We start from the raw sequence: 67,438 nt of genomic DNA, 5'->3' as shown, positions 1-67,438 counted from the left end.
TTGTGACAGCTGTAGGCGACGTGTATCAATCTTGTTTGTCCCGATGTAAATTGAGCTTAGATGGCTGCCACTTGTTCTTTTTTGGGTTTTTGAAATTTTATGTGTTGACATGAAACTCTTCAGTTTCCCTCCTTTTTCAGTTACTTTCTATTTTGGAGTGTCTTTTATTTCTCCTTAACTGCTGCGTCCCTTTGTTTTTTCCTTTTAATACTGAATTTCAAAGAAGCAACGCTTCCCTTTGCCTTTCTCTTTAAACTGATCCTAAAAGAAAAAAAACGCTTCCCTTTGCTTTCCCCTTTGAACTGATCTTTAAAGAAAAAAAAACGCTTTTTCTTGCGCCTCTGTTCTTCGTCACTAGTTCCATTATCAATTTGCTTTCAAGCTTGTGTTTCTTCGTTGCCGGTGGTCATTTCCCCTAGATTCGCTGCTTTTGTGTGATCTGCTGCTGCATTGTCCAGTAAGTTCTTCTTCTCCCTTTTTAATTTCTGCTTGTACGTTTATAACATGATTTGCTTCGTTTGTCGTTTTTGATATATTGCGTAGTGATAGTTTGGCTTAGGATTTTGCATGTTTTAGTGTTTGTTTGTTTACGCTTTGGACTTTTTAGGGAGATTCTCGATTCTGTACGTTTGAAAGGTTTTGATAGTAATTTTTCGGGGAAAACTGGGTATCGAGTGTTCTTCGTGTTCTTCGTGTTCGTCTATTAGGAAAAACTCTTGTCTGTGTTTTTTTTTTTGATCTTCTGAGACTAGGAATTTTGTTTTAAGACCTGTTTGTGATATCTCGGTAGTCCTTTTTACCTTAGGCTTCTATTCTCTTTAGGTATGTCGGACGAATATGATGAACACGAAGGTCAGGGGTATACCGACAACTGTGAAAGTGAGTCGGACGGGGTGGATGTGGACTCCCCTATCGAGAGGATAGATAGACCGTTGAAACGCCTTCGAAGAGGTGTCGACGACGCTGCTGCTTCTGCCGAACTCGAAGATTCGGTCATTCTAGTTCGGGACAGGAAGTCTAAAAAGAAGACCGGAGTGGCCGGATCTGAAGCAGTTCCGACCGAGGAGGACGTCGAGGTTACCCGCCAGGGTAAGGGAAAGGCCAAAGCTCCTACTGAGAAAATTAAGAAGGATGAAGAGGAGTCTTTAGTTCCCTCTCGGTGTACGGTCGCTTATTTAGCTAAGGTTGGGCGTCTATTTGATATCAACGAACCATATGCTCTCTCTACGGTCCCCGAGGGGGAGCTGGCCAATGTGACGACTGCTTCCAACACCATTACTCTTTTCACCGAGCACCTGCAGTCCGGGATTCGCTTCCCGTTGGACCCCTTGTACGAGCAGCTAAGCCAGACGTACCGAGTTCCTCTTGCCCAGCTGCACCCCAACGCCTTGCGGCACTTTACATGCTTTTTAGTACGCTGTAAAGCCCATAAAATTGTCCCCACCGTTCGTTTATTTGCTTGTCTCTATAGCATGACACTGGTGGATAATCAACATTTTGCGCATTTCCGGTTTCGTCCATCCCGGAGTGGATTTATTGAGAAGGTGGTGTTAGGGATGCAAGATTCTGTGAAGGACTGGCGAGAGGATTTCTTTCGAGTAACGAGGTCGGATCAGAAAGATTTCCTATCCTGTAAATTGTGGGTTAATAAACCACAAGTGCTAGACAAGTCTTTCTTTACCCCTGGCGACCTGGAATACGCCAGCATAGATCTCCTTCACAAAGCTAACCTAGCTCGGGGAATCCCGCACGCAAACCATCTATTCCCCAAGTTGCCCCTTAAGTACTGGTCTAAGGATAAAAAGGCCGTGGTGGCTAACGGTATATGCCTTGGTGTTTGTTTTTTGTTTTTTTTTGTTTTTTTTTGTTTTTTTTTTTTTGCTTTGTTTTATTTTGGGTATATGTACTGACTGATCTCAATTTTTGATTTTGCAGTGGAGATTGATCCTTCTAGGTTGAAGAAGAGGCCTCAGAAGAAAAAGAAAAATGAGCCTCTTATTGCTGCCCAGGCTAAACCTGCTGCTCCGGGCAACTTGGCTCCTGGTCCTGCTGCTCGTGAGGAGGGACCTCTGATCCCGGGGGGTGCAATCGGCGAGGTGCCTCCCGTTCTTTTGGCTCAGCAGAGCCCGGTTCGGATGTCTAACGATGATCCGGAAGGTCGAGACTTTGTCCTTCCGGAACATCGTAACTTGCCTGACCGGGTGTCTCACTCGGATGAGGCCAATCAACCCCTCCGGGTTCCGGTCAAAGATCTTCTGCAGGTTATAGACCTCGACCTGACCACCCTTCAGACTGAAAGGTCGGGTAAACGAAAGCGAGAAGATGGCAACCTGGATGCTTCAACCTCCTCCGAGATACCCGTGATAACGCCTGCGATGTTTTTCGACTGGATGTCGCTGTGCTGTATGAAGAATCATCTGGCCGTTACGCTGGATACTCTACCGGTTGCTGATGAGGTAGCTCGGGTCACCACTTTTCCTGATGACCGGGCCCTTTATAGGCAAGCCTCTCCACGGAATTTTGGGGCAATGATCTCATCCCTTAGCCTTAAGGTATTTTGGTTTTTTTTTTTTTTTTTTTTTACCTTTTATTCTGTTTGTTACTTATTGCGTGTTGTTTTTTGTTTTTTATTTTTATTCAGTCGGCTCAGGTTGGTCACCTGGTGACCGAGGCATATGGGAAGCTCCATGATGACTGGGAGGCGGTGTGCCAACAGCTGAAGGTGGAGAAAGAGCGGTTGGTTGAGGCTAAGGAAGCTCTGGAGAGGGAGAAGGGTCTGTTGAAAGAGAAGACCAAACGGGTTGAAGAGTTGGAAATGAGGACGTCGGATGACGCTGCTAGAATGGAGGGTCTGTCGGGCGAGGTTGTTGCTCTGACTAAAGACCGAGATGATTTAAAGAGAGGTTTTGAAGAGCAGCTTTGCGATATCACCAAGAGGAACTCTATAACGGTCGATCAGCTAAAGGATGAAGCGGTACTGCTTCGGAAGCAGGCCGAGGTCCATGATGAGCAATTGAGATCCCAACTTCTGGCGAGGGATGAGGAATGGGGGGTTAAGCTGACCGAGAAAGAAGATAAGCTTTATGAGAACCTTCGCCAAATCCTTCGTGCTGGTGAGAAGAAAGTTTCAGATGCTGCCCGAGCATTGGGAGGGGAGGATGTGGACTTAAACCCTTTCGAGCTGGATATTGATGAGCTGATAAAGATTGTGCCTACTCTCCCTCCTGAAGAAGAAGAGGATGATTACCTCGTTTCTCCGGAGGAGGATGATAAGGCTCCTGGGGTGTGATGTCTCTTTTTTTTTTTTTTTTTTTTTTTTTTACAAACAATGTTTGTTGGATCCCTTAGTGGGGTCCTGTTTTGTTTTCACAGTACGTTTGATGAATTTTTGTATCTTGGTTTGAATGCTTTTTATTTTTTTGTTTCTTGCCTTTCCTTTCCTTTGGCCTGTCTCTCCCCCTTTTTTTTTATGACTTCCATTTTTTACCGAGCTATTTTTCTTTATAGGTTCTGATTTTGTGCTTTTGTTTAAGTGTTGGAATTTTATGTTCTTTCGAAGTGTGTGATAGTTTATCTCGGTACATAATAGGTTTTCACTTATTGCTTGGTCACCCAAATAATACTGAAAAAGGTAGTTCTGAAAATAGTTAAAAAATCTGTTTTCTAGATGTGCTGTCGTAGGGCGGCCTCAGAATTCTTAGGACGGCCGAGGCCTTTCTTAGGACGGCCGAGGCCTTTCTTAGGACGGCCGAGGCCTTTCTTAGGACGGCCGAGGCCTTTCTTAGGACGGCCGAGGCCTTTCTTAGGACGGCCGAGGCCTTTCTTAGGACGGCCGAGGCCTTTCTTAGGACGGCCGAGGCCTTTCTTAGGACGGCCGAGGCCTTTCTTAGGACGGCCGAAGCCTTTCTTAGTACGGCCGAAGCCTTTCTTAGTACACATGTCTTTTTAATTTTTCTTTTTATATATAAGGGGAAAAACTTATGTTTGAGCTTTACAAAAGGCTAACCCAAACATAAGTGAAAAAACCCCTGAACCTCAACTTACAAAAACGAAAATGCTTAAGTAAAGGTAAACATAGAGCGCCCAAAAAACCACTTCTAACGTCCTGCTACTGGTAGTATTTCCTTAGCACTTGCGAGTTCCATGTTCGTGGTATAGTCTTACCAGACCTAGATGCCAAGTGATATGCTCCCCCTTTGCCGACCTGGACAACTCGGTATGGCCCTTCCCAATTTGCTTCTAATTTGCCTACCCCAGCGTTTCCTTTTCCGATATCAGCTCTTCTACGCACAAGATCACCCAACTGAAAAACCTGAGGCTTGACTCGGTTGTTGTGGTACCTCGCCATTCTTTGTTTATACGCTTCTATATAAGCAGAGGCCTTCTCCCTTCTTTCCTGGAGTAAATCCAGGCTCAGCCTTTGTTCTTCCTCATTTGTTGCTTCATTAAAAAACTGAACTCTTAGAGTAGGCATACCGAGCTCTACTGGCACCATGGCTTCGCATCCGTATGTTAGGGAGAATGGAGTTTCACCAGTTCCTTCTCGTGGTGTTGTTCGGTAAGCCCATAGCACGTTCTGCAGCTCCTCTACCCACTTCTTCTTCCTGGCGTCTAGCCTTGTCTTCAGTCCTTTTAAAATGGTCCGATTTGTTACTTCGGTCATGCCATTGCTTTGTGGGTGTGTGACTGAAGTGAACCGGAGATCGATTTCTGACCTGGCACAGAAAGCTTTAAATTTCTTGCAGTCGAACTGTTTTCCATTGTCAGCTATCAAAACTCGTGGGAGCCCAAATCGACAAACTATTTCTTTCCAAAAGAACTCTCTAACCCGAGCAGATGTAATGTCGCTTACTGTTTCTGCCTCGACCCACTTAGTAAAATGGTCAATTGCCACGATGAGGAATTTCCTCTTCCGAGTCGCTGGCGGGAAAGGACCCAGGATATCAATTCCCCAGGTGGAGAAAGGCCAAGGACTGATGATCGGTGATTGCTCGGTGGCCGGGGTGTGCCTTAAATTCTGGTGTTGTTGACATCTTTCACATTTTTTCACCAGATCTTCAGCTTGCTTAAGCATCAATGGCCAGTAATATCCTTGCAGGACTACCTTTTTGACTAGTGACCGCGGTGCGATATGGGAACCGCATATGCCCTCGTGCACTTCTTTCAAAACATATTCTCCTTCTTCGGCAGTTAAACATCGAGACCAAGGTCGGAGGAAAGATTTTCTGTAGAGGGTCCCTTCTAAAAAGGCATAGTGCGGTGCTTGACATAGGATCTTATAGGCCGCCCTCTTATCCTCTGGGAGACTCCCTTCTGTTAGATACCGAGCAATGCCAGTCATCCATTCATCCAATGGTTGGGTAAGGAAAATTGTCTCGGGGTAATCTATACTTGATTGGGCGAGTGTGGAAAAATGCACTCCAGCTAGCCTCTCCCCTCGGGCAGCTGACTTGGCCAAACGATCAGCCTCTTCATTCTGAGACCGGGGTACTTGCTCAAACTCCCATTTTCCCCCCACGATCGGATATTCGGTCAAGAAAATACTTTGCTCTATCCACGTACCTCCTCATTTCAGGATCTTTTGCTTCGAAAGTTCCTAAAATTTGCTTCACCACTAACTGTGAGTCACTCTTAATTAGTACTTGCTCTGCTTTGACTATGTTGGCCAACCGGAGTCCGGCCAAGAGTGCCTCGTATTCCGCCGCATTGTTGGACGCTTTGAAACTGAATTTCACTGAGCTCCTCAATTCAGCGCCCATAGGTCCTTTTAAGACTATACCGGCTCCCGCTCCTTCTAAATTGGATGCCCCATCCACCTCTAGGATCCAACTTATCAATTCTGTGTCTATTTCTGCCGGTTGATCGTGAGTAGTTGTTTCCGCCACGAAATCTGCCAGAACTTGTGCTTTCAGGGCTGGCCTAGCTTCATACTTGATGTCAAAGCCGCTCATCTGAACCGACCATGAAGCCATTCTGCCGGAGGTTTCTGGTCGGTGTAATGTTTTCTTCAATGGCTGGTTGGTTCGTACTACTATTACGTGTGCCTCAAAATACCTCCTTAGCTTTAATGCTGCCGATCTGAGCGCCAAAGCAAACTTCTCGATTTTTGCATATCGTACCTCGGGTCCCTTCAAGATCTTGCTAGTATAGTATATTGGTGTTTGGAGACCCAACTCTTCCTTAACCAGGACTGCAGCTACCGTCTCTTCTGCCACTGCGAGGTATAAGTACAGGATCTCTCCTGGCTCTGGCTTTCCGAGTACTGGCGGAGTGCAAAGATAAACCTTTAGTTCTTCAAACGCCTTTTCGCACTCGTCATTCCATTGAAAGTTCTTCGTATTTTTCAATATTTTGAAAAATGGTAAACACCTTTTTGCCGAGCAACTCATAAAACGCCCGAGTGCAGTCACACACCCATTTAACTTCTGCACTTCCTTCATCGATCGAGGTGCTTTCATCTCTTTGATTGCTTCGATTTTCACCGGGTTGGCTTCTATCCCTTTCTCGGACACTACGTGCCCCAGGAACTTCCCCGATCTCACAGCAAATACACATTTATCCGGGTTGAGCTTTATGTTGTATTTTCTTAGCTTAGCAAAGGTCTCGGCGAGGTCTTTTGCGTGGCCCTCAATGCTTCTGGACTTTACTACTATGTCGTCGACGCACACCTCCACATTCCGACATAACTGGTCGTCAAACACGTAATTCATTAATCTCTGGTAAGTTGCTCCAGCATTTTTCAATCCAAAAGGCATTTTCTGGTAACAAAATGTTCCCATGTCTGTGACAAAAGATGTTTTCTCCTCATCTTCTTCATCCATTGGCACCTGATGGTAACCCTGGGAGGCATCTAGAAACGCAAAAACCGCAAAACCGCAGGTTGCATCTACCAGCTGGTCAATGCTTGGTAGGGGGAAACTGTCCTTCGGGCAGGCATTGTTAAGATCGGTATAATCTATACAAAGCCTCCATTTTCCATTCGCTTTTTTGATCAATACTGCGTTGGCAAGCCACTCCGAATGGTGAACCTTTCTGATAAAACCTGCTTTAAGCAGCTTGTCGACTTCTTCTTTGATCGCCATTTGTTTTTCGAGAGAAAAAACCCTCTTCTTTTGCTTCACCGGCTTACAATTGGGATCAACTTTCAGCTTATGAGTTATGACTTGGGGATCTACCCCCCCCCCCCCCCCCGATCTCCTCCGGCTTATTAGAGAACTCGGATGCAAACTCCCTTATCTGTTGTATGACGGCTGCTCGGCCCTCTGATGGCCAATTTATGCCCATCTGTACGGTCATGTCACTGTTAGGAAGTTGGACTGCTTCCAAGGGCTCGGGCGGCTTTTGACCCTTCTTTTCTTTCAGAGTGAGTTCAGGGGTCTCGATATTCATTGATTCTACGGCGGGCTGAATTGTAGTCATGTAACACTCTCTAGATACCTTCTGGTCGCCTCGTATAGCGATAACTCCCTTCTCAGTCGGTACTTTCATCATCACATATCTAATACAAGTAGCAGCACCTGTACTATACAACATAGGTCTACCCAGTATACCATTATAAGCTAGTGGCATATCGACAATCATAAAAAGAGTTTTTACCTGCCTTGTTGGTTCCGCCAAAGTTCCAGCTCGTCCCTCTTTTTGTGGAATTTCAACCCCGAGTATTAAGTCTAGCTCAACCATTCCTTCCGGGCTTACCGGTGTTCCACCTAGACCGAGGAGAGGTGTACTGACGGGTTTAAGCTCTGATCGGGTGCCTCCCAATTGTAAATAAGCTGCCAAAGTTAACAGATTTACCGAACTCCCATCGTCTACTAGAAGTCGTCTTACCCATTTTAATTGGATAACCGCCGAAATAACCAGAGCATCCTCATGAGGGAACTCTACTCCCTTGCCATCCTCTAGAGAAAACGATACCTCGGGCCACCGGGGTCCCTCCATGACCGACATCACCATTTTCTGTTTTTTCTTGCAACGTCTCTCTGAGCTTATAGTTCCTCCTGCCAACGTATTAATTACTCCGGTTATTTGAGACCTCTTGGCCTGGGGATCAGGCTCCCGAGATGTGCTAGGCTCATTTCGGACTGTGTTAGGTCGGCTCGTCTGTGGCTGTTGCGGGGGATTGGTCACGAAACCCTTCAACCTTCCTCTGCACACCATTCGGTCCAGCTCTCTTCTTAAATTACCACAATCTTTGGTCTCATGCCCGTGCCCCTCATGGAAATCGCACCACTTTGTTTTATCTCCCTCTCTCGTCATCCGGGGTGGGTAAGAAATATACTCATTATTAGCTTTTATCCACATCAGGATCTGATCTCGGGGAGTATTTAACGGCACAAAATGCCTCTCCTGCCCTCTGTTGTCGATATAACTATCTTCGCCTCCTCCGATATTGTAGCTCGGTCTGAAGTTTGTAGTCTTCCCACTGTTTCGGCCAGGGCCACCCTGGAACTGGGGTCCTCCTCTCCCCCCTGGTTCATAGTTGGATCGAAAACGCTCCTGACTTCTCCCCCCTCCTGGGGAGGTGTGCTTTTGGGTATTTGGTACCGAGCTGGGTGCCTGCCTCTGTCGCTCCTCATCCAAATTCATATAATTCCATGCTCGGTCCATAAGTTCAGTGTATGTCTCCACTGGGTTAGTTATGAGACTGTCCCGGAACGATCCCATAGTGGTGTTATCTTTCATGGCGTCAACGGCTGTATCATCAATGAGATTTTCCACTTGGACCGCTTCCGAGTTAAAACGAGATATGTAATCCTTCAGACTTTCTCCCGGTTTCTGAAAGCATTTTTTTAGGTCGGAGGACTTTTTCTTCCTCTGTATACTCGGAGCAAAGTGCGTTTTAAAAGCTAGAGCCAAAGCTTGGAAACTTTCAATGGATCCATCCGCAAGACTTTGATACCAATTCTGCGCAGCATCAACCAAGGTGGTCGGGAAGATCTTACAGATGGAGGCATCAGAAACGTTCTGAACACTCATCGATACCTGAAAACAATTTAGATGTGTCATTGGATCAGTTTTTCCATTATACTGCTTTATAGTGGGGTATTTGAACTTATTTGGGAATGGCTCGTCGAGGATAGCTCGGCTGAGGGGGCTTCCTATACCAAGCAAGGTAACCGGTCTTGACATAACTTTGTTCCCCTTCTGTTTGGCTAGTTCAGCCTGGACCAGTCGTGTGACTTCAGCACCTATCGATTTCCTGTCTGGGTGGTCGTTGCCCGAGCTATGTACACTTTCAGCTACTTCCTTCCTGGCTGGTGGGACTCCTGCCCTAGCAGCCTGCAGAGGTTCCACCACCGGATCTGGCACTTCTCTTCCCAAGCCGGTTGTATTACGCGGTCTATCCGGTGGTAGGTCCTCTCCGTGCAATCCCTCCCTTGGAGAAATAGGAGCGTTCTGGCCTTCTGCTCCCAGAACCGTAGCACCTTCAGCAGGTATACCCCGACCTCCGGTCACCCGTGTTGTGCTTGGATGCACTGGGGTTGGAGTCGTAGCGGCGTTGTATCCTGGGTAATACTGGGCCATGACAGCAAGATGCATTTGCTGGGCCTGATGCAACTGGCGAGCCATGTATTCCAGATATTCTTGAGCTTGTAAGACCGCCGGGGGTATATCTTGCCCAGAAACCGTTCCCGTTCCGATTGGCACCGGTGTAGTGTCTACCGGAAAACTGAGTTGAGTGGGAGGTAACGTGTTGTGGAGGAAGCTTTGTGGAACGGTGGTCCCTGGGGTGGATAGAGTGGTATGACCAGTATCGGAGGTGAATGGGCTCACCCTAGGATAGTTCTCCATCCCATACAAAGGCACAAAACCGGCTCCGCTGCCAGAGGCTCTGGACCCTCCCATCTGAGTGTTGGCCGGAGGTGTTAAACCAGTGATCACAGAAGTACGACCACTGGCAGAACTTCCCCCAACCGGAGTAGTATCCGCGACCGTCTCCAGAGGGTCTATCCTCTCAATGCCAGGGTCATTAGCCATTGTTTTTCAATCAGAATCACGCAACAATGTCACAAACTCAGACAAAAGAAGAGAAAATGGGATATTAAACTTTCCCACAGACGGCGCCAAGTGATAAATCACCAACGCCTGGACCGGTCAGATGAACCTGAAAGAACAAGAACACAGAAAGTCAGACGAAGAACCGGTGGAGGTCACCGGTAATTCGCTCCGACGATCAAGTCAGTATTAACTTGAAGAAGAAGAAAGAAGAAGAGAAAAGAAGAGAAAAGAGTGTAGAGTGAGAAAAAAGAGATCCCTCTAGGGTTTGCTGATAAGGTGGTTTATATAGTTTTACCTGGCACGTGTATTCCGCAGTGGATTCCTACTCTTTTTGGTCCCCACAAAATCGGTTAGTAGACGTGGTTTGCTCACATTGGGTCTCGTTTCTCGAGTAGGATATGCAGTACATGGAAACGCCTATGTGTCAGATTCTGTTCAGAGTTTGTTATGGAAAGTGTTAACTCGGCAAAACACCGTGCACCGAGCCACCTGATACCTGTGTTAGAGGTATGGCCACTCCGGGATGGTCAACCTGTAGTTCGGTCTCTCCGTGGTCTTTTCCTCTGGTAGATCGGTCGAAAATGGTCACTAGGTACCAGGTCCTTATGTTCGTTTGACCGGGTGAGGTTTCATGTTGGTGAGGCTGTTTCACCGCCTTGTTGCTGGTCTCGTTATCAAAACATCTATTATTTTATTTTCCAGATGTTTATTGGTTGGTTATTTGAATCAATTAGCATGTGTTGCAAATTCTGCTGTTTTTGTTTCCATGTCAATAGTGATGATTTACATAGAGTCTGGTGTTAGATTCTTAATGTTTATTCAAATGTTATTTGTATATTGTAATGTTTGTTCATGGGGGAACTGTTGTTTATGATTATTATTGGTGAAGTTAAAATCTTTGTTTTCTTAAGATTTAAATTCGTTGTTTCATCAGCTATATTCTTTCCTTTATCATACATCATTTTATTATCCTTATTTATTTCTCGTCGATCGTTCATGATGCATCGAAGAAGCTTCAACTCTTTTGAAGAACTTGTGGCAGTGATAATATACATTCAATCTGTCGCTCTAAGCTTCCGCTTACTTTATCTGCTGACTTTATCTGTTTAGTATGGCTAATGTAAAATGCCAATCTTCTCATCATTTTACTTTATGTTACTGTGCAAGACTCTTTACCGTCATAATCTTTAAAATTAACTAAAAAGTCGTATTTCGGTTACTTGAGCACTATTCTTGAGATCATTGTTTCTAGGTCTGCAAATCAAATTCTATATTTGTGTTTTAAGTCCTTCATTAATAAGCAGCTTATGCTTGGGAATAGGAATAAAAGGATTTCCATCTCTGAGTGATTCATTTGGAAGATAGTAGTTAATTTGATTAGTATTTGTACCTTCAATATGTAGAGCAATAACCGTCCCTAGAAAACGTCTTCATCATTCGAATCTAGATAGAAACAGTGACTTGGCAGAAAATGTCGGTGAGAATATACTGAAGTGTTTGCCAATTCGAGATGTTGTAAGAACTAGTGTCTTATCAAAGGAATTTAAATAATAGTGGAATGAGACAATTTATAAAATTCAATTACTTCATAAATGTCGTTTTATTTTCTGATTGTAAGTAAGATTAACTAGTGGCATTTCTTGAAGATTTCGGTTGCATGATTTGTTGTAGAGAGGCTTCCATCCTTTCTCAACCGCCTACACCATCTTATTTCTTCATGTGGCAGCTTAAGTTCCATTCGCTTTCTGCTTGATTAGTAGCTCTCTGTACCTACGGGAACTTGTAATACATGTGAGTTCGAACTAAGATTTCGTTCTGGTTTTCATACGACTATAGTAAAAAGAAAAAGTTGTTTGTTTTAGGCGTTTCAAGAGGTGATTGCTGATATGAATGCTGTTGTGTCGTTTTTAGAAGTTGAAAAGTTATCAGATTTCTCATTGACCAAAATACCCTGAAAATCAATAAGAAAAAAAAACCAATACAATCTAACCAACTAAACTTAAAATCACCCATCTACCCAACCAAATCTAAAGTAACTCATCCAACCAAATCAAATCTAAAGTCACTTATTTTATTAAATCAAACCTAAATCACTAATTTGCCCAACTAAATCGAACTACTTAATCGAAAACCACCACTCATCTCTGCCACCTTTTTTCCGGTCACCGCCACCATCCATCGACGGAAAATAATCCGTTCAAAAATTAAATAAATAATCAAAATAATTTTTTTACATTTTAAATAATTGAATAAATAATTATTTATTTTTCAAAAATAATTTTTTTAACCGGAGTCTTCTCCGATGAACAGACCACTGTGGTGGGTCTGTTCGCCGGAAAAGACGAACGGAACCATTCGTTTTCTCTGATAAAAAAAATTAGTTTTTGGTCAGAATTGTTTTTGTCTGGAGGAGATTTTAGAGAGTTTATCATTCGATTTTAAAATTGAGATGGTTTATTGATAAAAGGCGTTAAGTTGGTGTACCCTAGGGCCTACAAATGTTTAATAGTCCAATTTATACGTAGTACAAATGAATCTAAATTAAATAAAAAACTATCATATATTAATTAATAATTTCTATTTGAAGATATTATTAATTAGTAATAATTTAATGGCCTAATGCCTCAAAAAATTCCGATCTTTTAGCCCCTTTTCAATTCTACCCTGACGTTGAAAACCGGTCAATTTTATCATATTTTGCATTTTCTCGTTTCAATTGTACCCTAATTTTTTAATTTTTCATAATTTTTTTATTTAAATGATGAAATCTTTTAATTAACTAAATTTAACGATAAAATTAAATTTCTTTCCATTCACAAAAGTACAAATAAGTCTTTTATTTTTAAAAACTAACTAAAAATCATAATCAAATTAAAATTAATTTAAATTCTTAATTAATTTAACTAAATCTAAATAAATTTTCAACATATACAGTTAATATATGCTAGACATGGAGAACGTTTTTAAATTTTTTGCAAACGAAAAAAACGTCAATTTAATATTTCGGGGTACAACTGAACACAAAAATGCGGAATAGGGTAAAATTGACTAGTTTTCAACGTCATGCTAGGATTGAAAAAGGGCTAAAAGGTCGGTGTTTTCTAAGGCATTAGACCTAATTTAATAAGAAGGAAAACTATAAATGTAAAGTACTATGCTGAAGATGAGTACCGTCCTCCGAACACTTCTGAAGCGTCCCCCTGTCTTCTATTCACAATCACATCTCAACACACTTAAAATCAGATTTTAAACCTCTCTTTTCATAAAACCTATGGTAAGCGAAACTATTCTTTACTGATTTCTAGGTCAATAAATTAAAAGATTTTAAACCTCTCTTTTCATAAAACCTAGTTTGTGCATTTGAATGATTTCCAGGTCAATAAATTACTATTCTCGTTAGTTATTGTTATTATAGTTTTGGATATTTATAATGTTGATTTTCAGGATAGCCAACCAGTTAAAAGGATTGAGAACTGCTCGAGATCGGATAGAATCAGTAACTTGCCGAGCGACATCATAGATAATATTCTAGTCTGTCTGCCCATTCATGAAGCAGTTAGCAATGTTTTTAAAACCGGACCGGACCGGGCGGTCGAACCGGGTTAACCGGGAACCGGCCACCTGTCCGGTCCGGTTAGATATTAAAAATAGAAAGAGCAAAAAACCGGTCAAAATCCGGTTGAATCGTTGAAATCCGATTTTTAATCAAAACCGTCAGAATCCGGTTTTTTGAATTTTTTTTGTTAAAAGTACCTGGTTGGTTGAAACTGACAGTGTCAGTTTCATTCATGTGAGACATAGTGACAGGTCCATTATTTCTCTCTAAAGGATTGTTATAGACTTATAGTAGATTAGTAGGCTTTTTGATTAGTAGCTGTTTATTTACTTTTTCTATATTACATACTTGATTTTTTTTTTGACGGAAATATCACATACTTGAATTGATTCTATTTGTTATAATGCATTTATTTTTTATAACTATTTTTTATTAATTGTGCTTCTTTAATAAAATTGATTCTATTTGACCAAAAAAAAGTATTATAATTATAAATTTATTAAATAGTAAATATAATATACTCCTGTACATATATATTAACCAAATACTCTTTCAATTTATTTTTTAAATAAATATAAAGTATTGTTGAAAAATTAAAATAATGTTTAAAAGAAAACAAATATTTAGATTTGGAAATTGAGAAAAATTAGTACAAAGTAGTTAAACCTAATAAAATGTAGTAATTGTTTTTATGTATACTTACTATCAATTTTTTATCTAATAAATAATTATATAATATATTTTTAATTAAATAATTTATATTTATTATAATTAAAAATCCGGTTGAACCCGGTTGAACCGGTCGAACCATGAACCCCCGATGAAGCCGGTTCGATCTTCGGTCCGGTTTTAAAAACATTGGCAGTTAGGACTAGCATCTTGTCCAAAACATGGAGGTCCAAGTGGAGATATCTTCCCCACTTGGTATTTGATGATACTTTTTATCGAACATCGGTATTACCTTCTGCGGAACAACCTAACATTTCTAAACTCTTTCTTAATATCTTTACGGTTTTATTATTTCACCATGGACCCATTTTGAGTTTTACTTTTCATCTTCCTTTACTAAAGAGTTGTCCTGAGATCGACCGGTTGATTCTTTATCTGAGCGAGAAAGATGTTCATGAATTTTTCTTCGAGATTGGAGAAAGTAAACGCCATGTATTACCATCCTTTCTGTTCTCATGTGTGACGTTAAGGCGCTTGACTTTGTCCTCATGTTCTTTCACGGTTCCATTGGCATTTCAAGGATTTGTTAACTTGATTTCCCTTACATTTTTGCGGGTTCCTTTTACTTCCAATGTTTTTGAAACTATCATCTCCAAATGCCCTTTACTTGAGAGACTTTCTATAAAGCATTGTAGTAAATTTGATAACCTCGATATTGACATTCCTTATCTCAAATTCTTTGAGTTCTCTGGTTCTGTTGAATCTTTTTGTTTTAGAAAACCTTGTGAGCATCTTTCAACATTTTCATTTAATGGAGATTTAAGCGCTCACGGGACTTCTGAACCAACCAAGCTTTTCGAAAGCCTGCCTATCGTCAAGCACTTGCATCTAGGATATAAGTATATGCGTGTAAGCCGGTTATCTTTGCTTACTTTGCTTGGAGGTTTAGCAATTTGTAGTGTTGATTTAGTTGGCAAATTCTACATTCTTATTTTGTGTTTTTGTATTTTCTTCAAGTGGCTTATTGGGAGAATGCCGAGGAAACTTTCTCTTAGCTGTCTTAGAGTTCTTGAACTGTCCGATACACGTTTTGGGCGGTCGGATATGATCTCTAATGTTCTTCGCTTGATTGTGAGCTCTCCTAACTTAGAGAAGCTTGAGATTGGGGTAATTTCTATTTTTTCACCTGCTTTGTGCGTAAATTTTCATGTTTTCCATTAAAACTAATTTCATGTGTTTTTTTTCTTAGTATATGGGATATGTTGGTGAAGAGCAGCCTCTTGCCCCAGAACTTATAAAAGTAAAAGACCTCTTAGCTAATGCATTGGAAAAACTTCGAGTGGTGAAGATAAAACTCCCATATGCAGAAGTAGTAAAACCTGAAGTTGAATTTATTAAGTTTCTATTGGCCGAATCAAAAGTTTTAGAAAAGATGTTAATACAGCCTGCCGAAGGAACAATTGCCGAGAAAGGACTGAGGTTTTTGAAAGAGATAATTCAATTTGAACGTTCATCAACGAAAGTAAAAATTTTATACTTGGATCCTTAGTATGATGGTCAAGTTAGTAGTCTTGGTTTTGAAGGGTAGGGAGTTGATCTTGCCTGCAAATCAAATCATTGTTTTGGTGAATAATTAATTAGCAGATGTTACGAAATCCCGTCTTTCTAATTCATGCGATTATAGATGATTTTACAATCCTAAGGTTTATTCAAATTTCAAATGTTAAATGAATTTAGTAAGTTATAGTTTGTTATTAGGCTTACTTAACCCATATAAAGGTCCCTGTACTTTACACATTTTTTTCCGTAAGTCCTTATACTTCATTTTTGTATTATTTGATCTCTCTACTTACCTATTTTTGATTTTCAGGTCCTTTATGAGTTTTTTTCGGTCCTTTTGTATGGCTGGAGGAAACAAAAATTGTAAGTAGAGGGATTTGAGGAAACAAAAATTGTAAGTAGAGGGACTGGAAAAAACTCACAAAGGACCTGAAAATCAAAAATAGATAAGTAGAAGGATCAGATAATACAAAAATGAAGTATAAGGACCTACGGAAAAAAAAGTGTAAAGTACAGGGACCTCTACATGAGTTTGGCCTTTGTTATTATTATTAGAGCAGGTCGTTTATGGAGTTTATGCATGTGATGGGCAAAAAGCTACGTATGCATTCTCATAGCTAGTTATAGTCACAACAATTTTGCTCGACAAATTTATTCAAAATAACACTTTTTTTAGAAATATTTTCTTTCAAGAAAAACAAATTTGATTTTTCTTTTACATTTAGACCAGGTGTTATTTTGTCTGTTTTATTTTCGAGAAAGGCAATTCCACAGCCTTGAGCAACAATATTATATACTTCAAGATTGCCGGAGCTGTTAATAGCGATTCAAAACTCATCTTGCGTAAGCAGACGAAATTATCATAAACGTTAGGAAATGCTCTGTTTCAGGTTGCAATGTCAACCTAAGGTTTATTCAAATGTTGTATGTATTCAGTTAGTTTTACTCGTGAATTTGCACACTGTGAAGGAGTTCGCTGCAGATGATCAAAACATACAACTAGATCAAAATGTTGCAGTGCCTCAACATACAAATTAATTCAGCTTTGAATCTTCATAAACATTCTTTTAATTGGAGTATTCTGTTAGGCAGACCATTGCAATTTCCAACTCATAACTTGGCAGAAAATTTGGAATAATCATTCCACATCGTGGTCAATTTTTTAAAGGCTGTGAATGAGAACATTTGTGCTCATTGGAATGGTTTATATTTTTTTGGTATATTTAGCAAGACTCTACAAAATTATAGACCAAATTGACAATGTATAAAGGTCAATGTGTATACGGTAGTCAAGTTAGTTATAGTTGGTAGATAAATCATTGCTTAAAATTAGAGGTGGCAATTTTCACTCATACCCATTTACCCACCCATATCCATTTTACCCACCCATATCCACCCATTATATAGAGGGTATAGGTTATAAAAGGGTAGTTATTTATTAAATGGGTAATAAATAGGTAAAACTCTTCCAACCCATTAAGATAAGAGAAAATTAGATGGTACACTATCAAGCCCCTTTTTATTTTGATTAATACTGTTTGTCTTCTCCGTGTTGAAATATACTTTGTCAGTTTGCACTCATACTTTCTCTAATTGAAAATTACGGTGGTTTTACAGCGCCAACGGGGACAGAAAATTACCGATTAAATAACAATGATTTCGCCGTTGCCGCTGCTAGTGCATCATTTTCCACTGCTGCCGCTGTAATTTCCGCTGTTGAGCCGGTTGAGTCGATCGCCGCTGATGAAGAAGATGGATCTCTAACTTACGTTTTTGTTATATTGACAAATTTCTTATTTGTATGTTGTCGATTGATGGGTTTGTTAGCAATAGTGTTGGTGGCAGCGATGGGTTGTCGATTGTTGGTTCTGATGGGATTGATTGTTGAATTATGTTATCTATTTAGCTGCTAAATGTATGCTGGATTATGCACACCAACCATTTGATGAAATACTTATTAGACAAATATTTGATTTGTTTTTATGACGCTGTTAGTGAGTTTTTGGGGTTACAAATTTCAATGAATATAGTTACAGAACATTCAAAAGATGGGTATGATATTGGAGCTGCTCTTTTCGCTGCCATAAAATTAATGTATGATCATGATTTTTAGGTTTAATGTCAATGATCCAATTGGTGTAATTTATTTGTATTGTGTAATTATTGCTTTGTGAACTTATGGTCTACACGTTCAATTCATAATTCATTTTTGTATTTTGTGAACTTATAGTTTGATTGAAAGAAAAATAGTAAAGGTGTTAATCATGATTACATTTTTAAAGTGATGAGTGTAAAATTAAAACAAAAATAATATAAGCAATTTATTTACTTTAACTAACCAAACTGCAAGAATCACAACTATAATTAAAAATAGGACAAATGATGTGTTTTCTCCGGAAAGCATCATGAAAATTACTATGATTTCTCCATTAATATGTCTAAACACTCTTTCCAATCTTAAATTTTTTATTATTTTCGATTTATAAATTTTAGGAGTCTGATTTACTTTTTAGTAAATTAATTTAACTTTTAGTAATCTGATAGTGAACTGTTAGTAAACGGTTAATAAATTAACTATACTTTCTATTTAATAAATTAACTTTTATTTTTAGTAAACTATAGTAAACCTTTTACTAAACGGATAGTAAATTAACTTATCTTTTAGTAAATGGTTAATAAATTAACTATACGGTCTAGAAATAAATTAATAATAAATTTGATTTTTAAGTAAATTATAAGTAAATAGTTAGTAAATTAATAGTAAACTTATTATTAGTAAACCGATAGTAAACGGTTAATAAATTAACTATACTGTTAAAATAGAAACTAATAGTAAATTTGATTCTAAGTAAACTGTTGGTAAACAGTTAGTAAACTGATAGTAAATTTTTTGTTAGTAAACCGACAGGAGATTTACCGCATTTTTATAAATAAAAACCGTTAGTAAATTGTTAGTAAACCGTTAGTAAATATTTTTTTTATAAACCATTGGTAAACTGTTAGTAACCCGATAGTAAACTTAATGTATTTTTAAAAATAAAAAATCGTATCTTTCAACTTAAAAGGTGTAATTTCGCAACTTTTAAAAGTCAAACCGTAAAAATCAACCCAGACTGGTCAAACGGTATTTTTTAAAATATTTATATACGGTATGGGTATTTTTGAAAAACTCTCTTAAGATAAGGGTAATAAAAGGGTTTGACATGGGTATTCATATTCTATCCATAATGATCCAATATGCAAAATTAATTGAATGACACATGTCAATTTAAGAGTAATTGATTTTTTTTAGAATATCAAATAAATTTTAGATTCCAAAATTAATATTTAAAAGTCGTGGAAAACTAAAATATTTTTTCTCGAAAAATATTTTTTTTCAAAAAATATTTTTTTCAGAATATTTTTTTTCCAGAAAATATATTTTTGTTTTCAGAAAATATTGTTTTTTTTAGAAAATATTTATTTTTTAGAAAATATTTTTTTGTCGTAAAATACTCATTTCTAAAAAAAATTTCCGGATATCCAGAATTTTTTTTTGGAAGTATTTTTTCTTGGAATGTATTCTCTCTAAATGTTTCTCTATAGAATTTAATTATTAATTCTCACAAGATGTACAATTAAAATGTAATATAATTTAAGTTTTAAAAAGTCAAATTTTAACATTATACATATAAAGTGGGTTAATGGGTGGGTTAGCGTCATACAGAGTTAGAAGGGTATGGTTACCATATAAAATTAAAATGGTCATAAATGGATAGATCACCCATTTATAATGCTACCCATTTAAACCCAATCCATACCCACCCATTTGCCACCTCTACTTAAAATGCATTAGAGTAGGAAAAAGTTCTTATATTGTCTATGTAACTTTTAAACAAATGACGCGATGTTAGAAAAAATTGACTGTAAGGACGATTGATATTACAAAAACTGAGTAAAATTTAAGGGAAAAAGAGAATAAAGTTCGCCAGTTCACAAAACCCTACCTCATTGAGGAGGTACTTCAGCCGAAATTGACAGTAAGCCAGTTATCTTTGTTTATTTCTTATGGACAATCGTCAATTATATAGTGTTGATTTAGTTGGAAAATTCTATGTTTTTACTTTCTATTCCTGCATTTTCTTCAAGTTCCTGACAGTTGGAACAATTTTGAGGAAATTTCTCTTAGCTTTCTTAGAGTTCTTGAACTGCATGAAATATGTTTTCGGCGCACGGTTAAGGTCTCTGCTGTTCTCTGTTTGATTGTGATGAGCTCTACTAACTTAGAGAAGGTTGTGATTGAAGTAATCTTTAATTACGTCACTTGCTTTGTACCTCATGTTTCATATGATCCATTAAAACTAATTTCTGATGTGTTTTCTTAGTTTGTTGCAGCTAGGAATGAACCGATTTCTTTTTTTGAGGAAGATTTTGACGAAGATCAAGACCTCTTAGATAATAAACTTTTGAAAGTAGAAGACCTCGTAGATATTGAACTGAAAAAGCGTCGAGTGGTGAAGATGGTGCTCCCAGACACACAAGAAGTAGAACCTGAATTGGAATTTATCGAGTTCCTATTGGCTGAATCGGTAATACGAAAAAAGATGTTTATTCAGCCTGACCGAGAAATAGTTGCCGAGGAAGGATTGAAGATTTTGAAAGATATAACCCAATTTGAACGTTCATCAAAGAAAGCAAAAATTGTATTCTTAGATCCCTGATGAATGATGATGATGGTGAATGTTGATATTGATCCTAGTGAAGCTTAGGGTGTTAGGCTATTTCTAAATTTGGACATAATATGTTTAGAAATTCCATATTCAGGGTAATTTTTAAATTATGTTCAAATTGAGGGTGAAAATTTATTGAATTTGCCGGGCATTAAATTTAATTAATGGTACAGTCGACCCTCTAATATTTAATATTCTATAAATTAATAATTCTAATAATTAATAGAAAATTGAGAGAACCAACTTCGTTCCACGTCGGATAATTAATAATTTTATTATTTAATAATTAATAAAATTTAAAATATATTCTACATGAATATTAATTATTAGAGAGATTTTTTAAAAAAAATATATAACAATTGATGATTTATTTGAGACAATATTGATCTTAATTCATAAAGTAGAAGTTAAAATACCATCAAATTATAACTTTTTTATTCTTTTAAGAAATTTTAAAAGAAGTTATTAGATAAACAAATTAAAATAAGTAAAGTATCTCTAGTATAAAAATATTAAAAATTATTTTACTTTATGAATACAACTTCTTAATAATTATTTTTTAATTTGATATCAATTGATATTTTTTTAAATTAAATATAAAATTATTTCTTTTAAATTGAGTGATTGTAAAGTGTATTTATTTAATTTTTTTTATAATATAATATTAATATTAGGTCTATTATTGTAGATGCTTTAAAATGTCTTTTATAATTTATTGTTTATGCAAATTCAATAAATTAATAATTTTAATAATTAATAAATTTTTGATCCACCATGTGTATTAATTATCAGAGGATCGACTGTAGTTAATTTGATTAATATTTATACCTTCAATTTGTAGAGCAATACCCGTCCCAAGAAAATGTCTGTTCATCATTCGAAATTTAGATAGAATCAATGACTTAGCAGAAAATATCGGTGAGAATATATTTACGTGTTTGCCAATTCGAGATGCAGTAAGAACTAGTATCTTATCAAGGGAATTGAAATACTAGTGGAATGAGACAATTTATAAAATTCAATTACTTCATATATATCCTTTTACTTTCTGATGGTAAGTAAGATTAGTTAGTGGCATTTTTTTGAAGATTTCTATTGCAGGGTTCGTTCTAGAGAGGCTTCCATCCTTTCTCAACCTCCTACACCATTTTATTATTGATAGATTACCGACTTTATGTGGTAGCTCAAGTTGGGTAATTTTGTCACTGTCCCTATTTTTTTAATTTATTTTTTTATATTTAAATTATTTAACTAATTCATTCTAGTTAAATGTTTTTTCATGAAAATTGTTTGATTGATAAATATAGTCTCCAATTTATACGTAGTACAAATGAGTCTAAATTAAATAATTTATATAATATAATAAATGCCTAATTACATAAAAACCACCCGTATTGATTTTCTTTTTCATTTATATTCCGACGTAGAAAAAAAACCGTTTGTATCCTGTTTTGAGTTTTGGGTTGCACCCCATATACGCGGGCCATTTATTCAGGCAATCTCATAAAAAGCCCAAAACATTATATATGTAAGTATAGGGCACAGGCCCAGATCAAGATGAGTATCATTCTCCGAACACTTTTGTTCCCAATTTTCAAACTCTACTTCTCCGGTTCTCCCTTACAAGTTACAATAACTTCACAACACACTTAAAATCAGAAGTTTGTCAAAAAAAAAAAGCAGCAAAAAGAAGGGAAAAATTTAAGACTATGGTAAGCCATTCATTCCTTACTTTTGAATAATTATGATTAAAAGTTCTGTTCTCTTTTATTTTTGAATACGTCAAATTTCAGTAAATAGAATCCGAAACAATTATAAGAAATTCGGGAAATTCAAAAATTAACCTGACTTGAAATAAATTTGCTACTGTTTTAGATACTCAGATATTTATAATCTTGATTTTCAGGATAGCCAATCGGTTAAAAGGATTGAGAACAGCTCGACATCGGATAGAATCGGTAACTTGCCGAGCCACATCATAGAAAATATTCTAATCTATTTGCCCATTCATGAAGCAGTTAGGACTAGTATCTTGTCCAAGAATTGGAGATTCAAGTGGAGATTCCTCCCCAAATTGGTGTTTGATAAAACTTTTTATCACAAGTCAGTAACACCCTCTACTGGTAAACGTAGCATTAATAAATTCTTCCTCAATATCTTTAGAGTCTTATTACTTCACCATGGACCCATCTTGAATTTTACTTTTGATGTTTCGCGGAAAACCTATCCGGAGATTGACCAGCTCATGCTTTACCTGAGCGAGAAAGATGTTCATGAAATTTTACTTGACTTTGGAGATTGTGGTTATAGAGTGCCATCATTTCTGTTCGCATGTGCCACATTAAGGCGCTTGACTGTGTCCATGTGTTTGTTCACAGTTCCTTTGGTATTTCAAGGATTTGTTAGCTTGATCTCTCTTACCTTTAAGTCAGTTTGTTTCAAAACAATTGAATTTGAAACTTTCATCTCCAAATGCCCATTACTTGAAAGACTCTCAATAAAAAATTGTTATCATATTGATAACCTCGATGTTGACATTCCTTACCTTAAGTTCTTCGAGTTCATTGGGGTTTTTCGGTGTATTCATTTCAGAAAACCTTGTCATCATCTTTCAGTAGTTATATTTGATAGTCCCATATATAGAGTGAGTGGTTCCGCACACTTTAGCTCTGTACCTACGAAGCTTTTAGAATGTCTGCCTGCTGTAGAGCACTTGCATCTCGGATATGAATTTATGGAAGTAAGCCATTTTTTTTTTGGAAATTTGTCAAATTTATAGTGTTAATTTAGTTGGCAAATTCTATGTTCTTACTTTTTATTCCTGTATTTTCTTCAAGCACCCGACAGTTGGAGCAATGTCGAGGAAACTTTCTCTTGGCTGTCTTAGAGTTCTTGAACTGCCCAACATATGTTTTCGGATTACGGTTGAGCTCTCTGCTGTTCTCTATTTGATTGCGATCAGCTCTCCTAACTTAGAGAAGCTTGAGATTGGGGTAATTTTTTATTAGTTTACCACTTTGTCCCTCTTGCATGCTACATATTTTCCATTAGAACTAATGTTCATGTGTTTTTTCTTAGTTTGTTGCAGCTAAGGAGGATACAAATTATCTTTCTAATAAACTTTCAAAAGATGACGAACTCTTAAAATTGGAAGACCTCGTAGATAATGAACTGAAAAAGCTTCGAGTGGTGAAGCTGAAGCTACCACACAGAAAAGAAGTAAAACCTGAAATGAAATTTATCGGGTTTCTATTGGCTGAATCCGTAGTACTTGAAAAGATGTATATACAGCCTGCAAAAAGAACAGTTGCTGAGGAAGGGCTTGAGATTTTGAAAGAGATAACTCAATTTGAACGTTCATCAAAGAAAGCAAAAATTATATACTTAGATCCCTGATGAATAATGATGATGGTGAATGTTGATATACTATTGAAGCTTAGCTAGGATGTTATGTTAGGGCTATTTCTCAAGTTGGAGATATAATTTGTTTAACAAATTCCATTTTCAGGGTGATTTTAAAGTATCTTCAAATTGAGGGTGAAACTTTACTTTATTTGCCGAGCATTAAATTTTAACTTTCTAATGAAAATACCTGCTTTTATTTAAGTTTTCATTTTGATATTGGTTTTTACGAAATGCAATTTAGATTTTAAAGTATCTTCAAATTCAGGGTGAAACTTTACTATATATGCATTTGCTCTGTAAATCAGCATATTTATAGTACGTGTATTGATCGCATCTATTGTAGGGGTGGTTTGAACTGCCCATATGAACCGATGGTAGTGGGAGATAATAAGCTAGCCCATGACTACCTCTATTACTTACAAGTGTAGCCTAGTAGTATTATACTCCATATGCTCACTTTGAAAAGTAAACATCAGTCTCTTCCTCCTCTCCTGAGACCTAATAATAATTTATAAAAATTATTTTCTTTTGTAAAAAATGCAAAAGGTCCTCCATTTTTTTGGTCAATAGTAATTTAGTATATATAGTTTTAAAATTAAAAAGATTAAATTGTTTTTTTTAATTATTATATGTTAAAAGAAAAAAATTAAAAAAAATTGGGACCATTTTAAACCTTTTTTTACTAGCAAAAACCATTTTACCAACAAAACCATTATGCAAAAGCAGAGAGTGTACTTCACTCTCTCAGGTGAGAGTGGCGAGGGGGATTTTTGATCAAAAATACACAAATTTAGGGTATAAATGATCCTATTTTCTAGTTTTGAACTTTTTTAATATTTTGACATAAGTTCGGGGTGAAAGTGATCCTTTGTTCTTTATTTTATCCGCACTTCCAAAGTGTTCCACTGCCTTGTTGTTTCCCCACTATTGAAGTCTTCCATTAAATTCACCTCTTCAACTTCTCAAGACACTATATAAATATGTTATTGTTAAAGCACAACTAGGGGTGAGCATCGGTCGGTTCGGTTGGAATTTTTTCGGTTTTTTCAATTTTCGGCTTGGAAAATTCTCAAATGGAACCGAACCGAACTTTTGGTTTGGAGTGAAAAACCGAACCGAACCAAACCGAAAATTTCGATTCGGTTCGGTTAAAACCGAATTTCACCATTTTTTATTTTTTTTAATATTGTATATTAAAATTAATTGAAATATTAAATAATTAGAGTCTAATAAACTTCCATATATGTTTAAATAACAATTATTAACTCATATATCAATAATAATTAAGATATAAAAACAAAAAACATATAAATATATGTATATATGTATATTATTTTTAAAATATATATATATTTTATATTAAAGTTCGGTTAATTCGGTTTTTTCGGTCGGTTCGGTTTTCAAAACTTCCAAATCAAACCGAACACCGAACACCAAACTTTATCTAGAGTAGAAACCAAAACAAACCGTTTTCACCGAAAAACCGAACCAAATAACAATATTCGGTTCGGTTTTTTGGTTTAATTCGATTCTTACTCACCCCTGACTCTAAGCACAACAAACAAAAAGAAGGGAAAAAAATAAGACAAAGCAGCAAAGGAAGGGATACAAATTGAGGATGAAATGCACATGCTAAATTTCCATATGCCAAATTTGACACTAAAAGTAGCATATATCAAATTTATATAGAAAAGACAAAAATACTGAAAACTTTTCCATTTTTAAACTTTTTTTCAATTCCACCACCACCTAGAAGAATTCTCAATTGCATCCTATTTAGGGTTTTCAGTTTTCATCTGTACCCCAAAATGAAAAAAAATTGATAATTTAATTAATTTAATTATAAAATTGTTAAAACCAACTAAATAGAGGGATTGTATCATTATTTTTTCCATTTGAAAAAAACAAATAAATTAGTATATGAAGGATTAATTTAAACTTTTTTCTAAATAAAAAGAGGTCATTTTAGTCAATTGGGGTACAGACGAAAACTGAAAACCCTAAATAGGGTGTAATTGAAAATTCTCTTACGTGGTGGTGCAATTGAAAACAAAATTAAAGGTGGGGGGTTTTTAAGTATTTTTGCCTATATAACGTTAGAAACTTATAGTAATCATCCAAAATGGAACATAAATATTAGGAATTAAACTGTAATTGTTAATTTTTCCTGATTTTATTCAATTACCCCAGATTTCTCATTGCCGTCAACAGTGGCAGTGGTAATATATTTTCCTCAATTATTAAGGTAAATATCTTAAGTAATTCTTCCTAAATTAGCATCCGTGTTGCAATTCTTCCTAAATTATAAACAGGTGTCGTAATTCTCATTCAATTATACAACACCATTACAAAACCGTCTTTTACTAAACTACTACTACCGCAACTAATTTATTATTTTCTTCATATTATTTCAGGAGAATCTACAAATTTTAATTTTACTCTAGTATACTATATAATTTAATTTTTTTCCTTATAATTAAGTATTAAATAATTCTAAATTAGGATTTTGCAACAGACACTCTGAAGCTTTGATCACTTATACTGCTGCTACAAAACTGACGAAGCGTTGCTTCTGCTTATTTTGTTTGTTCACACTTCTAAAGCTATGGTAAGCTATTCATTTTTTTTTATTTGTTATATTTTAGGATTTAGGATTTTGGATATTCCAATATTTATAATGATTTTGATTTTCAGGATAACCATAACAGCACAAGACCTGATATAATCAGTAACTTGCCGAGTGACATTATAAATAATATTTTAATCTGTCTACCGATTCATGAAGCTGTGGCGACTAGTATCTTGTCCCATAAATGGAGTTAAAGTGGAATATCTTTCCAAGTTGGTATTTGACGACGCTTTTTATCAGACTTCAATAAGACTCTCCTCTACTGCAAACCCTAACAATATTACTGAACCCTTTCTTAATGTCTTAAGAGTTCTGTTATTTCACCATGGATCCATCTTCAATTTTACTCTTCATGTTCCTTCGTTAAAAAGCTATTCTGAGGTTGACCTGATTATTGATTACCTGAGCGAGAAAGATGTTCATGAAATTTCCTTTGACTTTCGATACAAAGGAAAAAATTATGAATTCTCTAGATTGCCATCATTTTTGTTCTCATGTGTGAAGCTGAGGCGCTTGACCTTGTCGTCGTGTTCTCTCACAGTTCCGTTTATATTTCAAGGATGTGTTAACTTGATTTCGCTTAAGCTTCTGGTGTTGATTTGAACACCAATGTGTTTGAAACTTTCATCTCCAAATGTCCATTACTTGAAACGCTTTGTATTAAAAATTGTTGGGATATTCGTAACATAGATATTGACCTTCCTAATCTTAAGTTCTTTGAGTTCTGTGGTTTTTTTGAATCAATTTGGTTTAAAAATCCTTGTCAGCATCTTTCAACAGTTATATGTGATGAACATCTTTACGGATGCACGACCTTTGAAGCAACCAAGTTTTTTCAAAGTATGCCTTTCATTGAGCACTTGCGTCTTGGAAATGAATTTATGGATGTAAGCAAGTTAATTTTGTTTATTTCATATTTTGCCAGTTTTGTAGTGTTTATAATTTCGTTGGCTCATTCTACTATCTTGCGTTGTGTTTTTTTACATTTTTTCAAGATCATGCCTCCTAGAATAATGCCAAGGAATTTTTCTCTCGGGTATCTTAGAGTTCTTGAGCTGCCTCGTATATATTGTTGGTGTATAGACGATATCTCTGCTGTACTTTGCTTGATCGTGAATTCTCCTAACTTGAAAAAACTTGAGATTGTGGTAAATTTTTATTTGTTCCCTTGCTTTTGTACGTCATTTTTTGTATTTCTCATAAAAACTAATTGATTGATGTTTTTTTCATAGTTTGGTTCAACTCATGATATTGAGCGAGTAGAGTATCTTGCTGAGGAAATTTTACAAGTGCAAGACCTCTTAAGTAATGTATTGAGAAAGCTTCAAGTGGTGAAGATGAAGATCGGATGCACATATGCAATAAAAACTAAACTATATTTTATTAAGTTTTTATTGGCCGAATCGGTAGAACTGGAAAAGATGTTTATACAGCCTCCCGAACGAACAACTGCTAAGGAAAGACTTAGGATGCTTAAAAAGATAACTCGATTTCCACGTGCATCAAAGAAAGAAGAAATCATGTACTTAGATCCGGATGATGATGATGATGATGATGATGATATTGATGAATTTAGTAGTGATGAAAGTGAAGGTTAAGATGTTGATTATGTTGTACTTAGCAAAAATATGGATTATTGTCTAACTTAGCATTTATAAGCACTTTATTCTTAAGACCGGTGTTTTAAAAAGCGGACCGGACCGGCCGGTCAGACCGGTTGAACCGCGAACCGACCAAAGATCAGGTCTGAAAAGGCAAAAACCCGGATCTTTTGGTTGGACCGGATTGCACCGGTTTGAACCGGTATGAACCGATAAAAATCGGGTGTTGAACCGGATTGAATCGGTAAACTAAACTTTTTTCCAGTTTTTTTAAATTTATTAAACCTGTTGAACCGATCATTGCACCGGTTGAACTGGAAACTGGTGGCCTCACCGGTTCGACCACCGGTTTAGTTTTTAAAACACTGCTTAATACCTTTATTCTTTTATTCCCTTTCTTTCTCCTTCTTCAGCCTTATTTCTTAGTTTCTCTAAATCAAAACTTAACATATTTCAACCAAATAACACTTTTTTACTTTTTTATGAATCAATTTTTTTTTTGCATAGGCTATACTTCATTTCATGAAGTGAAAGTATTTATATACAGAGATAACAACTCCTCATCACAATGAGAAAGTGATATCAAAATTAAATGATGATACTGCAAAACAGTCATCTAATAGGGCATTTTGACTATAAAATGAGCCACCCAAATATATATATAAAGTGACCGAAAAATTAAACTGAAACTAATTGTCACTTCAAATCCCTGCACCAATAAAGAAAAAATGTGATTGTTCCTTTAAAGATGAGATGATATTATAGTAACAACTTTTTCATAGGTGTCTAAAATTTCGACAACTTTGCCATAATTAAATAAGCCAAATATTAACCAAATGAAATAAAATTAGCCATTAAATATAAGTTTATGGTTACTTTGTTCGTACAAGGTATTTTAATTTATTTATTTATGACTATTGGATGAATCTTACCAATTTTCTTCCAATAGAAAAATAAATAAAGTAAATACAACAAAATAAACATAGAGAAAGCCATCAAATATGTGTTATTGCCATAAATACCAATTCACGTATTGAAACATTCTATTATGCTATCATGATATCTATACTACATTTATAAAATATGAATTTTTTTTATTAGTTATTACACAACAAATTAATCAAATTAACTAAACATATGTTTTGAGGTACCTGTTTTCGGTGTTGAATAACTCCATATTCCATCTAAAATTAAAGATATTGCCAAATATATAAACTTTACCCTTTAAGAGCATCTATTATGGAGTTTTTAATGAGATAATATTGTTTTTAATATAAAGATATAATATAAAAACGATGCGTCAATGAATTTTTGTTTTAACACTAGAAATAATTTTTTATTTAAATATAATAAAAATATTTTTCCTATGACTTTTTCAATTATTTATTTTAAAATTATAAATTATAATCATTAAATTTAAAAAATGTTAAATAAAATTAATTTTCACTTTTTATTATTAAAAACTCTTTATTTATTTAAATATGCTTTTTATAGTAATAAAAAAATATTAAATAAAATTAATTCCATTTAAGATGCTCTAAAGGGAAAGTGCTAAGAATGTGATATATAATCACGCCAAGTCGGTTCCATATGAATCAATTTAACAATTATAAAATTAGGGAGAATATGGTAGATTTGAGATATGCATTTAATTCAGAGATGGTGCTCGTTGGCTTTCCGGTAACATGATATCCGTTGGCTTTCCGAGATCAAACTTCAAACTTTTCTCTACTAAAATTGATTTTTGATTTTAGATATCGATGCAAATGTTAGCATGAAGCTATGAAAAAAAAAAGGAAACTCATCTATTTTAACATCCGATGTAACTCAAAACCAATCAAAATGACAAATCTTCATGATTAGTGTGGAATCGTGCTCTAAAATTAGACTTTATGAAAGAAAATTAGAAGTTTGAATGAATAGTGTTGGTACTTTAAGCATTCTAAAATTGATTTTGGTGGAAAAGGTTGATGAGAATTAAGTCATATTATATCCTTCTCTTCTTCTTTTTTTTTCCTTCCATTTCTCTAACCATAATAATAGTTGAAGTTTATAGTTTTTTTTTGTAATTTAATCATTTTCAGTTCTTTCAATGATATTTGGGTACATGCATTACAGAATTAGAGCCTATGTGGTTATCTAGAGCATCACTTATCAATTTACAACCATATTTAAGGGTACAGCTTTATGATAATAGAATTAATATTGTTTATGAAATGTGAATAATGAAAACAATATTAGATAACTGTAATTATATTAATTTTTTATATAAATTGGATCGTCAATTGAAAGGTAATCAGAAAGCAATTGAAAATAAAAGTCAATTAAAATAAGTAAAAAAACAAGCAAACAACAAATTGCCGACGAACTACTGAAAACAACCAAAGATAAACCAAAAAGCAATTAAAGCACAAACAATCGTTGAGCAACTAAACAGAAAACAAAGAGCAACTAAAAATCAACTAAAAATAATTGAAATCAAAATAAAATTAGACATATAATCTCCTTGTTTTTGTTCTTTATTTTTTTAAATAATATAAATCCATACTTTTAAAAAGATTATTTTGATTATTTAATAGGTTTAAAAATATTTACATCATTGATATCTTAATAATATAGTAATACTTTTAAAATTAATTTAAAAGATAAAAAAGATAAAATATAAGATACCAGTGTCTAACAGATGATATAAACACATATAAATAATAAAATATGGAAATTTTTATAAATAAAATAATGCTAAATTATAGTAAAATAGAAAGATATTAATAAAAAAAGAAGCATAAAATGACAAATGTTCATTATAAAAAAAACAAGTGTCTTAATAATAGATACATATTTATAAATGAATGACAATGTTTATATATCAAAAAGAATAAAAAAATACAAGCTTATATATACAAATAAGAATTTTATTAAAGAAAAATATATAAAGATAAATGATAAATATTTTAAGATATCAATATAATTTTTTTTAATAATTAATTAATTATTATTAAGTTAAACTTATAAATTTGAAAAATTGATTGACATACATTGCTTTTAAGAAAAAAATGTGATGTATAATCACACGATAACTTCTCTCTCAAAAAAATCCTCCCCCTTCTCTCTAAAAACACAAAACTAAAAACCATTGTTTTGAGGAGGTGGTTTTGGCTTTTGGCCGGAAAACCACCTCTTCCACTCCTTTTTCTTTTTTCAACTTCACTTCTTAATAAAATTTAGTTAGTTTATTTTTACAACAAGCCTTCTTATTTGTAGATCTTTCATAATCTAGTGATTTGAAGGAACAATTCTTTAAAGAAAGTGGTTTTTTAGGGGACGGAAAACCGCCTTCTAGTTTTTTACTTATGCTTTCTTCAAATATCTAGAGTTATGAGTTTCTTTTCCTCTTAAATGGTTGGAATGATCTTTAACCCGATTAAGGTTGTTGGGTTCCTTAAGCGGTTTTAAGATCTTCAACTTAAAAAGAAGAAAAATAAAATCCTTGATTTTGGTCTTTTGAAAAAACTATTTTCTTAGAGAAAGCGGTTTTTTTTGGGGTTGAAAACAACTTTTTAATTTTATCTAGTGGTTTTTTCAAATTCTAAAATTGAGGTCTTAATTAGAAGTCTTTTTCTTGTTTGTCTTTGATTTAAATTATGTGTTGGTGCTTTCTAATGTTATTTTTAAATCTATCTTATTGGATTCATATTGAAGATGCGGATGGAGGCTAAGGAGCAAGCGGTTTTACGGTATAATCGAATGGGTTTGATGAATTAAGACCCCGCGTCTCGGACAAAGCGCCGTGTTTAAGTTTTGCGGAATTCGGCTTGATTTACTCCTTTTCGATTAATCTTTTACTTGTTTTTTTATAGCTCCATATGTATTTTGTTGGTAGATTAGAGTTTTGAAAGTTTATATGGTTGGTTGTGTATAACTTTCATCTTATATTTTAATCTCATCTATGAATCTATCTTTTGGGGGAAAAAAAACATGGCACAACAATAATGGTATACTTATGTAAGGGTTATAGCTAGTTTTGCTAGACTAGTTATGACAATGAAAATGTACATGGCACTGTTGAGAAAATGAGATACCTCACTAGGGGTGAGCAAAAACCGAGTCAAACCGAAAAACCGAACCGATCCACACCGAAATTGACATTGGAGCGGTTAGAATGGTTTAAATGGAGTGGTTTGGTTTGAAGGCTGTGAAAAAATCGGTTTCTGGAGTTGGTTTGGTTTTTCCTTTCGGTGACCGAACCGCACCGAGAAAAACCGAGACAAAAAACGACGCCGTTTTTCCTAATTATAACCTATACTATAAATACCCCTTTATTACCTCCTAACCCTAAAAATTTTCTGCCTCACTTTCACTCACCTCAGTCACTCGCTGCGCTCCCTTCTTCTCTCAAAAAAAACCCTAACCCCTCCACCTTCTCTCCTCTCTCTACCACAAAACCATTAATCAGCAGCCCTTTTGTCATGGATCTTTACTCGTTTTTCTTGCACTGCAATCGATTCTCAGTGTAACATCCTCTGTTACTCTATTCCAGCAAATTAATGGCTTATTTTTCTTGTACTCGTTATGTTGTTGATTCGTAAAGGATGGATCAATGATATTTATGCTGATTTCTGGAGAAATACATCTGTTTAAGGTAATAGAATAGATCTGTTTCCATTTTTTTTAATATTGTTTGATTTTTATCTGAAATCTTACACTTTTGCTTTTGATTTTGTGTTATTGTTGCAGATCCTGGTTCTTTATAACAAAAAGACTTGATTTTAAGGTAATAGAACCTTTGTACCTTCCAACCTCTGTTGACTCTTCATTTATTAATGAAATTTATGTATTATTTTAAAAGGATTTCTCTTTAGTTTGCTGATTGAGTGTTCTCTCCGTCTGTTTGCTTCTTATTATTTCATGAAAAATTCTGAAAATATATCGGGGTGAAGGCTTTAGTGGAAGCTCTGAAACATTGATAACCAGGTAATTTTTTTTGTTGATGGTTTCCTATTATAGTTGATTTTGTTTCTGTTGTAGTTGATTTTTCATTATTTTTTGAATTAATATTTTCTTCTTTCTTTTGTTGTAGATGGAACCTGTCCCTGACCCTATAAATGAACAATCTGGTCCTTTAAATGGACAAGAAACTGCCACTGTTGGACAAAATGTGGATGTGGAAGCAAACACTAATCCTGTTGCTGCTGGTGGGGAAAATATTGACGTGGAAGCAACTTCCAAAAAAAGAAAGGAACCTCACCAAAGATCAGTGGTATGGGACCATTTCAACCCTATTAAAGACCCTGATGGTGTAATCATACAAGCTAAGTGTTCCTACTGTGCTCGTGTATATAATTGTCATGCTAAAAAAAATGGCACATCTACTTTAAGAGGTCACATGCTTCGATGCACTAAGCACCCACACAGTTTAGAAACTAGGCAAGCTCTGTTATCATTTCAGCCTGTTGTGAATGTGGGGCAGGTGCCCAATACTGGTGTTGATATGTGTACTGTTTCTAATTGGAAATTTGATCAGGAAGCAATTAGGCAAGATATTGCATACATGGTTATTGTTGATGAGTTGCCTCTGAAATTTGTTGAGAAACAGGGATTTAAAAAATTAATGAGTATTGCATGTCCTAAGTTTAGGATGCCATCTAGATGGACTATTAATAGAGATTGCTATAGCATGTTTGTATTAGAGAAGCAAAAACTGAAAAGCTTTTTAAAAACTAATACTCAAAGAGTGAGTCTAACAAGTGATGCATGGACTTCTAATCAAAGAATTAACTACATGTGTGTCACTGTTCATTTTATTGACAATGATTGGAAGCTTCACAAAAAGATAATATCTTTTGTTCCTTGTTCTAGACACAAAGGTGAATATTTGTCCAAAGCTTTAGAAACCTGTTTGCTAGAGTGGGGGCTCAAAAATGTTTTCTCTGTGACTCTTGATAATGCTGAAAACAATACTGCTGCCATGAGTTTTTTTATGAAAAAAATGTTGAGTTGGGGTAGTAGTCCTGCTAGATGCAAATATGCACACATGAGATGCATAGCTCATATTCTTAATCTGGTTGTGTCTGATGGTTTGAAAGAGTCTGGGTCTTCTTTTGAAAAAGTTAGAGGGGCTGTTAGATACATAAAAAACTCACCTCTTAGGTTAAGTAAGTTTAAGGAATGTAAGGAGTCAACTGAAATTGTTTGTAAGCGTTCTTTGTGTCTAGATGTCCCAACTAGATGGAATTCAACATATCTTATGTTAGATACTGCTCTTATGTATCAAAAAGTTTTTGAAGAGTATGAGGAAAGAGAGTCTAGCTTTAAGAAAGATTTGGGTGATGAGGTTCCTGCTATTGCTGATTGGGAGAATGTGAGGGAGTTATGTAGTATGTTACAATGTTTTTATAAAATGACTCTGAGAATTTCTGGTTCTCTTTATGTGACTTCTAACAACCATTTGAATGAGATTTCTGATTTATGTACAATTTTACAAGATTGGATCAAGTCTAGTGACGAGTCTTTGAGGTCTATGGGCACTAAAATGAAACAGAAATTTGATAAATATTGGGGTGATCCAACTGTAATGAACAAGTTGATATTTTTTGCTAATATTCTGGATCCTAGGGATAGAGTTGTGTACATGGAGTATACCTTGATTCAAATGTATGGTGTGCATCAAGGTAAATTCCTGTACAGATTTGTGATGGATGATTTGCATGAATTATTCAATGATTATGAATTGCAATATACGAAAGAGAAGGCCGCTGGTAGCCAGAATATTGTGTCATCTGAATCAATTGGCCAACTCTCTCAAGCCAATTCTGTGCTGAAAGAAAGGTATCTACAGCAAATGATGGAGACTGGTGGTGTGGGTGGAAGCAAGAAAACTGAATTGGATACGTACCTAAGTGAGGCAGTAGTTGCAAATGATGAGAATTTTGACATTCTCAGATGGTGGAAGTTAAATTCAGAGAGATTGCCTATCCTCTCTAGGATGGCTCGTGATGTGCTTGCAGTACCAGTCTCCACAGTTGCTTCTGAGTCAGCATTTAGTACTGGTGGAAGAGTTCTAGATGACTTTAGAAGTAGTCTGACTCCTACAATTGTGGAAGCCCTTATCTGCACCCAGGATTGGCTAAAAGACCCAACAAAACCTGTTTCTGTTGAGGAGTCTTTGGAGGAGTTGGAACAGTTTGAACAAGGTAATTCCTCTGCTTTCTCAATTTTGTTTCATTTAGGTTTTACTTTTGAAAATTTATTGATTACTAACTCTTTAATATTCTTTCATTTTCAGGTTTTCAAGAACCAATCAATGCTAATACTGGCCTAATAGTTTGTCTTCATGTCCTTGCTTTTTATACTTGACACTTGTATGCTGCTTTGGCCTGCTGGAACTTGGAAGCCAATATTCTACTATAATTATCCTATCTAACTTAGTTGCCTTGATGCCTCTTGTTAAATGATAAGTTAGCACTGACATTATAGAGATATAGTTTATAAGTTTATATTGTTAGAGTTGTTGGCATGTTGCTGTTGGGTTGGATTTCTCTGTCTTTATGCTTATCTGGCCATGATGATGCTTCCACTTTCTAAGTTTTGATACTATAGACAATAAACTGATGAGGCACCTAAAAGTTGCCACCATTTTACGGTCTTTAGTATTTATACTTGACAAATTGTAATCTGAGCCTTTATAGCAATTGACATTTTGATGAGATCTGTTTGTGTATTCTCTTCTATGTCTTGTGCTAATTTATCATTATATTTTTGGCTATGATGAAAGCTTCCACTTGTTAAAGTCTGCTATTAGCTTGACCATTAACTGTGCGACATAATTGTTGCCTTTTAAGAGAGTTGAGCTTATATGACTGATAATATTTGAAGACTGAGCCTCTTGTAAATTTTCACACTTCATAGTTTGTAAATATATTTACATTGTGCCAAACTCATTGCTTTCTGTTTTGTTTAATCTGTTTTGCAGGTTTAATCACTTGGAGGCTGCAAGAAGTTTTTTGGATGCATAATTTGTAAAGGCAGTTTTGCTCACCCTTACTAGTTACTAACATATACTTTGTTAGATTACATCAGTTGCATTTTTTGTGGCAACTTTAGGACTTATTTTTTGGTATGCCTTAACAAATATGTTAGATTACATTACTTGTAATTTTTGTACAGCCAACATATAAACACTTTGGCCTGCATTTTTATTGTAAGATGTAATTTTTTGGGGCAACAATGTTGCAATAGATGAATGTAAAAAAGTTTATATATATATAGTTATATAATTGTCATTTTAATTTGTAAAAAATTAATATTTATTTTTTCGGTGCACCGCCCGAACATAGCGGTTTAAACCGACGGTTCGGTGGACCGAACCGAAAAAACCATACACCAAAGTAGATGGTTTGGTTTTCATTTTAATAGGGTCGGTTTGGTTCGGTTATGGCAAATTATACTCCACACCGAACCGAACCGAACCGTGCACACCCCTATACCTCACAGTTCTATAAATTTATAGCTTATTTATGTAATCCAAAAATTAAAAAGAAGGTACGCTTGCTAATGTTATTATGAAAGACTATTTTTGCAAAAAATTGAAAAAATTATGTATATGACGTAAATTCCTCAAAGAATTATTGTCAATCATATTTATAGTCTGGTTGTAATTGTTATTTATCCGCAAGTAGTAAACCCTGCGCATTGCGTGGAAACAAATTAATATATATATATATATATATATATATGTGTGTATATATAAAGTTTAGTTGGTGTACAAAAATAACAATTTTAAAATGATTTTAAAACAGTATATCAATCTAAAAATAAAGTAAGAGTTGGTGTAGACTGACAATTTTTAAACGACGTGATTAAAATTATAAAATGTGTAAAATTGATGAATCTTTATAACATTACCCTTAATTATATAACGTATGTCGAAAATATGTTGAAGTATATTTCATCAAACATATTACGTGCAATATTAAAAATGGTACAAAAAGAAGATAAAAACTTTATTGAACGACCACTCATTTCAAAACCGTTGATTTATAAAAAGATCAACTAAAAAATCAAACATTTAACCTAACAAATCAATAGTTAAATAAAAAATAATATATATATTTTTAAAAATCACAAAAAGAAGGAAAAAAATATTATAACAACGTTTTGATCACATCTTTTTCGGCAATGTAACTAAAGGCAAAAGGATGTGGGACTAAAATTAATCATTGAAATATAAAATCTGATTTAAAATTATAGCAAAAAAGCAAAGCGGGAAGATAATAGTGAAAATGTGCAATGAAAAAAGAAAAAAAGACAAATTAATGGGAATAAAGATAGAAATTTTTAGGTAGATCGAGTCTATTACGTTATCCGTACATTACGTTAATCATATTACATCATTAAACTGATGGTAAAATTGTAATATCGTCATTAAAATCTGAACACATTTATTATATATTTATTACAATTTTTTTGTAAACTGCTGAAAAAAAGGATAAAATGAAAATGGAAAGGTTGTTCATTGCTAATTAAATTATCAAGAAATTATTTTAAGGTCCTTAAGTTTTATCATAATTAAAAATTTAATATTTTTTATTTTAAAATCCTACGTAAAGGTTCCTTATTTTTTAATTCCGTTAATTATTAGCTTACAAGTTCGGATTGAATATAAAATAATAAATTTTAAAAAAAATATTATCATAATACATCTTATATAAAATAATACCTAAAACCCTAAAAAGAACCCATTCACAATGACGAGCAGAATTGGCTTTTCTCTACCTTCTGAAGTCTGAACTATCTACTCAACCATAGAGGTATAACCATAATTCCTGTAATATTATTCTAAAGTTTCGTTGTTATTTTATTGGTTCTTTACATTACCCACATGTTTAATTTCACAAAATTTGATGTTTTGCAAGAAGAGCATAATTTATCAACGGTTGTTATTGAGATTAGACTCGTTAAATTTATCAATTTCCCCCATAATCAATGGGTGTTATTGAGCTTAATTTTTATGTTTGAGTTAATTTTCGCAAGAATTATTTTAATCTATCAATTTGATTAGAATTGTCTAACTTATGCTCAGGAAACAGGAATTGATATAGCATCAGTAAAAATAAATAAAGGTTATGCAGTAAAGGAAGACATAAAAAATGGTAATCTATTCGTTTTTTCTGTAATCTGGTTGGAATCATGAAATACAAGTCGTTATATGATGAATCTATTATGTCTATTGCTTTTGATTTTCAGGATAACCAGCCGGCCAAGAAGATTGAGAACAGCTCAAGTTCCGATGTAATCAGTAACTTGCCGAGTAATATCATAGATAATATTCTAATTTTTCTGCCGATTCATGAAGCAGTGAAAACTAGTATCTTGTCCAAGAAATGGAGGTTCAATTGGAGATATCTTCCCAAATTGGTATTTGACTATGCTTTTTACGAGAGATCAGTACGATACTCTGCTGCAAAACCTAACATTAGTGAACTCTTTCTTAATATCTATAAAGTTCTATTACTTCACCGTGGACCCATAATCAATTTTACGTTTCATGTTCCATTGGTTAAAAGCTATCCCCAGATTGACCACTTGATGCATTGCCTGAGCAAGAAAGATGTTCATGAATTTTACTTTCATATTGGAACTTCTTCTTATGGTTCCTATACATTGTCATCATTTTTGTTCTCATGTGTGACATTGAGGCGCTTGACCTTGTCCTCATGTTTACTCGAAGTTCCATTGGCATTTCAAGGATTTCCGAAGTTGATTTCTCTTACCTTCCACTTGGTTCGTTTCAAAGCCAATGTATTTGAATCTTTCATGTCCAAATGCCCATTACTTGAAACACTTTCTATAAAATACTGTACCAGCAGAATGGATAGCCTTGATATTGACCTTCCTCAGCTTAAGTTCTTTCAGTTCTATGGTTGTTTTAAATCTATTTGTTTTAGAAAAACTTGTCAGCATCTTTCAACAGTTATATTTGATGGAGATTTTAGCAGACACGAGACCTCCGAAGAACGGATCAAGTTTTTTGAATCTCTGCCTCTCATCGAGCACTTGCGTCTCGGATCTGACTTTATTGATGTAAGCCAATTATTTTTTGTTTTTTTTGCTGTGTTGATCATTTAGCTGGAAAATACTACTTTCTTACTTTATATTCTTACATTTTCTTAAGTACATGGTTGAAGGAACAATGCCGAGGAAACTTTCGACTACTCTTAGCTTTCTTAGAGTTCTTGAACTGCCTAAACTAAATTTTAGGTTTACGGAGGAGGTCTCGTTTCTTCTTTGCTTGATTGTGAGCTCTCCTAACTTAGAGATTCTTGAGATTGGGGTAATTTTCTATTTGGTTACTTGCTATGTACGCCATGTTTCATGTTTCCCAGCAAAACTAATGTTTGATGTTTTCTTTGCTTAGTTTGTTTCATATATGGATGAAATAGAATTGCCGCTTCTTGCTTTAGAAATTCTTGAAGTACAAGACCTTTTAGATAATGCACTGAAAAGGCTTCGAGTGGTGAAGATGAAGATCTTGCACACAGAAGAAGTAAAACCTGAACTCGAATTTATTAAGTTTCTATTGGCTGAATCAATAGTTCTAGACAAGATGTTTATACAGCCTCGCAAAGGAAATATTGCTGAGGAAGGGCTTCAGATTTTGAAAGAGACACTTCAATTCCAATGTTCATCGAAGAAAGCAGAAATTGAATTCTTAGATGCCGAGGATGATGGTGAAGTTAGTAGTGATGGTAGTGAAGCGTCTGATGTTGATTGTGCCTGCAATTTTGAATCAAACCATTTTTTCTAGATGCCTATTGTTTTGGTGAATTAATTAGCAGATATATTATGAAATCCTGTGTTTCTGATTTCATGTCAATATGGATAATTTACAATCCTGTGTAACAATCCCAAGGTTTACTCGTATGTTAAATTTATTCAATAAGGTGTCATGCCATTAATTTCTCTCCCATGAAACCATCTCCATATGCTTTACTGATTATATCATTTTTCAACATTATGCTTGTCTTTGCCTTGAAGCATTAGCTTCAATTTTATTGCAGCAGATGATCAAAATATACAACATGATTTGAAATATTGCATGAATTCCTCTCCCCTACAACCTTCATTCCGTGAATAATTGCATTTATCTCGTCTTGTTCGACATCTTACATCTGCTATAGTTATCTGCAAGCAGAGGCCATAACTTGACTGTTTCATTCCGGATAACAGTCTCAATCCCAGTTGAGTTAAGTAAGCCATCAAAAGCTGCATTGGAGTTTATCATCATGTACACATCCTAGGGAGGCTGCCAAACTCTGCTAATGCTCACCCTTTGATCAGTTTGCGTCCCCAGAAGATTGTTCTTCTCACCAAGCAAAACTTTACATCGCTGAAACACATCCACAGCTTTCTCCGTTTTCTGTTGGTAAACCAGCTGATTCGAGAGTAACAAATCTGCCATATCAGTAGATTCGAGAGTAACAAATCTGCCATATCAGTAGGATGAAGAGGACGACATCCTTCCTATAAATAGCAGCCTGCATAGTAGATACCCATTGGATTGTACCAAGTTTGGCTTTTCTCTGACTCTCTACGAAACAACCAGATTTGGCTTCTAGTCATCTATAGGTATCAACCTTAATTCTTCCAATTTTCCATCCTCTATTATTCAAAACTTTCATGTATTTTATTCTATTTGGTTTCAGTTATGTATTGGTTCTTTTGAAGTTCACAAATTCTCATATTAGGGTATTCATTAGTTTACAAGAAGAGCTTGATTTAGTTTGCACATTCTACTTTTTTAAATTGTGTTTTTGTATTTTCTTCAAGTGCGTGATTGATGGAATTATGCCAAGAAAATTTTCTCTTGAATGTATTAGAATTCTTGAACTGCCTGGTATATGTTTTTGGCGTTCGGATGAAGTCTCTGTTGTTCTTTGGTTGATTGTGAGCTCTCCTAACTTAGAGAAGCTTGAGATTAAGGTAATTCTATTTGTTCACTTGCTTTGTACGCCATGTTTCATATTTCCCTTCAAAACTAATGCTTGATGTATTTTTTTTTATAGTCTGATGCACCTTATGATTACAATGAAGTAGAGTCTCTTGCTCCAGAATTTTTAAAAGTAGAAGACCTCTTAGATAATGCACTGAAAAAGCTTCGAGTGGTGAAGATAAAGATGGAAAACACAAAAGAAATAAAAGTTGAACTAGATTTTATTAAGTTTTTATTGGCTGAATCCGTGGCACTAGAAAAAGATGTTTATACAGCCTAACACGAGATCAGTTCCTGAGGAAGGACTTGAGGTTCTGAAAGAAAGAACTCAATTTCAACGTTTATCAAATAAAGCAGAAATTGTATGCATAGATAGATCCTGATGATGATGATGGTGAAGATAGTAGTGATGACGATAGTGACGGTGGTGAAGTTAGTAATGATGGCAGTGAAGGTTAGGTGCAAATCAAATTATTAGAATAGATTTCAACTCAGTATTTGAGAATTTTACTGTCTTGTTGTTCCCCCCTTATTAAATCCTTTCATTAATTTTATTTTATTATGACTAGCCATGTTCCAGATTCAAAGCATTCAACCTTATTAAATTCTTTCTTTGCGTTTCATTAATTTTGCACCTTTTCAACTTCTCAACACACTATACATTCCATCAATTATTCTGACTTCCCTATATAATCAAAAGTTTGTTAAACCAGCCACCATACAAAATGATTTAAAGCAGCAAAGGAAGAATAAAAATGGTGAGCTGTTAATTCTTTTTCACTTTGTTATAATGATGAGTTTGCTTTACTATGTGCATATCTGTTTATTGATTCTTATTTTCAGGATAACCAGTCGGGCAAAGAGATTGAGAACACTTCAAAAACTGATAGAATCAGTAACTTGCCGGGATACATCATAGATAATATTCTAATTTGTTTGCCGATTCATGAAGCAGTGAGGAGTTGTATATTTTCCAAGAAATGGAGGTTCAAATGCAGATACCTTTCCAAATTAGCATTTGACCATACTTTTTATCAGAAATCAGTTTTACCTTCAGCCTCAGAACCCAACATTGCTAAACTCTTTTTTAATATTTATAAAGTTCTATTGCTTCATCACGGACCCATCTTGAATTTTACATTTCATGCTCCATTGTTAGAAGACTATTCTGAGATTAACCAGTTGATAGTTTACCTGAGGGAGAAAGATGTTAGTGAAATTGACCTTTATTTTCGACAAAATAGATTCCATAGATTGCCATCATTTCTGTTCTCATGTGTGACATTAAGGCGCTTGACCTTGTCATGCTGTACTTTCAGAGTTCCATTGGTTTCAAGGATTTGCGAATGATTTCTCTTAAGTTTCAGTCGGTTTGTTTTAGAACAAACGTATATGAAACTTTCATCTCCAAATGCCCCTTACTTGAAACGCTTTCTATATTAAGCTGCACTACTAATGGTGACCTCGATATTGATATTGACATTACTTATCTTAAATTCTTACATATTAGTGGCTATTTTAAGGCTCTTTATTTTGGAAATACTTGTCAGCATCTTTCAACTGCTTTATTTGATGGTTATGTTTACGAACCAGCAGCCAACCTTTTTGAATCTCTTCCTGTCATCGAGCATTTGCGTCTTGGATTTGGATTTTTGCTAGTAAGCCAGTTATTTTTGTTTACTTCGTATTTTTAGATTTGACAATTTTGTATTGTTGACTTAGTTGGTAAATGCAACTTCCTTACTTTGTATTCTTGTATTTTCTTTAAGTACCTGGTTGTCTTAGAATTCTTGAACTGCCTGTTGTATATTTTGGGTGTAAGAAATATGTCTCTGCTGTTCTTTGCTTGATCATGAGCTCTCCTAACTTACAGAAGCTTGAAATTGGGGTAATTTCCTATTTGTTCACTTGCTTTATACGCCATGTTTCATATTTCCCATCAAAATTAATGTTTGATGTGTCTTTTTCTTAGTCTTTTGCAGCTGATGATAATATTGATCCTCTTGCACCGGAACTTTTCAAAGTAGAAGATCTCTTAGATAATGCACTCAAAAGGCTTCGAGTGGTGAAGATGAAGATCTCACACAAAGAAGAAGTAAAACCTGAACTGGAATTTATTAAGTTCCTGCTGGCTGAATCAGTAGTTCTTGAAAAGATGTTTATACAGCCTGCAGAAGGAGCGGATGCGGGGGAAGGATTTAAGATTTTGAAAGAGATAACTCGATTTAAACGTTCATCAAGTGAAGCAGAAATTTTATTCTTAGATCCTGAAGATGCTACTGAATGTTGATATTATTTGCAATGAAGGCTAGGATGTTAGATATGCCTGATTATCAAGTTATTTTTCTTGTCTTGGGCAGAAAAACATTGAAATTGTTTTTATTTCTTATTAAGATTTTGAGATTAAGGTTCTGAAAATTTTCAATTTTCCCTATGAACTTGTGTTCTTTAGTCAATTAATGCAGAAATTATTTGTTGATATTTACATTAACAAAAACAGAGGTATGATCATCGGGGTTGTTTTATCTTATTGATTAATTTTACCCTTATAAACTGGAGTACCGGGTCTCGTATTGAAGTTTTGCTTTCTTAACCAAGCCTTTTTACTCGCTGATACTTTTGAACTAATAGACTCTATATTGATTTTAAACTAATTACCGGCAAAAGTTGGATTTTTCGGAAAACGATTTCACGAGTTGGTTAGTGAAAGTGGTGTTAAACTGTAAGAGTTTCATCATTTTCAATGTGTGGTGAAACAAATTCAATGGAGAAATTCAATCTGAATTATGCTCGATTTCGAGTCTTAAAGCTTTGTTCTTGGGAAACAGTAATTTTTCTCAGGTAATTCCGCAGCCTCTTTTGAATTTGAGTAGGTTACATTTTTAGATTTGATTTGGAGGTTCTGTACAGAAGATTTTTGTTTGTTTTACTAAGGTGAATTTTCTATTATTGCATGGAAATCCATATACTGGTGGATTATATACTTCAGGTATCCCTCAAGTTACAAAATGTTGTTCGATTAGACTTATGTTTCAACAATTTCTCGGGTACACTATCTGTCGAAATTTCTCAGATGCCAAGGTTAAAGTACAGGATATTTCCTCTAAACGATTTAACAGTTCCATTCCGAAAGAATACGAAAATCTGCCTAGTTTCCAATTTCTCAATCTTTTCTTCAATATCCTGACAGCATCTATGGTTAATGTTGGCAAACAATAGCCTGACAGGTAAAAATCCAAAGGAAATGGGTAACTGCAGTACCTTGTAAAAAAAATAAGTTGTCTGTTTTAGGCATTTCAGGAGCTGATTGTGATACGAATGCAGCCGTGTTGTTTTTGAAAGTTGTTGAAACGATCAGATTTCTTATTGAGTCAACTACAAGAAGAGAATTAAGATTTGTAAATAGACGCACGCACAGTCTGAGTTCTTGAGAAATTCTTAGGTAGACCTAGTCTACCACGTCATCCGTGGACAAAACCAATCATATCATAACACCTCATTAAAATGAGGGTATTCTTGTGATTTTGTTTGTTATTTGAATACACTTTTGCATAATGATATATATTGTTTCCAATTTAATTGATTTGCTTATGAAATTAAATACAGTTTTTTCCCATTATTACGTGTACTCGCTCTGCTATTAGTCCTAAACTAAAACCACAAAATTCACACCACAATAAACAGCATTTCTCAATGGCTTTGATCCTATTCTCCAAGAGAAGACATAGTAGAAAATCATAATTTAGCAAGTAATGGGAAATTACCTACGTTTATAGAAGTCATTCATGTTTATAATATTGTTATGAACAAAGGATCAATTCACCCCTCAAATTGGCACGAAATATTAAATAAGTCATTCTCGCCGCTTTTGGTACAAATCAACCCAAAACTTGCGTTTTTAGCTCAAAAAAACCCTTCAGAGAGTGAGATTTTTAATTTTTTCAATTAACTTAATTAATTATAATTAAATTTAATCTACCATCTAATTATAACTTAATTAAATCCTAATAAATTAAAATTTTAATTTTAATTCCGCCATTCCGACCTCTCATATTCCTGCCACGACCGCTTTTTCCTCTCGCATTCCGACCAATCGCTAAACCTCCAACCACCATCTATTCATCCGGAAGAAAAAAAATCCGAAGTGTTCGTCCTCAAGAAGGATGAACCCAGATCTAGGTTCATCCTCAAGGAGGATGAACTCGACCACTTTATCCTCCTTGAGGATGAACACTTCGAATTATAAATTCTGTTAAACTTCGTATAATTTATAAATTTTCGTCACCTTTTAACCATGCTAAACAACTATTTTATTTAAATTTACATATTTTTTTCATCTAAATCCATCAATCCAAAATATGTCTACCCAGTAATTATATAACTCTCATTTTTAGCCCACATGATTTGGCCATAAAAGAATAGATGGATTAAAAGTTGTTTTTTAAAATATTTTAATAAAAGAATTTGACGAATGAAATACTGCCATGTAAGAAACGACAATTAAAGAGGGAATAAAATGGTGGGTTAAATATCATTTTCCATGCCTAAAACCCTAATGTGAAAAGAACCCCATTTGCAATGACAAACAGAATTGGCTCTTCTGTACCTCTGAATTATAGGTATAACCATAATTTTGTAATATTTGATCATCTATTATTCTAAAGTTCCATTTTTTTTTATTTTGCTTCTATAAAGCATTGGTTTTTTACTTTACCCAGATGATGAATTTCACAAAATTTTGATCTTTCTTGCTCGCTTAGTGGAAAATAACAATTGGGTATTCATCATTTTCCTAGAAGAGCTAAATTTATCAATGGGTATTTTTTACCCAGATGTTGAATTTCACAAACAATTTATCACAGATTTGTTCAAGTATTCTATAAAGTAGTTGCCGTAAGAACTAGTCTATTCTTAGTCAGCTTGTATTTTATGATAGATGTGTTGCAATGCATAGTGATAAAGGTGTTATACTCTTATTATGATTTGGCTTGTTAAATTTATCAATTTCCCCCATGAACTTTTTATGTTTTCGTTAATTGCCGCAGCAATTGTTTTTATCATCAATTTGATTAGAAATGTCTCATTTATGCTCTGGAATCAGGAATTGATATAGCAGCAAAAGAAAGGAAGAGATAAAAAATGGTAATCTCAGATATTTATAATCTGGTTGGAATCTTATAATGTAAGTTGTAATAGGATGATTTTTTATGTCAATTGCTTTTGATTTTTAGGCTAACCAAAAGGAGATTGAGAACAACTCCAGACCCGATATAATCAGTAACTTGCCGAGTAACATTATAGATAATATTCTAGTTTTTCTGCCAATTCATGAAGCAGTCAAGACTAGTATTTTGTCCAAGAAATGGAGGTTCAATTGGAGATATCTTCCCAAACTAGTATTTGACAGTACTTTTTATCAGACTTCAATAAGGCCCTCCTCTACTGCAAAACCTAACATTACCAAACTCTTTCTTAATATCTATAAAGTTCTATTACTTCACCGTGGACCCATATTCAACTTTACTTTTAATGTTCCATTGTTTCAAGGCTATCCCGAGATTGACCAATTGATGCTTTACCTGAGTGAGAAAGATGTTCATGAATTTTACTTTGATATTGGAACACCTGTTTTTGGATGCTATACATTGTCATCATTTCTGTTTTCATTTGTGACATTGAGGCGCTTGACCTTGTCCTCATGTTTACTCGAAGTTCCATTGGCATTTCAAGGATTCCCTAAGTTGATTTCTCTGTCGGTTCATATCAAATTCAATGAATTTAAAACTTTCATCTCCAAATGCCCATTACTTGAAACACTTTCAATAAAAAGTTGTTTCTTCGGAATGGATAACTTTGTTATTAACTTTCCTCATCTTAAGTTCTTTCAGTTCGATGGTTGTTTTATATCTATTTATTTTAGAAAAACTTGTCAGCATCTTTCAACAGTTATATTTGATGGAGATTTTATTAGCGGACACGAGATCTATGAAGGGACCAAGCTTTTTGAATCTCTGCCTCTTATCGAGCACTTGCGTCTCGGGTCTGGCTTTATTGATGTAAGCCAATTATTTTTGTTTTTTTTTTGGAGATTTTCCAATTTTGTAGTGTTTTTAGCTGGAAAATACTGATTTTTTACTTTATATTCTTGCATTTTCTTAAGTACATGGTTGAAGGAACAATGCCGAGGAAACTTTCAACGACTCTTGGCTTTCTTAGAGTTCTTGAACTGCCTGAACTAAATTTTAGGTTTACGGAGAAGGTCTCGTTTGTTCTTTGCTTGATTGTGAGCTCTCCTAATTTAGAGATTCTTGAGATTGGGGTAATTTTCTATTTGTTTACTTGGTTTGTACATCATGTTTCATATTTTTCCAGCAAAACTAATGTTTGATGTGTTCTTTTCTTAGTCTGTTTCATATATGGATGAAATACAATTGCCGCTTCTTGCTTTGGAAATTCTAGAAGTACAAGACCTTTTAGATAATGCACTGAAAAGGCTTCGAGTGGTGAAGATAGAGATCTTGCACACAGAAGAAGTAAAACCTGAACTCGAATTTATTAAGTTTCTGTTGGCTGAATCGATAGTTCTAGAAAAGATGTTTATACAGCCTCGCAAAGGAACAATTGCTGAGGAAGGGCTTCAGATTTTGAAAGAGACACTTCAATTTCAATGTTCATCGAAGAAAGCAGAAATTGAATTCTTAGATGCTGAGGATGATGGTGAAGTTAGTAGTGATGGTAGTCAAGTTAGTAGTGATGGTAGTGAAGTTAGTAGTGATGGTAGTGAAGCGTATGATGTTTGATTGTGCGTGCAATTTAGAATCAAATTATTTTTCCTAGATGCTTATCGTTTTGGTGAATTAGTTAGCAGATATATTACGAAATCCCGAGTTTCTGATTTCATGTTAAGATGAATTGCATACTATCCTGTGTAACAATGCTAAGGTTTATTCATATGTTAAATTTATTCAGTAAGGTGTCATGAGTCTCATGACATGAATTCCTCTCCTATGAAACCATCTCCTTGGGCTTTATTGGTTATATCATTTTGCTACATTATGATTGTCTTTGCCTTGAAGCATTAACTTCAATTTTATTGCAGATGATCAAAATATACAACTTGATTTGAAATATTCCATGAATTCCTCTCTCCTGCAACCTTCATCCCGTGAATAATCGCATTTAGCTTGTCTTGTTAGACATTTTACATCTGCTATAGTTTTCTGCCAGCAGAGGCCATAAGTAACTTGATTGTTTCATTCCGGAGGATAACAGTCTCAATCCCAGTCGAGTTATGTAAGCCATTAAAAGCTGCATCAGAGTTTTATCATGTACACATATATTAGGGGAGGCCGCCAAAGTCTGCTAATGCTCAACAGCTTTCCGTCCCAGATGATTGTTTTTCGCACCAAGCAAACGCCATAGCGCTGGAAGCATCAACAGCTTTCTCCTTTGCTGTAGGTATCAACCTTAATTTTTCCAATTTTTCATTATCTATTATTCAAAACTTTGATGTATTTCATTCTATTTGGTTTCAGTTTTTAGATTTTGAGGTTATTCAGATTTTATTTTTATTCAGTGAGGTTAATTCGGTTAGCGTATTTTGTTTATAATCATTTTGATTAGAAATGTCCGATTTTTGCGTGGTAGTCAGTAATTTATAACTCTAATATCAATTTGATTAGCAATATATGCACGGGAATTGGGTTTATTGCCAACTTAGCATGAATAAGGTATATTTTGGTGAACTATAAGGTGATCTGTGATGAGTGTTTCTGTAATATTTATCACTATTTGAATAGATACTTTAATAACCTGTGTATTGATTTTGGTTTTTAGGATAACCATCTTGGTCTACCAATATGCTCAAAAGTTGAAGTTCCGACATAATCCGTAACCCTGCTTAGTAATAACCTCTGTATTGATTGTTTTTAGGAGCGTCTTGTGTTTCAAAAATATGTCTCATCTTAACAGTCTCAATTTATGAGACTAAACTCTATTCAGGTAAGTAGATTTACCTGCAGTGAAGCACCTGAGTGTGGACTATTATTTCTGAATCACCTTTGAATCTTTTAGGGCCTTAAAAGCTAAAGGGCATTCAGAGTATTCTTTAAACCAAGTACTTCAGGAGCTGGGCTCGAGACACACTACAAGAAAATGGGGAATCATTGACGTTTTTCTTTGCAACGCATAGAAATTCGTCTCTAATAATTCACCTTTTGAGACGCTTTTTTTAATGTGTGTAATAGTAAGACAATTTTTTTCACCTCCCCCTTCATTCCTTCCGTTTTACTGGGACGAATTAATTTAGTTTACAACAAATTTTAAATGTCCTTAAAAAATAATCAATAGCCACGTAATAAAATGCCAAAAAAATAAATTAATTTTTGACGTTTTTATACTAAGAGTTCTTTCAGTTAACATTCAATGGAGTCATTTCTACGAACACAGTCTGAGCATATAATGAAGTCATTAAATTTCTAAGGAAGTTTTTCTCCATTTTCTTATAAGGCATTTTCAAAAAATACTATTTAGTTTCATAAGCACGTTACATATAAACTCAGACTGTGTATGCAGTGTGCCTATTTACAAATCTTAATTCTACTTCTTCAAGTTGATTCGCGAGAAATCTGATCGCCTTTCAGCTTACAGAAACAACACAGTCGTACAGCTCTTGAAACGCCTAATTCAGACAACTTATTCCGATGTTTCAAACTATCAAAATCAACATGCACCGCCACTGCCACAATTTAAGTATAAAATCTCTACATTTTCTGATGAACGGTGAAATCTAATTATCTTTTTCAAAATCTTCTGTCGTCCTTTCTCAGCAACAGTTCCTAGGGCAGGCTGTATAACCATCTTTTCAAGTACAATTGATCCAGCCAATAGAAATTTTATAAATTCCAGTTCAGGTCTTATATCTTTTTTCTTTGAGAGCTTCATCCTCACCAGTCGAAGTTTTTTCAGTGCATTATCCAATAGGTCTTCTACTTTATAAATCTCCTGAGCAAAAACCTCTTTTTCATCCTTATTATATGCAACAGACTACGAAAATAACACAATATCAGACATCAGATTTTATGGGAAAGTATATGAAACATGTGGTACAAAGCAGGTGAACAATTAGAAAATTTAGTACCCCAATCTCAAGCTTCTGTAAGTTAGGTGAACTCAAAATCAAGCAAACAACAGCAGAGACCTCAGTCGTACGCCGAAAACAAATTTCAGGCAGTACCAAAACTGTAAGACAGGCGAGAGTTGCCGAAAGTTTCCTCGGTATTGTTCCGAAGTACTTGTCGAAGAAAACGCAATAATACAAAGTTAGAGAATAGAACTTCGCAGGCAACACAAGAAAATTAGCAAATCTCCATACATAATAATAAAAAAAAGTCTAATCACTCAAAAATATCTCATTTTTTTAATTTTTTTTAAATTTATGGTCTCACCTTTTAAAATCTTTAAAATTTAGCCCATTTTCAATTTTCACTTTTAAATTAGAGTTAAAAAATAAACTTCTCATATTACTTCATTTTTAAAATTTAGACCAAATGACCAAAAAGGCCAAATCTTTCAGAAAAGTTTCACAAAAGTCCAAACCTTTCAATTTTATCCAATTTGTTCTGAAACGCATGATTATGTCTCAATTTTGTCCAACTACATAATTTTTTATGTGGTGTTGATGTGTGGCATGCCACATTAGCGTCACGTATGTGCCACATGAGTAAAATTACATACTTGGACAAAATTGAAACGAAATAATGCATTTAAGGACAAATTGGATAAAATTGAAAGGTTTGAACTTTTGTGAAACTTTCATGAAAGGTTTGGTCTTTTTTTATTATTTAGACTAAAATTTATTATGTTAAAAATGCAAATTGATGTAATAAGAAGTAATATAAACAACATATTTGAATTTTATTCCACTCCAATTTAGACTAATGCTACAATTAAAAATGAAAATTGAAAAATTAACTAAAACTGAAGATTTTAAAAGGGAGGCCATAAACGAAAAATTTAAAAAGGTGAGGTATTTTTAGGTGATTATGCCAAAAACAAATAACTGTCTTACATCTACAAATTGATATCCGAGACGCAAATACTCCACCGCAGGCATACGTTCGAAAATTTTGGTAGTTCCAAAGGTCTTGGGTCCGGAAAAAAAATCCGTCAATTACAATTGTTGAAAGATGCTGACTAGTTTTTCTAAAACAAATAGACTCAAAAGATCCAGAGAAGTAAAAGAACTTAAGGTAAGGAAGGTCAATATCCAGGTAACTACTATTGGGACAACTTCGTATAGAAAGTGTTTCAAGTAATGGACATTTGGAGATTAAAATTTCGAATGCATTGTTTTTAAAACGGACCCACTGAAACTTAAGAGAAATCAAGTTAACAAATCCTTGAAATGCCAATGGAACTGTGAAAGAACATGAAGACAATGTCAAGCTCCTCAATATCACACATGAGAACAAAAATGGGGGCACTCTACGGTCTTTCTCGCTCAGGAAACTTCTTCCAATATAAAAGGAAATTTCATGAACGTCTTTTTCGCTAAGAAAAAGCATCAGCTGGTCAATTTCAGGATACATTTGAAACAATGGAAACTTTAAAGTAATATTGATGGGTTCTTTGTGAAGAAGTAGAACTTTATTGATATTCGAAAAGAGTTTAGTAGTATTTGGTTTTGCATTAGAAGTTAATGCCGATGTCTGATAAAATGTTTCGTCAAATACCAATTTTGAAAGGTATCTCCAATTGAACCTCCATTTCTTGGACAAAATACTAGTCTTCACTGCTTCATTAATCGGCAGACAAGTTAGAATAATATTGATAATCTCAGTCGGCAAGTTGCTGATTAAATCAGGTCTAGAGCTGTTTCGAGTCTTTTTGGTGATATGGCTATCCTGAAAATCAATATAAATACACAGAGAATACTAATCGAGTTAAACTAGTTTAAATACATACAAAGTTTAAGCCATAGTACTGAGTTACTTAGCATTATTCACTCTTTTCTATTAAGAGTGATTAAGTATATTTAAACAGAGAATGTAAAGCTTACCATAGTTTTGGTTTTCTTTTTCTCCCTAATTACTTTGCTGCTTTGCCTTTATTTTATTTTCGTTACTGCTTTGAAAACTTATAAGTATATAATTATATAGAGCAGTTAAATTATCATCTGATTTTCGAATTTTTAATGAGAGGGAATATTAGAGTGTACTGAGAAGTTGAACAAAATAAATAAAACATGAGAATGAACAAAATATGAGAGTGTGGAACAGCTTTGGAAATATGAACAAAATAAATAAAAGAGTCATTCAATTTAGGATTAGATGAATGTGGTCTTCTTAAATTTTTACTTAAATAAATATAGATATAGTTTTGCGAACTGTGAAGGTTCAAATGATATGTATCTGTATATATTCTGACTATGTGAGAATAATAATCAAATTACTAGTTGACTTGTAAATAAGAAAGAACAAACGATCAATTCACCCTTTCAACGTGGCACAAAAGATTAGAAAACTCATTCTCGAGCGAACAGGATCAAAACAACCTGGAAATTGTGTAACAAAAAAGAGATTAGTATTTAATTAACCATCGTTCCTAATTATCCCTATTAATTAAATCTCTAACTAATCCTAATTATGATCCTAGTTATAATCATGATTAACCTTAATCTGCCAACACCACACTACTAGAATACTGCGTTTTACCGACGGATTTTACCGACGGCTTTAATGACGATTTAATCCATCGCTAAATCCGTCAAATAATTGGCGGGAGTTATCGCACTACTTTTAGCGACGTATTTTGTCAAATTTAGCTACGGAGCTAAATTAGCGACGGATTTTGAATTCCGCCGCTAAAAATAAATAACTAAAAAAATATATATTAAAAAATTCGTTATTTAAAAAAGTTATCTATTGAAATATATTTATTTTAGAAAAAATAATTAGTTAAAATTTTTTTATTTAAAATTTTTTTATTTAAATATTAATTATTTAAAAATTAGTTATTAAAAGATTATTTATTTAAAACATTATTAATTTAAAAATTATTAATTTCAAATTTTTTTTATTAAAAAAATTGTTATTATGATAGGAGTAAATTCACTCCTATTTATCAGGTTTATTATTGTCATGTTATCGTGTTTTGTTGAGCATTTTGACGTATTTTGTTTTTCATTTGTTTTTTAGGTGTTTGAGGTTTGATAATGGTGATATGGAGCTAAAAGAGTGGAAAAAGGCTTGGCATCGTGATCTTGGGTGAAATCGGGAGTTTGCGGAGCAAGGAAACACATATTTTAAAGGGTATCTTTCAAAAGTATCCTAAAAACGGAAATAATTTACACGTGTACCTTTTTTCCTTCATTCTTTACATGTGTGCCTATTTTTGTCATATATTTACAGAAAATACGAAAAATATTGTTGGCTTTTATTTTTTAACAAAAGACTGACGCGCGTCAGTGCAGGGCTGACGCATGGGTCAGCCCTGCTAGCACATGCATATGATGCATGGGTTCTTTTATTTTTATTTTTGTTTAAAAACTACATTTCTTTCTTTAAAATATGGATAATTTATTTATTTAAATTATATAAATAATTTATTTATATTATATAAATTTTGAAAAATATTAAATTAATTTCAGTTTTAAAAATAATATACTATTTTTTGATTAAATTTTAAAAATATAAAAATACACAAATAATACAATTCTAGAAAATATAATTTATGAGTTATTTATGTTATATAATTTTTAAGAATACTAGAATTAATTTTAATGTTAATTTTATTTTTAAATATATAAATCTATCAATTATTTTTATAATTTTATAAAAATTATAAAAATACACAAATCATACAATTCTAAAAAAATATAATTGTGAGTTATTTATAAAATACATTATTTATACATACCGAACACGGGTCTGATATATAAATAATATATTTATTATATATAAATTTTGTATCATAAATATTGTTAAAAAATATATAAATTATATATAATGATGTGGTAAAAAAATATACATATCATGTATAAATTATGCGCCAATAATGTATCTACTTAATGTATTTATCATGTATAAATTATATAAGCGATATATTTATTAATTATATTTTAAAAAAATATCTATCATGTATAAATTTAGTAAAACAATGTATCTATCGTGTATAAATTATATATTAAAAATATATCAAATATTTATAATATATATAAAAAAATTCCCACACTTCTAAAAAATGTATCATAAATATGTATCAGAGATGTATTTTATATGTATCAGGGATGTATTGAATATGTATCGAATATGTAAATTAAAAAAACGTTTTGAACGATCGAATATGAATGAAATATATATTGACAATGTATCAAATATGTATAAGAAATGAATCATATATGTATCGGAAATGTATCGTATATGTATCAGAGATGTATCAAATATGATTATATATATATAATCAAATAAAAAATGTATAAAAAACAAGAAAAATAGTTTAAATGATCAAAAATCTATATTAAATAAATATATTTAAAATAAATAACTTAAGAAGACGTTTTAAAAAAAAAAAGAGAATCAAGTAATATAAAAATCTAAGCACAATTACTACATTATTTATTTGTAAGTAATAAAAAGTTAAGAGGTTTTATGCTAAATGTTTTTGGGAGGGGCCAAGGGCACTCTTAGAAACTACTTGGCTCCCTCCCTATTGGAGATGTATCGACACCAATAAATAAAATTCTACTGCCGTCATTGTTTATAATTTATATTTTAAAATTAAATTTATATTTTTAAAATTTATATATAACAAATATTTTTTTTTATATAATTTAAATAAATATGTATATAAATTATTTTTTTTAACAAAAATAAAAAAAATTAATATATTTATATTTTAAAATTAAAATTAAAATTTTAATATTTATATTTATATATAATAAATAAATTTTCTATAGAATATAAATAATTAAATATATAAATAAAATATTTATGTTTTATTTTTAAAAAAATTAATAAAAACAGTGAAGAAGTATAAATTTTCTATATAATTTAAATAAATATGTGTATAAATTATGTGTATAATAAATAAATTTTTTTATAGAACATAAACAATGAAATATATAAATAATATATAGTATATGTTTTGTTTTGTTTTAAAAAAATTAAGAAATACAATGAACAAGTATGAAAAATAAGAACCATGAAACAATGACCTGCTTCTTCAAAAATAAACAATGACCCACGCATCACGCGCGGCGTGGGTCGTTAAAGCAGGTGCACCAGCAAAAGCTGGTGCACATGTTGATAGATGTACACTGACGTCACGATGACGTCAGTAAAAAGGTAGAAATTGAAAAGATTCCCATAATTTATGTACCATATGAAAAGAGACAGGAAAAAATATGTACCGCATGAAAAGTCCTTCTTGTTTTAGTATTTTCTTGTAATTATTCCTATTTTAAACATTTAAGCTTTTTCTCGTCTGAAACGTTGAGGTGTCGTCCGAGACTTTTGGTCCAAAATATGCCCAAGTGAATTTGGCATGTGAGTCTCGTCTAAGACATGAGAGTATTGGCCAATACATGAAGAAAATTAAAAGAGCCATCATCCCATACCTTGAGATATCGGCCAATACATTAACATGCTGAAAGTAAAGGAAGATAGTTTTGTAAACTTATATAAAGTGCTGAAAGTAAAGATTACAAATAGACCTATAAAAATAAGAATAATTATTGGATACAACCGTTGCGTCATGTTATTCGTCCAACATACCAATCATGCGCTAGCCATGTGGAAAAATTAATGATAAAAAAATAAATGTTAATTAAAAGATTCCCTATTGTAAATCCTCATTGGCTTGTTGTAAAAATGACGTGGCGCAACGGTTGCGTGCGATAAACATTCAAAAAATAATGAATAAAGGGTCAACGAGCCCCTTGAACTTGTGACACGGGATTATCTAACTCAATTTATATTTTCTTGAGCAACTAATATCAAAACTCTTCATTTTTGAATCAAATAACTCATAATTTATATTTTTTATTTCAAAAAATGGATTTAGAATAATTATATCGCAACAATTAGAGAAGTATATAATTTACTTTTTTGTATCTGTCACCTCCGATTTGTATAATACGTGTTTTAAAAATACAATTATGGGGTTATTTGACCCAAAAATGAAGAATATTGAGGTTAGTTGCTCAAAAAAGTATAAATTAGATTAAATGATCCCATATAACATGTTTAAAGGGGTGCGTTGACTGTTTGTTCTAAAAGTTGTAAAAACCCTAAACGACACACCGTGATTGAAAAGAAAAAGACGACAATCATCTGTCATCACTGCCAAAAGAATCGAAGAGTCTCACTAAGGCGTGAAATGGACGTCTGAATTCCACCGATCAAGCAGTCTATCTCTGAATTATCTATTATTCGAAAGTAAGTTTCAATTTTATAATGTTGAATTTCACTAATTTTGATATTTTTTGCTTGCTTAGTGGAAATTAAGAATTGGGTACTCATCAGTTTGCAAGAATTTTTATTTTTATTATCAATTTGGTTAGTAATGTTTACGTGGGACTTAGGGTTAGAATTTGGAGAAAATAGGGTTCTAATTTGATTATAAATTCTTTATGTCTGCTTTACTAAATTATTTATACTTCTGATTGAGGTGTTTACAGAGATTGACTCTATAAATATTAGAAGAAAGAGTTTAGTAATGGAAATTATGGTAAGCTATTCATTATTTTGTTCTTTCTATAGTTTGGGTATTCATCATTTTGCAAAAAAAGTTAAAGCAGCAAAGCGAGGGGGGAAATAAATAGAAAACTATGGTAAGCTATTCATTACCTTTAAATTTGTTAGTTTATATGGTTTTGGATAGTTATAATCTGCTTAGTTTATTGTACATACCTTTGATTAGGTTTTAATTTTCAGGATAGCCAGTCCACTAAAAGGATTGTGAGTAGCTCAAGATCCGATAGAATCAGCAACTTGCCGAGCAACATCATAGATAATATTCTAGTTTGTCTGCCCATTCATGAAGCAGTCAAGACTAGTATATTGTCAAAGAATTGGAAGTTCAGGTGGAGATATCTTCCCAAATTGGTATTTGACTATACATTTTATCACAGATCGATAAGACCCTCTTTTTCAAAACCTAACATTACTAAACTTTTTCTTATTATCTTTAGAGTTTTATTACTACACCATGGATCCATATTGAATTTTACTTTTCATGCTCCATTGTTAAAAAACTATTCCGAGATTGACCACTTGGTGCTTTACCTGAGCGAGAAAGATGTTCATGAAATTGTCTTTGATTTTGGAGAAGGTGGTTATGGAATGCATAGATTGCCATCATATCTGTTCTCATGTGTGACATTGAGGAAATTGACCTTGTCCTCGTGTGCTTTCACAGTTCCATTGACATTTCATGGATTTTCTAAGTTGATTTCTCTTACGTTTGACTCAGTTTATTTTGATACCAAAGGCGAATTTGAAACTTTCATCTCTAAATGCCCATTACTTGAAACACTTTCTATAAAAGACTGTCACCAAATTGATAACCTCGATATTGGCCTTCCTTATCTCAAGTTCTTTCGCTTCTCCGGCTCTTGTAAGGCTATTTGTTTTAGAAATACTAGTCAGTATCTTTCAACAGTTGTATTTGATGAAGATTTTAGCGGACCCTATTCCTCTGAACCAACCAAGCTTTTTAAATGTCTGCCTGTTGTCGAGCACTTGCGTCTTGGACCTGAATTTTTGCATGTAAGTCAGTTGCTTTTGTTTACTTTGTATGCAGATTTGTGAATTCTGTAAAGTTGATTTAGTTGCCAAATTCTTCTTTCTTATTTTGCATTCGTTCATTTTCTTCAAGTACCTTATTGGTGGAAGAATGCCAAGGAGACTTTCTCTTGGCTGTCTTAGAGTTCTCGAACTGCCTCGAGTATATTTTGGGTGGACGGCTATTATCTCTGTTGTTCTTCGCTTGATCGTGAGCTCTCCCAACTTAGAGAAGCTGGAGATTGGGGTAATTTTCTATTTGTTCACTGTCTTTGTACGTTGTGTTTCATATTTTCTGTCCAAACGATTATGTCTGCTGTTCTTTGCTTGATTGTGAGCTCTTCCAACTTGCTAAAGCTTGATATTGGGGTAATTTTCTATTTGTTTACTTGCTTTGCACGTCACCTTTCATATTTGCCATAAAAACCAGCTTTTGATGAGTCTTTTTCTTAGTTTGTAGGAAATGATTGTAAATTTGATCATCTTGTTGTGGAACTTTTAAAAGTGGAATACCTTTTAGATGATGCACTGAAAAAGCTTCGAGTGGTGAAGATGACGATCTCAAACACAGCAAAAGTAAAACCTGAACTGGAATTTGCAAAGTTTCTATTGTTTGGATCTGTGGTACTAGAAAAGATGTTTATAAAGCCTGGCTACGGAACAACTGCTGAGGGAGTATCTATAATTTTGAAAGAGATAACTGGATTTCAGCGAGCATCAAAGAAAGCAGAAATTTTATACCTGGATCCCCGACGGTGTTGCTGAATGTTGATATTGTTAGGAGTGAAAGGTTAGGATGTAATCAGGTCATTTTTCTTGTCTTAGCAAAAAACATAGGAACTGTTTGTCATTTTATCTTATCAAGATTGTTTGACTACTGAAATATTATAACTCATTTTGCACAAACAGAGCATTCCTTGTAAGCAAATCAAATATATATACTCTCTCCTTAGCATAATAATTGGCTTATGTAAATTATTTTAATTTTCCTATAGTATAATGTTTTTTGGTCTAGACAACATTTGTTCTGGTATCCCAGATGGGTATTATTTTGTTGAATTAAATAGCATATATATATATATATTATGAAATTTTCTGTCTCTGATTGCAATTACAATGTTGATGATTTACATATATTCTATGTGTTACAATCCTAAGGTATATTCAAATTTGTATTCAATAAGGTCTATTTATGTCCTCCGTCAATTAGTTGGATGAATATTAATGTTGATGGAGCGGCTTTAAGATTTCTTAGGATTGCTGTAGCAACTGGTGTGATTAGAAATCATTGTGGGTTTGTTCATAGATGCTTTGCTATTCCTCTCGATGTTTGTTTTGCTTATGAAGCCGAAATGGCTGTTGTTTTTTATGCAATCAACGAGGCTCGGGTCAATGGATGGTACAAGATTTGGCTAGAGTGTGTTCGATGGTAGTTGAGACAACGTATTCAGGGGCGGACCCAGCCCTTTAGGGTGAAGTGGCGTCCGCCCCCGCAAACTTTTGAAAAAGAACAATTTAATACGTCAACTTTTTTTTATATATAGTTATTATAAATTTTACCAGCATTTTAACTATTTAGTTGAGTGTATATATGTATTATGGTTTGATAATATATTATTTTTATTTCTATTATAATTAGTTATATTTTCTACGATAATTTTTTTTTGCCCCCCAATTTTAAATTTTCTAGTTCCGCCCCTGAATGTATTTGTAAAGTTCATTGGCAATGGAAGACTTTTTGGCAACGATGTTTGGAGCAAATGCAGGATATGACTTTTGTTGCTACACATATTTACAGGGAAGGAAATGTTGAAGCTGACATCTTTTCTAAAATAGCTTTAGATTTTGCTTTAACTTGTTGGTGGAGTACTGCTCCTTTTTTGTTAGATGTTATTGCCTCTAATGGCATTAAAACTACCTATCTGTTTTGTAATTGATTTTATTATTTTAATAATATTTTTAGGGAGATATTTCATGTGATGAGACGCTAAAAGGGTGCCCGTCTAGCTATGATGTTTGATGTCCGATTCTCTCTATTTTCATTCAAAAAATATAAGGTCTGTTCATGAAAATTGTTGTTTGTGATTATTGGAAAAGTTGAAGTCTTTCTTCTTTCAAGATTTAAATGAGGCTAATAGGCTGAAAAAACTCTGGCTTCTGTTTTTGTTTTCAATTCCACCCCAACATAGCAATTTTTTTAATTTTAACCTATTTCGAATTTTTGGTTTTCATTGCGCCCTGAATTGAAACGATAAAATGCGAATGAGGTGAAATTGACAAGTTTTCAACGTTAGATATGATAAAATGCGAAATATGGTAAAATTGTCCGACACGGATGCGAGTTCAAACTAAGATTTCTTTCAGTTTTTCACATGATTACTGTAAAAAGCATAAATAAACAAGGATGGTTTGTTTAAGGCCTTCCAGGGGCTGATTTACCCGGATGGTATGGATGCTGCTCGGCTAATAATTACCCATGGACCCTCAATTTTAGGGGTACGGGCGCTAAACCCCCTGATATTTCAAAACGGGCGCTAAACCCCCTAAGCTTTGTGTCGGCGCTCACAAAACCCCCTAAGCTCCAAATATGACGAAAATACCCCTGGCGCCGTTTTTTCAGTCAGTTCTCAGTCTTAAAAAAAACTGACATTGCCATATCATCTGACACGTCAGAAATATACCTTAAAAATTTCAAACACCCAAAATACCCTTACTTTAATTTAGAAAAAGACAAAAAAGAAACAAACCAACCCAATCTAATCTAACCATTTGATTAACCATAACAACCAACCCAACCAGCACTCCCACCCAACCACCGCCGCCACCCTACCACTGCCGGAAAATTCTTCCGGTCATCTTCTCCGAGCGGAAAATGACCGGAAAAATTTTCCGGTCATCCTTAAGCAAGGATCTGTTCTTGGAACAGATCCGGCAAGGATCTGTTCCAAGAATAGATCTTTGCTGCTGTTCTTGGAACAGATCCTTGCCTGGATCTGTTCCCGGATGACCGGAAAATTTTTTCCGGTCATCTTTCACTTGAAGAAGATGACCGGAAAATTTTCCGGCAGTGATGTGGCGGAGGTGGTTGGGTTGGGGTGGTTTGGGTTAGAACAGGTGGTTGGATTTTGTGTTGAGTTTTTTTTTATCAGATATTATATTTAGGGGTGTTTTGGGTATTTTTATTTTTTTTTGTCTTTTGATGACGTGTCAACTGACACATGGTGTCAGTCAATTTTTTTTTTTTTAAAGACAGCCGCCAAATAAAAGACGGCACAAAGGGTATTTTCGTCCAAAAAGGCCATGGTGAGCGCCGACACAAAACTTAGGAGGTTTAGCGCCCGTTTTTAAACATCAGGGGGTTTAGCGCCCGTACCCCTAAAATTGAGGGTCCATGGGTGATTATTAGCCATGCTGCTCAAATAAATCATTCGGTTTCCTCAGACAACATTGCCCGTAGTAATATACATTCCTCAATTATAATTATAAATTATTCCTAAATTAGCCTAACTGATGCAATTCACATTCAATTACAAAACAAACACCACAAAACCTTCTTTATTAAACTTCTACTGGGACTAAACTTCTATTTTTAACCTACTAATTAATGAGCTATTTAATTTGATTTTTGTTTTCTGTAAGTAATAATTTACTATTCTTCTTTTAATTTTATTTATTTTATGTATTAGAAAAGAAAAAAATTTCAATTTTGAAAATTTGAATATTATTAACTCGAAATAATATTTATTTTGTTTATATTCTGCTATTACAAACTCACGAAGCATTGTTCTGCTTATTTTGTTCGTTCACACTTCTAAAGCTATGGTAAACTGTTCCCTTCTTTTTAATTGTTATAGTATTTTTGATTTTGGATTTTCATATATTTATAAATTTATCGGAAGCGCCTAATGTAGGTGGTAAATTGATGAGTTTGCTATGTGCATATCTGCATTGATTTTGATATTCAGGATAACCGGAACAACACAAAATCTGATATAATCAGTAACTTGCCGAGTGGCATCATAGACAATATTCTAATTTGTCTGCCAATTCATGAAGCAGTGAAGACTAGCGTCTTGTCAAAGAATTGGAGGTCCAAGTGGAGATATCTTTCCAAATTGGTTTTTGACAATACTTTTTATCTGACATCAAAACGGAGCATTACTACTCTTTTTTTTAATATTTATAAAGTTCTATTACTTCACCATGGACCCATCTCCAATTTTACTTTTCATGTTCAGTTGTTAGGAGATTATCCTGAGATTAACCAGTTGTTTCTTTACCTGAGCGAGAAAAATGTTCAAGAAATTTCCTTTGATGCTGGAGGAGATTATCAGTATGGAACCTACAGATTGCCATCATATCTGTTCTCATGTGTGACATTGAGGCGCTTGACCTTATTCTCGTGTTCTTTCAAAGTTCCATTGGCGTTTCAAGGATTTGTCAAGTTGATATATCTTGAGTTTCAGTGGGTTAATTATAATATTAATGTGTTCGAAACTTTCATCTCCAAATGCCCATTACTCGAAACACTTTCTATTAAAGAATGTGATAATACATGTAATCTCGATATTGACCTTCCGAATCTTAGGTTCTTTGAGTTCTCTAGATATTTCGAGTCAATTTGTTTTAGAAAACCTTGTCGGCATCTTTCAACGGTTATATTTGATGGACATTTTGTCAGACACGCCTTTGAATCAACCAGGTTTTTCGAGAGTCTGCATGTCGTCGAATACTTGCGTCTCGGACGTGAATTTGTGAATGTAAGTTTGTTAATTTTGTTTACTTTGTATCGAGATTTTCCAATTTTTTAGTAATGATTTAGTTGGCACATTCTAGGGTTATTAGCTAAAATGGTACCCAACCTTCGCACCTTATATCAAAATGGTACCCAATCTTTAATTTGTATTAAAATGGTACCCAATCTTTAATTTGTATTAAAATGGTACCCAATCTTTAATTTGTATTAAAATGGTACCCAATCTTTAATTTGTATTAAAATGGTACCCAACCTTCTAACGTTTGTATCGAAATGGTTTTTTAAACAATTTCCGGTCATTTTTGATGACGTGGCAACCGGAAAACTAATTTTTTATATTTTTGCCACATCTGATGACAAATAAGATTTTATATAATTTAAAAACTTAAAACGAACTCTTATTTTACATCAATAAAAAAATTAGTTTTCCGGTTGCCACGTCATCAAAAGTGGCTGGAAAATTGTTATAAAAACCATTTCGATGCAAACGTTAGAAGGTTGGGTACCATTTTGATACATATTAAAGATTGGGTACCATTTTGATACAAAGTGCGAAGGTTGGGTACCATTTTGGCTAATAACCCGCACATTCTACTTTCTTACATTGTGTTTTTGCGTTTTCTTCAAGTGCCTGCGTGATGGAATTATGCCAAGAAAATTTTCTCTTGGATGTCTTAGAGTTCTTGAATTGCCTGATATACGTTTTTGGTGTTCGAATGAGGTCTCGGTTGTTCTTTGCTTGATTGTGAGCTCTCCTAACTTAGAGAAGCTTGAGATTGGGGTAATTTCCTATTTATTATCTTGCTTTGTACCTCATGTTTCATATTTCCTTTCAAAACTTATGCTTGATGTGTTTTCTCCAGTCTTTTGCACCTTGTTATTACAATAAACTAGAGTCTCTGGCTCCACAACTTCTAAAAGTGGAAGACCTCTTAGAAAATGCACTGAAAAAGCTTCGAGTGGTGAAGATGAAGATGGAATACATAAAAGAAATAAAAGCTGAACTAGATTTTATTAAGTTCTTATTGGCTGAATCAGTGGCACTAGAAAAAATGTTTATACAGCCTCACACAAAAACAGTTGCTGAGGAAGGACTTGAGATTCTGAAAGAGATAACTCAATTTCAATGTTCGTCAAATAAAGCAGAAATTGTGTGCATAGATCCTGATGATGATGATGATAGTGAAGATAGTAGTGATGATGATAGTGGCAGTGGTGAAGGTAGTAATTATGGCAGTGAAGGTTAGGATGTTAGTTAAGCCTGTAAATCAAATTATTTTTCTTGTCTTAGCAAAAACAAGTACTATAATCTTACCATTTGACCTCTTATTTGAAATATTGGTGGTTATTTTGTCAAAGCAAATCTTTATAAACTGGATTGGTCCAAGGCATTGTGTTTTTTTGTTATCTTTCAAGTCATTTGATGACTAGAAGAAGGGACCAAATATTTTCCTTATAAGTTGTTTCTGTTTACAGCTAGCTACGTGACTCGATCCTTAACTGATCTATGCATTATATAGAGTACAATCTTGTTGTAGCCAATTTGAGATTGAGACAGTTTGTGTGCCAAAAAGCTATTACATTTTTGTTCTCATATTAATATTACTAACATTGTTGAATGAAGACAAACATCTGGTCATACTATTACAATAGATTCAACTCTGTATTTGAGAAATGCTCCAATTTTCTGATATGACTATTGTAAAAAGAATAAGTTGTTTGTTTTAGGCATTTCAAGAGCTGATTGATGATACGAATGCAGCTGTGTCATTTTTGAAACTTCTTAAAGCGATCAGATTTCTTATTGAATCAAATTCAAGAAGAAGAATTAAGATTTATAGTTAATTGATTTGCTTATGAAATTAAATAGTTTTTTTTTTCATTATTACTTGTACTCACTCTGCTATTAGTCCTAAACTAAAATCACAAAATTCATACCACAACAAACAGCATTTCTCAATGGCTTTGATCCTATTCCCCAAGAGAAGACATAGTAGAAAATCATCATTTAGCAAGTAATGGGTAATTACCAGCGTAAAAAGGAGTATTCGGCACTATGCTCGATTCAATTTTTACTATATATTTTTAGGTCTGGAATGTAAGGCATCTATGTATAAGCAGTTATATTCAAGAACTTATTAGTGGTATAATGTTTTGTTCAGCAAATTTCAAGTTCTTATTGGAAAGGTTAATATTAGCTATAGAAAAGTGTTTAAACATTACTCACCCCGGCATTCGAAAAGGTATGAACTCCATATTTCAGAAATGGTTCAATTCATGAAATTGTTATGAAGTTTTTTGACTGCCCATCTTCTTATATTGGAAAAGAAAATTAATAATCAAAGTTTTTTAAAGTAATCAGTTGCCCTGTATATGTTTGTTCACACTTCCAAAGTATTCCACTGTCTTGTTGCTCCCTCCTTATTAAATTCTTTCTTTGCCTGTCATTAAATTTGCACAGTTTCAACTTCTCGACACACTACATTGCATCAATTACTCTGACTTCCCTATTTAATCAAAAGTTTGTTCAAACAGCAGAACAAATTTAATTCAAAGCAGCAAAGGAAGAACAAAAATGGTAAGCCGTTCATTCTTTTTTAATTTGTTAAAATGATGAGTTCACTTCATTTTTTGCATATCTGTTTATTGATTCTTATTTTCAGGATAACCACCCGGGCAAAGAGATTGCGAACAGTTCAGAGACCGATAGAATCAGTAACTTGCCCGATGACATCATAAATAATATTCTAATTTGTCTGCCGCTTCATGAAGCAGTGAAGACTTGTATATTTTCCAAGAAATGGAGGTTCAAGTCGAGATACCTTTCCAAATTAGCATTTGACAATACTTTTTATCAGAAATCAGTTTTACCTTCTGCCTCAGAACCCAACATTACTAAACTCTTTCTTAATATTTATAAAGTTCTATTACTTCATGATGGACCCATCTTCAATTTTACTTTTCATGTTCCATTGTTAAAAGCCTATCCTGAGATTAACCAGGTGATTCATTACCCGAGCGAGAAAGATGTTAGGGAAATTGTCTTTGATATTGGAGGAGATAGATTCCATAGATTGCCATCATTTCTGTTCTCATGTGTGACATTAAGGTGCTTGACTTTTTCCAATCTTGCTTTCAAAGTTCCATTGGGATTTCAAGGATTTGTTAAGTTGATTTCTCTTAAATTTCTACGGGTTCGTTTTTATACCAATGTATTCAAAACTTTCATCTCCAAATGCCCCTTACTTGAAACACTTTCTATAAAATATTGTTCCAATATTGGTAACCTCGATATTGAAATTCCATATCTTAAGTTCTTTCACATGCTTGGTGCTTTTAACTCTTTGTGTTTTAGAAAACCTTTTGAACATCTTTCAACTGTTATATTTGATGGATATTATTATGGACCCAAAACCTCTGAACCAACCAAGCTTTTTGATTGTCTACCTGTCATCGAGCATGTGCGTCTTGGATATAAATTTCTGCAAGTAAGCTAGTTTTTTTGTTTTACCAATTTGTAGTGTTGATTTAGTTGGCAAAATTCAACTTTCTGACTTTGTATTCTTGCATTTTCTTTAAGTGCCTAGTGGAAAAAACAATGCCGAGGAACCTTCCGGCTACTCTGGGGTGTCTTAAAGTTCTTGAACTGCCTGATATATGTTTTGGGTGTAAGGAATATGTTTCTGCTGTTCTTTGCTTGATTGTCAGCTCTCCTAACTTGCAAAAACTTGAGATTGGGGTAATTTTCTATTTGTTCACTTCTTTTGTACGTCATGTTTCATATTTGCCATAAAAGCTAATGTTTGATGCCTCTTTTTCTTAGTCTGATGAGAATGATGAAATTGGACCTCTTGCTCCGGAACTTTTAAAAATAGAGGACTTGTTAGATAATGCACTGAAAAAGCTTCGAGTGGTGAAGATGAAGATCTCACACAAAGAAGAAGTAAAGCCTGAACTGGAATTTATTAAGTTTCTACTGGCTGAATCAATAGTTCTGGAAAAAATGTTTATACAACCTGCGGAAGGAGCGGATGCGGAGGAAGGATTTAAGATTCTGAAAGAGATAACTCGATTTAAACGTTCATCAACTGAAGCAGAAATAGTATTCCTAGATCCTAAAAGTGTTAGTGAATGTTGATATTATTAGCAATGAAGGCTAGGATGTTAAATATGCCTGAAAATTAAGTCTTTTTCTTGTCTTGGCAAAAAAAACATTGGAACTGTTTTTATCTTATTAAGATTCTGAAAATTTTCAATTTGCCCTATGAACTTGTGTTCTTTAGTCAATTAGTGCAGAAATTATTTGTAGATTTACACTGGTGAAATTTCTAGTATTGCATGGAAATTCATGCATGTACTGGTAGCTTATATACTTCAGGTATTCTCAAGTTACAGAATGTTGTTCGATTTGACTTAAGTTTCAACAATTTCTCGGGTACCAAGCAAAGGAATCGATATTTCCTTTAAACACGATTTTCATTCCGAAATAATATGGAAATCTGCCTCATCTCCAATCTCTCGATCTTTTCTTCAATATCCTGACAGGATCTACGCCGAGTTTATTCGAAAATTTGAGCTAGCTCCTGCAGTTAATGTTGGCAAATGACAACCTGACACGTAAAATTCCGAAGGAAATGGGTAACTGCAGTAGCTTTGTGGTTATACCTTGCCAATAACAACCTGTCAGGAAATATACCACCTGCGCTGATGAACATTGTCAAAAATCCAGGTCAACATTCCTGTCGAACCAGCAGAATGAACGTGTCATCACTGGCTCCGGGA

At 34.0% G+C, this 67,438-nt stretch overlaps 10 protein-coding genes across 15 annotated transcripts; 9 read left to right on the top strand and 1 right to left on the bottom strand.

Moving 5' to 3' along the window:
* The first annotated feature begins 13,025 nt into the window (after positions 1–13,025).
* LOC126672843 (F-box/FBD/LRR-repeat protein At1g13570-like) lies at positions 13,026–15,968 on the top strand. Its single transcript, XM_056105076.1, has 5 exons — positions 13,026–13,037; positions 13,375–13,495; positions 14,421–15,133; positions 15,242–15,391; positions 15,474–15,968. Exons 1-5 carry the CDS (start codon positions 13,026–13,028, stop codon positions 15,771–15,773), a joined length of 1,296 nt encoding a protein of 431 aa, XP_055961051.1. The 3' UTR covers positions 15,774–15,968.
* Positions 15,778–24,082, top strand: LOC126672842 (uncharacterized). Its single transcript, XM_056105075.1, has 16 exons — positions 15,778–15,849; positions 16,095–16,147; positions 16,515–16,599; positions 16,721–16,801; positions 17,356–17,602; positions 17,691–17,699; positions 17,815–17,878; positions 19,923–20,067; positions 20,149–20,466; positions 20,533–20,588; positions 21,335–21,459; positions 21,595–21,686; positions 22,032–22,205; positions 22,400–23,233; positions 23,331–23,486; positions 23,572–24,082. Exons 1-16 carry the CDS (start codon positions 15,778–15,780, stop codon positions 23,887–23,889), a joined length of 2,829 nt encoding a protein of 942 aa, XP_055961050.1. The 3' UTR covers positions 23,890–24,082.
* Positions 24,083–26,677: 2,595 nt separating this feature from the next.
* LOC126672841 (uncharacterized) lies at positions 26,678–28,125 on the top strand. The gene is made up of 4 exons (XM_050366793.1): positions 26,678–27,118; positions 27,295–27,414; positions 27,523–27,675; positions 27,760–28,125. Exons 1-4 carry the CDS (start codon positions 26,678–26,680, stop codon positions 28,123–28,125), a joined length of 1,080 nt encoding a protein of 359 aa, XP_050222750.1.
* A 4,780-nt stretch (positions 28,126–32,905) lies between these two features.
* Positions 32,906–36,329, top strand: LOC126672840 (zinc finger BED domain-containing protein RICESLEEPER 3-like). The gene is made up of 4 exons (XM_050366792.2): positions 32,906–33,099; positions 33,206–35,318; positions 35,411–35,448; positions 36,098–36,329. The coding sequence occupies exons 2-4, from the start codon at positions 33,206–33,208 to the stop codon at positions 36,101–36,103; spliced, it is 2,157 nt and encodes a 718-aa protein (XP_050222749.1). The 5' UTR covers positions 32,906–33,099; the 3' UTR covers positions 36,104–36,329.
* Positions 36,330–37,832: 1,503 nt separating this feature from the next.
* Positions 37,833–40,082, top strand: LOC126671480 (F-box/FBD/LRR-repeat protein At1g13570-like). 2 transcript variants are annotated; one of them, XM_050365248.2, is made up of 5 exons: positions 37,833–37,934; positions 38,207–38,276; positions 38,371–39,207; positions 39,299–39,457; positions 39,542–40,082. In XM_050365248.2, the coding sequence occupies exons 2-5, from the start codon at positions 38,274–38,276 to the stop codon at positions 39,929–39,931; spliced, it is 1,389 nt and encodes a 462-aa protein (XP_050221205.1). In that variant the 5' UTR covers positions 37,833–37,934; positions 38,207–38,273; the 3' UTR covers positions 39,932–40,082. The 2 variants fall into 2 exon arrangements, with proteins under 2 accessions (XP_050221205.1, XP_055961158.1); XM_056105183.1 differs by having other exon boundaries at positions 37,856–37,934; positions 38,214–38,276.
* A 1,352-nt stretch (positions 40,083–41,434) lies between these two features.
* On the top strand, positions 41,435–43,601 carry LOC126671490 (uncharacterized). 2 transcript variants are annotated; one of them, XR_008790359.1, is made up of 3 exons: positions 41,837–41,874; positions 41,960–43,004; positions 43,089–43,601. XR_008790359.1 is itself a non-coding variant. In XM_050365262.2 (2 exons), exons 1-2 carry the CDS (start codon positions 42,969–42,971, stop codon positions 43,404–43,406), a joined length of 354 nt encoding a protein of 117 aa, XP_050221219.1. In that variant the 5' UTR covers positions 41,435–42,968; the 3' UTR covers positions 43,407–43,601. The 2 variants fall into 2 exon arrangements, 1 of the variants encoding a protein (XP_050221219.1); XM_050365262.2 differs by having other exon boundaries at positions 41,435–43,004.
* A 2,034-nt stretch (positions 43,602–45,635) lies between these two features.
* On the top strand, positions 45,636–48,084 carry LOC126671481 (F-box/FBD/LRR-repeat protein At1g13570-like). 2 transcript variants are annotated; one of them, XM_050365249.2, is made up of 5 exons: positions 45,636–45,735; positions 46,218–46,258; positions 46,348–47,172; positions 47,277–47,435; positions 47,521–48,084. In XM_050365249.2, exons 2-5 carry the CDS (start codon positions 46,256–46,258, stop codon positions 47,914–47,916), a joined length of 1,383 nt encoding a protein of 460 aa, XP_050221206.1. In that variant the 5' UTR covers positions 45,636–45,735; positions 46,218–46,255; the 3' UTR covers positions 47,917–48,084. The 2 variants fall into 2 exon arrangements, with proteins under 2 accessions (XP_050221206.1, XP_055961234.1); XM_056105259.1 differs by lacking the exon at positions 45,636–45,735 and having other exon boundaries at positions 45,764–46,258.
* Positions 48,085–49,642: 1,558 nt separating this feature from the next.
* On the bottom strand, positions 49,643–52,115 carry LOC126671488 (F-box/FBD/LRR-repeat protein At1g13570-like). The gene is made up of 4 exons (XM_056105074.1): positions 52,101–52,115; positions 51,292–52,020; positions 50,256–50,450; positions 49,643–50,161 (listed from the first exon to the last, which is right to left on the bottom strand). Exons 1-4 carry the CDS (start codon positions 52,113–52,115, stop codon positions 49,838–49,840), a joined length of 1,263 nt encoding a protein of 420 aa, XP_055961049.1. The 3' UTR covers positions 49,643–49,837.
* A 4,264-nt stretch (positions 52,116–56,379) lies between these two features.
* Positions 56,380–58,892, top strand: LOC126671483 (F-box/FBD/LRR-repeat protein At1g13570-like). Of its 3 annotated transcripts, none has more exons than XM_050365252.2 (5): positions 56,380–56,553; positions 56,878–56,948; positions 57,052–57,885; positions 57,995–58,269; positions 58,354–58,488. In XM_050365252.2, exons 2-4 carry the CDS (start codon positions 56,946–56,948, stop codon positions 58,229–58,231), a joined length of 1,074 nt encoding a protein of 357 aa, XP_050221209.1. In that variant the 5' UTR covers positions 56,380–56,553; positions 56,878–56,945; the 3' UTR covers positions 58,232–58,269; positions 58,354–58,488. The 3 variants fall into 3 exon arrangements, with proteins under 3 accessions (XP_050221209.1, XP_050221210.1, XP_050221208.1); XM_050365253.2 differs by having other exon boundaries at positions 58,361–58,473; XM_050365251.2 differs by having other exon boundaries at positions 56,381–56,553; positions 57,995–58,147; positions 58,354–58,892.
* Positions 58,893–61,674: 2,782 nt separating this feature from the next.
* Positions 61,675–64,034, top strand: LOC130015351 (F-box/FBD/LRR-repeat protein At1g13570-like). The gene is made up of 4 exons (XM_056105279.1): positions 61,675–61,722; positions 61,866–62,660; positions 63,285–63,437; positions 63,520–64,034. The coding sequence occupies exons 1-4, from the start codon at positions 61,720–61,722 to the stop codon at positions 63,901–63,903; spliced, it is 1,335 nt and encodes a 444-aa protein (XP_055961254.1). The 5' UTR covers positions 61,675–61,719; the 3' UTR covers positions 63,904–64,034.
* The last annotated feature ends 3,404 nt before the right edge of the window (positions 64,035–67,438 follow it).

The sequence above is a fragment of the Mercurialis annua genome, linkage group LG3 (assembly GCF_937616625.2).
Source record: "Mercurialis annua linkage group LG3, ddMerAnnu1.2, whole genome shotgun sequence".
Classification (NCBI taxonomy): Eukaryota; Viridiplantae; Streptophyta; class Magnoliopsida; order Malpighiales; family Euphorbiaceae; genus Mercurialis; species Mercurialis annua.
This window is presented reverse-complemented; position numbering and strand designations above follow the sequence as displayed.

What these genes read in the sequence shown, in the direction of transcription:
- LOC126672843 (XM_056105076.1), top strand. An exon ending in TAGGATATAAGTATATGCGT is followed by an intron (nt 15,134 to 15,241) that starts GTAAGCCGGTTA and finishes ATTTTCTTCAAG; the next exon opens with TGGCTTATTGGGAGAATGCC. An exon ending in TAGAGAAGCTTGAGATTGGG is followed by an intron (nt 15,392 to 15,473) that starts GTAATTTCTATT and finishes TTTTTTTCTTAG; the next exon opens with TATATGGGATATGTTGGTGA.
- LOC126672841 (XM_050366793.1), top strand. Translation starts at nt 26,678, where the DNA reads ATGAAGCTGTGGCGACTAGTATCTTGTCCCATAAATGGAGTTAAAGTG. An exon ending in TGATTTCGCTTAAGCTTCTG is followed by an intron (nt 27,119 to 27,294) that starts GTGTTGATTTGA and finishes AATCCTTGTCAG; the next exon opens with CATCTTTCAACAGTTATATG. An exon ending in TGAAAAAACTTGAGATTGTG is followed by an intron (nt 27,676 to 27,759) that starts GTAAATTTTTAT and finishes TTTTTTTCATAG; the next exon opens with TTTGGTTCAACTCATGATAT.
- LOC130015351 (XM_056105279.1), top strand. An exon ending in TCGGACGTGAATTTGTGAAT is followed by an intron (nt 62,661 to 63,284) that starts GTAAGTTTGTTA and finishes GTTTTCTTCAAG; the next exon opens with TGCCTGCGTGATGGAATTAT. An exon ending in TAGAGAAGCTTGAGATTGGG is followed by an intron (nt 63,438 to 63,519) that starts GTAATTTCCTAT and finishes TGTTTTCTCCAG; the next exon opens with TCTTTTGCACCTTGTTATTA.
- LOC126671481 (XM_050365249.2), top strand. An exon ending in TCGGGTCTGGCTTTATTGAT is followed by an intron (nt 47,173 to 47,276) that starts GTAAGCCAATTA and finishes CATTTTCTTAAG; the next exon opens with TACATGGTTGAAGGAACAAT. An exon ending in TAGAGATTCTTGAGATTGGG is followed by an intron (nt 47,436 to 47,520) that starts GTAATTTTCTAT and finishes TTCTTTTCTTAG; the next exon opens with TCTGTTTCATATATGGATGA.
- LOC126671490 (XM_050365262.2), top strand. Translation starts at nt 42,969, where the DNA reads ATGAGCTCTCCTAACTTACAGAAGCTTGAAATTGGG. An exon ending in TACAGAAGCTTGAAATTGGG is followed by an intron (nt 43,005 to 43,088) that starts GTAATTTCCTAT and finishes TCTTTTTCTTAG; the next exon opens with TCTTTTGCAGCTGATGATAA.
- LOC126671480 (XM_050365248.2), top strand. An exon ending in TCGGATCTGACTTTATTGAT is followed by an intron (nt 39,208 to 39,298) that starts GTAAGCCAATTA and finishes CATTTTCTTAAG; the next exon opens with TACATGGTTGAAGGAACAAT. An exon ending in TAGAGATTCTTGAGATTGGG is followed by an intron (nt 39,458 to 39,541) that starts GTAATTTTCTAT and finishes TTCTTTGCTTAG; the next exon opens with TTTGTTTCATATATGGATGA.
- LOC126672842 (XM_056105075.1), top strand. Translation starts at nt 15,778, where the DNA reads ATGGTCAAGTTAGTAGTCTTGGTTTTGAAGGGTAGGGAGTTGATCTTG. An exon ending in ACTTCAAGATTGCCGGAGCT is followed by an intron (nt 16,600 to 16,720) that starts GTTAATAGCGAT and finishes GTATGTATTCAG; the next exon opens with TTAGTTTTACTCGTGAATTT. An exon ending in TCGGATATGAATTTATGGAA is followed by an intron (nt 23,234 to 23,330) that starts GTAAGCCATTTT and finishes ATTTTCTTCAAG; the next exon opens with CACCCGACAGTTGGAGCAAT.
- LOC126671488 (XM_056105074.1), bottom strand. An exon ending in GTCAGCATCTTTCAACAATT is followed by an intron (nt 50,451 to 51,291) that starts GTAATTGACGGA and finishes TTGCCTGCGAAG; the next exon opens with TTCTATTCTCTAACTTTGTA. An exon ending in TACAGAAGCTTGAGATTGGG is followed by an intron (nt 50,162 to 50,255) that starts GTACTAAATTTT and finishes TTATTTTCGTAG; the next exon opens with TCTGTTGCATATAATAAGGA.
- LOC126672840 (XM_050366792.2), top strand. Translation starts at nt 33,206, where the DNA reads ATGGAACCTGTCCCTGACCCTATAAATGAACAATCTGGTCCTTTAAAT. An exon ending in GTTGGAACAGTTTGAACAAG is followed by an intron (nt 35,319 to 35,410) that starts GTAATTCCTCTG and finishes TTTCATTTTCAG; the next exon opens with GTTTTCAAGAACCAATCAAT.
- LOC126671483 (XM_050365251.2), top strand. An exon ending in TTGGACCTGAATTTTTGCAT is followed by an intron (nt 57,886 to 57,994) that starts GTAAGTCAGTTG and finishes ATTTTCTTCAAG; the next exon opens with TACCTTATTGGTGGAAGAAT. An exon ending in TAGAGAAGCTGGAGATTGGG is followed by an intron (nt 58,148 to 58,353) that starts GTAATTTTCTAT and finishes TCTTTTTCTTAG; the next exon opens with TTTGTAGGAAATGATTGTAA.